This window comes from Aphelocoma coerulescens, chromosome 3 (genome assembly GCF_041296385.1).
Source record: "Aphelocoma coerulescens isolate FSJ_1873_10779 chromosome 3, UR_Acoe_1.0, whole genome shotgun sequence".
NCBI lineage: Eukaryota > Metazoa > Chordata > Aves > Passeriformes > Corvidae > Aphelocoma > Aphelocoma coerulescens.
The window spans coordinates 90,958,692-91,030,780 of NC_091016.1; the positions used below are offsets into that span (position 1 = coordinate 90,958,692).

A 72,089-nucleotide genomic window follows, 5' to 3' on the forward strand; every position below is an offset into this window, starting at 1 on the left:
TTGAGGATCCTTGTAGGTCCCTTCCAACTCAGGATATTCTGTGATTCAGGAGGATAAGTAAGTAGAATATAACCAACACCATTAGTGTTAATACCTCTGTTTCCTTTTCATTTGCTGAGGAGTGTTTCCATTTCTCTCCATTTAGGGTGTGAACCCTCTTGCCTTTTCCTTCCCTGTGGTTTGGATGAGACACCACTGATGGGTGAAAGAGATCTTTTCTGGCTGTATCCATATTAGGCCTCACCACCTACCTGCCTTCATGTTTCTGTATTACTGAGATGGTAGTCAGGGGAAAAGCTGTCAGAGTTCACTTACTGATGGTGTTTTTGTTTACTTGTTTCAGTTGTTTCATAAGTGTGAAAGGAGCTTTCTCTGTTCACCACCTTCCCCCACATCTGCATTTATGTGTCTTTCTCAGCTTTACTTAAAGGAGTTGTTGATAGGGAATGTCAGCATGGTCAGAATTATCCTTAAACAATACTGTAAAGCAGATTACCATATCATTAATTGTCTAACACTAATATATGTCTATATATATATACATATTACTGTTACTGTGATTCTGTTGTTGCAGCAAGGCCTTGACCAGATTCTCAGAAACTTTACTGCGGGGGCAGAAATATGAAAGTCCAACAAGCTCTTAAAGCTTGGATGTTAAATAGGAAAGGAAATCAATCTATGAACTATTGCAGGCAATCTACTTTGGGTAGGACTTCTTACCAGTACTATGGTAAGATGGGTATGGGTATACTGGAGATAAGGAACTCTGAAAAGAGAATTTTTGCATCAACTCTTTTTAGGCAAGGAAAGCACAGGAGCTTTATCTCCCCCTGTAGTCAATGCAAGGATTGTTGTGGATGCCTTTGAAAGGAGCAATGTAGTGTACTGAAAATCAATGCTTTGCCTCATCGCATTTGAACTCATTGCTGCTTTTTAATTTTTGTCTTTGTCTAACTGGGTCCTCCAGAAGGACTGTAATGCTGTTTGCTTTAGTTTTGTATCTCTGGACACAAAGCTGAAAAATATTTTGAAAAATGAAATGTTTTTGCAAAATATTTCTATGCAAACCTGTCTGCTTTAGACTACTGCTTCACAGGCTTTTTGCATGAAAGAATCATGACCTGCCCTGACTGTAGGCATGTGGCTATGTGGAAATAACAAATTTACACATTCTACTCTTTAATATGGTCCTGTAAACAATTGTGGACTGCTTATCATGGCTAGATATTAACTAAACTGTGATGTATGGATCAGGACTTCTTTGGGTTGTGCAATTGGGTTTTTTTTTGTTGGTTCATGACCTGTTTGTTGGAGCTGTTTTGGGGGTTTTTTGTCATGTTCATTGCTCCATCCACCCCCCACCCCTACCCCAAGTGAAGATACAGATGAGAAATGAGAAGTATAGAGACATTTGCTATGGTTAGGGATTATGGACTGGCATATAAAGTGTCTCCTCCCACTTGAGTCAAAGAAAAAATTAGGCTAACTCAAGTGGGAGTAGCATGCTGTCCATTATTACTTGGACACTTATTTTCAGCAAGGATGATGGGATCAGGTAAAAACTGTTGAAAATGTCACTTTCTGTTTCATTTTTGTCAGTTCTGGCATTTGGGAAGAAACAGGAACAGTTCCACGTTTTCATTCTGGAAATATTACTAATAGCTCATAGCAGCTGGAGGAGATGCAGTGGGCAGAGCAGGAAAGAGCAAACACATGGCAATTTGAAAGATTTATCATAGAATAAAAGTTGATGATCTTTTATTTATTAAGGACATCAATCAATGTCTGTTCCAGAAGAAGGAAGATTTTATGAATAAGAATGTAATATTTCTTTAATTAATACAAGTGGCATCTCTAAGTGCAGAGTTGGATATTTGTAATGCTGCCTTGGACTCTGAAGCAAAATGCTGACATCCAACAGACTCAAGAACTGGCCTTTTGACTCTTGCTCTCATTTTTAATAACATCTCTTTTAGATTCTACTGCTGACAGCATAATGATGATCAGTTTCACTCACTGGATGTTGAATTCCTTTCAGCCTTGCTGAGCAGCTCATGGGGAGAGAAACAAAGTCTTAAGTTTTTTGAAGTCCAAGTGTCAGGCAGAGATGGAAAATGTTGTATAGTCCTGTATCCTGTTGAGCTGTACACATGGAGTATTTCCCTTGTGGCTTCCCAGACTCTATTAGATACCAGTGTACCAGCCCTGTTTTCCCAAAAATATCTGTGCCTTGAACATCTGCATAAAGTATGGCTGCTTCTTCATGCGCTCTCCTGAGGTGGTGCAGCTGTGGTTGTAGAGGCATGTATTGAGCTTGAGCCTTTGCAACATTCCTGGCCTACTTTTTTTCAGTTTAACATATTTTGGATCAGGCTGAAAGGGAGAAAAGAGAAATCAGATTGCATTTATTTTAATGTGTTATGCATTAAACTAACTGAAACACAGTCTTGCAGTAGTAACATTACCAAGGGCTGTTTTAAGGTTCTGTGATGGTATTTTAAGAGCAAGTACTAATTATATAGTACTAGAAAGCTTGCTCGAAAAGGAAAAAACAAAAAGCAATAATTATTTTCTCATTAAACCATCTTATGCTCTTGATACATGCCAAGGAGCTTACAGTAACTTCTAGACAGTGCTATGGAGGTATAGGCACGTAAGATGCCTCTAAGAAGAGGGGGATGGAGAGCTGACTGAAATCAGGAACCAGTTTCTTTCTCATGCACCTTCACATACTCCTTCCATTGTAGGAAATGCTTCCTAATGAGCAGAGTAAATTTTGGGCAAAATTGCCTCCATTCCCTGTGGCTAAAAGTTTTTTAAGCAGACAAGTTATCACAGAGACTCTTTTGGTTCCCTCCTGTTTTGTGTGAGACAGGAGTGAGACACAAGAGTGCAGTGTCCTGGTCCTGCTTCTTCTTTCACACGTGGAGTTCTCACCAAGTAAAAAGTCCTGAAAGTTGTTTTCAGTTTCTTTATGTGAGATCATAGTGCCCTGTTCAGGGAGACTGCATCACTTTTCCCTCTGTCGTATTTGTTTGAGACAGTAAATTTAAAATCAAAACACCTGTTAGGGTAGATTAGCTGACTTGTTTATGGATTTGTGCCACGATTTAGTCCTGGCCACCAAATCAGCCCCACACAGCTTCTTGCTCATAAAATACTTCTGTTTTTCTTTTTTCTGTTTCTGTTTTCTTTTCTCTGCTTTCTTTTTTCCTTTTCTTCCTTTTTTTTTCTTTTTTAATTTTTTTCCTTTGTTTTCAACTTTTAATTTTTTTTCATTTTTTTTTTTTTTAACCTGTAAAGATTTCTCTGGAACCAGCAACTCTAAAATCTAAAACCTGCTGCTAGTGCTATGAGCTGTCATTCTCTCTTTGCCACTTAACTTGACTTCTGCAAGTACTATGACCACTTAACCCAGTGTCATGGGCTGAATTTGGCAATCCTGAACTTTCAGAAATAGCTTTCCTGCCGACAGTGGCTCTGACTTCTGACAACCATTTTGTTTTCAATGATCCACTCATCTTTTAAGTGATGCTTTCAATCTGGCTCACCTTTTCTCTGTGTTTCTTGTCTTTATGGGCACAGAGAAGAATTCCTCCTCATAAGAGCCAATCTGGCAGAATAATGAATATACCCACTTGGATACCTCTGCTTTATTTTCCTGTTTCCTTCTAGTGCCTGCCTTTAACTTCTCAATTATTTGATTTTTTCTGTTCGATTATGAGGTCAAAGTTCTTGTTTGGTTGATGTGTTTTCACACAGCAAAGCCACTGCCTCAGCAATTAGCTATCTACCTCTCAGTTACTTTAGTGAAGTACCTGTTTTGATTGTGATATTTTTTATTAACAGTGAAACAGAACAAAAAAATATACCCCAAAACTCCCACAACCCAGAAATCTACTAAGTGGAAAAAAGGAAAAAAAAAAAAAAAGCCTCTCCTCACTGGCTAATATCCTCTAATATCCTTTGCTACTAGTTTTTACCTACTCTTAAAAATTCTGGCTGGCTTTTGTCAAGCAGACATTTATTTCAAGATGTTCTTTCCAAGTATTTCTTGACCATCTCTTGATAATGAAGCTGACGTGCAATGCAGCAACTCACTGCTTTTTTCTGGAGTGGTACTTGTGCTCTGCCTGTCTGATCTCATGCTGTATGCTGATTGCCTCTTCATTCACTGGTTTATTTTTCAGGATGTGGTAGCTGGCTTCCAGCTCTGATCAACACTCAACCTGCAGTGTGCTGAGGCAGTATCCTGTAGAAGCTCACTCCAATTGTTGTCTCAGGTGGCAAATATACTTGGAGGTTGTTGAGAAAATATCAGGTAGTTTAATACCCTGGATTATTGCTCTGATAATGCTGAGGATATCTGCAGTAGCATTTTTACTTCTTTGGAGTCAGTGATAAACAATGTGTCACCTATATACTGTAACTGACTCATAAATAACCTGGTTTTATTCCATTTATATATTTTTTCTATGTCTTAGTTTTAGTGTATGTCTCAGGTTTAGTTACTATATGCATTTTTTCTTATTCAGAAGATGTGGCTTTTCCTCCCTATGTGAAATTTCAATCTTCACCCCTTTTCATGTGTCTAAGTGTTGTTTCTAATAAAGCCCCCAGACTCATCTTACTGAAGGTTTAATTTGCACTGTTTGGTACAGACTTTAGCATGGGAAAAAAAAGTGCTGATTTTCTCTCTTTGGTTTCTCTTTTCCTGTTCATTCCCTGCTGTCTTTTTTTTGTTTGTTGGGGTTTTTTTGAGGGGCATGACTAACCTTTACTTTTTACTTATTGTGTTTCATTAACGTCATCTGTGAGAAATCTCAAAGTTATCAGCAGTTGAATTTGTTCCTGAAACCCCTGACATGATGATTCTATGCATAAGGTTTTTCCATTAAGTTTTCTACATGATGCCACTGCTTTTGTAATTTTATTTTCTTCTGTATCTTGTACATTTGCTATTGACTGAGTGCTGGTTTATTTTCTGTGTCACTTGCATGCCCCTTTCTCCTCAGTGTTCTTGTTTGTGTACAAGCTTGTTTCTCAGGTCTGTGCAAGTATCTACTGTTTGCTAGCGTTTGCATCTTTCTGTGCTTTCATATCAGCTATCGCCTTTTCCTTTTCTGTTACTAGTGCCATCTGTTCATCTCTGGAAACTGGGTAGTTACACAAGCCTGTCTTTTTTTTGTAGCTTGATGAAATATAATTATGGGGTTCCTTCAACTTCTTGATAACACTGTTCAAAAGGTCTTTCACACACGCCATTTTGTACGGCTTTAAACTGCTTTTGGAAGGTTCCCAGGATTCCTCTCCCTCAACGCTCACAATATTCTGTTTCATTTAAATGCCCTGGCATTGTGTTGCACCAGTTTTTATTTGCTGCTCCTTTCTCCACTGTGCTTAGCTTCCATCTCCCAATCTTTTTCTCTCTTCTTACTGCAGTTGCTTAGTACGCCTCATTATCTAGGGAAATACTACTTATTATACATCTTCCCTTTAAAGTTCATCTGCTTGCAAACAAGAATCTGATCTACTAACAGATTCTCATTGGTTATATTTTATTTATACATTTCTTTGCAATATTCATATCTGATTTCATGTCTGCTGCTGCAATCTAGATCTATTTCCAGCTTTGCTTCACCAGGGAGCCACAATCACACTCTGTTTTGTTCCAGCCTTCTTTTTAGTTCTAGATGCAAACAGTTGTCTTTTTTTTGCCCACATTAAGGTGTTTTTTTTTTTTTTTTAATACAATTTAGAAATGGGATTGAAGTTTACAATCTTTTCTGTGCTTCTGCAGGGGCCTGTAAAACTGTGGTCAGTCTCTGGTAACAGTTTTCTGTTCCCACAGTGTTTTGCTAATTGTTAGCCAGCACATTTGGACAGTAAAAGCCATTTCATGCCCACCTGGGGTTTCCCCTTATCTGATACTCTTTAATGTACTATCTCATATGTAAGTTTTCAACAGTTAGTGCTAGTGGTTTAAGTAGCTTAATTAAATATCTGTGAAATCAGATGCAGAGAAGTCAAACTTGACAAACAAGACTTGAGTTAGATAAGGTAAATCAATAGAGGAGCTCTGCCAGCCCAGAAAAATAAGTCTTTCAGCTACTTCCAGCAGAAAATCTGCAGAACCAAGCAGGTCTCCTTTATCCTGTCTTGTGTAAACTGACATAATTTTGGAGAACGGGATGCAGGTTTTTGTGAGGAGCATGTGTAGAGCTTGCTGTGGGAAGTTCAGCAGTACATTTCTGTCTCAGGAACATACCAGGAACATACTGTGCCAAGTGCAGAGATGGGCTGTGCAGGGGTCTCTGTTGAGTCTCTCCTTGTGGGCTTTACTACCAGACCAGTGGCTCTTCCAATATAGAACTTCATATTCATACTTTCCTTTTCTGTTCTGAACAAAGGAAACTGCTTTATATTAAAATTAAAGACTGACAAGAACCCTATGAATTAAAATTTTCGAAACTCAGCAAGTTTTGAGCTTGAAATGTTAACCTAATCAGATCCTGATGCAAGTGCAACTCCTTAACATTTAATGCACACAGTCTACTATTCAAAAGGCAACTGACAGACCCATAGGTCCAGTAAAGTAGTCTGAACAGCTTTGTTTCCTACACTAGTGGGTTGACTTTGAATCTTGGTTATCTTTGAATCTTAGCTTCAGCTTCCAATCATTTGCTTTGTGTGCGGGGCCTCAATATATTTATAATCCCAGAGGATGTAACTAAGTAACTTTGTGAACTAAATGTGCTGGATTCCTATGATGATTCTCATCTTTTAGTTATTTGACAGCCCTTGCTTGAACATTTCTGGATTTTTTATTCTTTTCTTCTTGAAGTCTTCTTTGAAATGTGAATATTTGGGTGCTGTGATCTGCTACAGCACACACAGAAGTCACAGTATAACCAAATGCTGAGGTGTATAGTTTCCCTGCTTTTCTCATCTGACTTGTTGACATGTACAAAAATCCCAGGAACCCTTCAACCTCATCCTCAGTGTTTATGTTTGTGTCATCATCTCAACTTTCTCATCATCACTGTTTCTTTGGTTAATCTCTCATACTCACATGTGGCTTTCATTTTTGACTCTGTATGTATGATTTTACATCAATGTGCAGAGTTATGTATTAGCTGCACACACAGAGGCTGCCTGTTGCAGTCAGAGGTCACAGTGGGCTTTTGGAGCACCTCCTGCTCTGTCTCTGCAGTAAAGAGATGCCTATAAAAGTGGGGTGGGCTTGCTTTCCTGTGCAGGTTCCTGGATGAGGTGGACACATTTCCTCCCAAAAGTCATTTCACACGTAGAAATAACACCACTGAAGGTCTGGAAAAAATAAAGTTGTTTAGACTCAAGAAAATAATAGTAATGGATCTTGCAAAGAAATAGAAATATACTACACAGCTGGACCACTGAGGACTTGGATTAAACACTTGAAAAATCCTTGTGATAACAAGTATGATGAAGCCTTGCCATGACTTCCTTAGGCAGACTTAGTCGCTGGAGTCTTTAAGAATAGGCTGTATGAAGGCAAGTGTAACTAATCCCAACACAGGATAAGGTGAACTGGGTCCCCCTCCAAGCCATTTCTTCCAGTTCTCATGCAGATAGCCTCCGGTGTAGTAGTTCTCCTGAAATCAGGATCAGTACCTTCCTAAAAAGGGAGTACTTTCTGCCACTGCTGACATCTGTATGAAACTGAGACCTTTATATCAGGACAGTTATATGAAAGGTTCTGCATTAAGGGCTGTAATTACTGCAATGAACTTTCAGTATTTTTAGTGAGGAGCTGTTATTAGTGGTTGATGCTCATGAATCATGCAGGTAAGCATTCAGACTTGCCATTTATTAAGAACACTGGCAATTTTTTCAGGACAAATTATTTTAGAGTAATTAATAACACCCCCAGAGAGCTACTAAATCTCCACAAATGAATGCTTGGAGAGAAAACAATTACAGAACTAATAGACATCAAAACATAAATCTCACGTGCCATGGCTAAATAACAAGATTTGACTGACTTTCAATTTTTACTGCTTGGAAATGAGTTTTCTTTAAGCATAGTCAGAAATAATTTTAATTATTTCAGTTTATTTCTGAATGTGGCTTTTGATATGCATCTTTGTACTTAGAGTGCCATTCAAAGTAGTTATAGGTTGGTGTTGAAATGAAAATAATGCACTAACTCTACTATGCCATAGAGTTCACACAAATTTACACAAATTCACACAAATTCACTATGTGAATTTGTGTAAAACATCCTTTTTTAAAGCTCCATTACATTTTTAAAAAAGGATAACTGATTTGGAAAGTCCAGTAACTGAAGCAAGAGCCAGGTGCTTTTGTCTTGGCAATCCAGAAGGACAAGTATAGCACATAAGTGCCTGATTTTTAGTGGAGAAGTACAATATCAGTGTGGATGTGCAAGTGTACCTGAAAAAGTAAATCAGGTTGACACAAGTACCTGATTTAATCTGCTCCATTTTACATAATTTATGTAACTGCATAGTCTCTGTAACCCTGATCTTCTTCATATGGTGTCTCCGGCCTCCTCAGTTGCTCAACATTAATTTTTGGACACCTTCTTAGCACTTTCTTTTGTGTCAAGTTATCTACAGAAGCAGAAATTAAACCATTCTGGGAAAAGTGTTCTGCAGTGCTGAACCTCATAATTAGGTATAGTAACTGTGGGTTTCAGTTTAAATTCTTCTCACCTGAGTAAAACAGAGGGCACGAGACTGTTTTGGTAAGAAATCACAACATCACTTAGAGTTTATACATAATAGTTGACTTTCTAGTGACCTTTTCTTAAAAACAAACAGTAAGAGAGAATTTTTTGTTTGAAACACGGTGATCAAGACTCAATCAAACTGTACTACTATATTTTTAGTTTAAGTGCATTTCTTGTGGTGGTGGTTTCCCAAAGTTTTTTGTACTCACAAGTAGTTATAGTTAACTCAGTCAAAGTAACTGTGGCCTGGCTGTTTTTATTTTATTCCCCCCCCCTCTTTTGAGGGTCACTAAGAAGGTTCAAAAATGAAGTCTAAGTGAAGGAAATAAATTGATATTTCTTGAGAAAAGCAAGAGCAAGGCTAAGTAGGACACTGGAGAAATGCAGTGTATCAGTTTGACATTGCTTGGGCTAGACTCCATTGTGAGACAGAGAGACATTATGTAGCACATGAATTTAGTGCATTGGCTCAGCTTTTACAATATATACCATTTGTATCAGCAATCCACTTGCGCTTGATTTCAAGGTGGATGAGGGGACACTCACTTTGCCATAAAAGAGGACGTTTAGAAGTCTGACAGGACAGTCGAATGTTGTGTTGGTCTATGCATAAGGCATGCACAAAACAAATCTGTTTTGAATGAAAAGCAAAATCTACTGTAAAAACATACTCTTTAGATTAAGGACACTTCCTTTCTGCCTTCAGACCACTTGTCCTGTCACCTCATTTACCTTCAGTACAGCTGAACTTGCAACTTCCCTTTAAGAGTATTTCCCATGTCTGCACTTTGTAGATCTATTGTTTCCCCCTTATTGTGAGACTTATGCACATTGACGACTCTGGAAAGATTTATTTATTTTCTAAGTTAAGCAATGAAGATATTTGTGAAGAGTGGTTACAAGATGTGGTTTCCCCTGGTGTCCTATTATAATTTCTGTGCCTCCTGTTCTTGTGAGGAGATTTAGTGTCCTCTACCAGTGAGGCTTAGTTGTGAATTTAGAGATAAAGCAGATTCTGAGGCTGGGGCCAGAGCAGGGGTCTGTGAAGGGTTTGAATCTCTCAGTGTCAGCACCACTGACACACACCAGTAGGGTTGAGAAATCAGGATTTTTTTTTAATTCCCCTTTCTCTTGGACTTTTTCAAACCAGCAAGTGGATCACACTTGTTCTTGGCATCACAGTTCACATCTCCATAGGACCTTTTCTCTGCTAATCATGACTACACAGATTGTTCCGTGAAGCCACACCACTTGCTGACACAAGGCAGGAATGTGAAAAACAAGAAGGCTAGACATCTCAGAAATGCCAAAGGTGAAAATCCCTGCATAACATGACTGCTTTTTATGGCAATTTAGCTAGTGGAAATGAGGAGGAGAGCCAAAAAGCCTTTCACAAGTTAGGTTTCCACAGACCACGGACAAACAGTGTGTTCTTGGTCTGGAAACTGTAATAGAAACTGGCTCAGACAAGGCAGCCCAGAGCAAGATCCTGTGGCTGTACTTTCCCTCATTATTCCTCCCCATTTCACATACACACACACACACACACACACACAGAGGCACCCCAAAAGTTACTGCCTCAGTTAACACCTGACCACTGGTAAAAAATGCAGCCTTAATTCATGGCCATACCCTCTAAATCATCAAAGGAAAGGTCTCAGACAGTTTAGTGGTTAAGATGTAGGTAGCTGTAGAAACCTTGTACAGGGGTAAGGCTCTGTGTACTGCCATTAGAAACTGTTGGAAAGAAAGTTAGCGTGGTTTTGATCATTGTGGGTGAATGTGTCCTGAATACATTTTGAACCTATTTCTGCCCTAGCCTGGCCATGAAAATTTCCTCTGGAATCAAAATCTCTGACTGTTGCTTCCAGTCTGAGTTCTTGCTGCATTTCCTCATTTTCCTTCCTGCTGTATTTTTTTCCTGTCACCTTACTACATGATGCCTTTTCTCTTACCATTTCTTGTCATCTCATCATTACATGAAGTATTTTTTCCCTGTTTTGTTTTCAGAAATGTGTTATAGAGACAAAGTACTATGTAATTTTCAAAGGCCTCTCCTTTCTGCTTTCCTGCTTGCTGTATCTCATATCTCACACCTCCAGTCTCCCAGCAGGTATGTTTAAGATCTTCATGTTTAATATAACCAAAGTGTTTTTCCTAAGTCTGAGGCAGTAGTTTAAAACTGAGGATTACAGCAATTTTGTGGTGTGCACAGGGACTGATGGTGGTTGCTCTGGAAAGCAACCTCATTCTCCACCGAGCGCCTAAGGGTATTATTTCACAAAGTGTACACCTACTTAAGAAATGTCAGGCTGTAGGGGAGCAGCTGGAAGCCAAAGCATGTAATGACTCTTTCCCTGCTCAGCTACTCTCTGGCTGGTGTATAGCTGGGGGTTTGCAGCCACTCAGCTTACCATAAAGAGCATATGGAGCAGTTTAAATGTCTGGGGGAGGAATGCTCCTTCTTAGCTTTTACTGCCAAATGGAGTGACAATAACTCCTGATTATGTTTATGCCAAATAGTCCCCAGCTGTGAACACAAGGTGGGCAGCAACCTCTCTGCGTCTGCTGATGACTGTGCTCTCAGAAGTGTGGAGTGGGTGGGGAAGTTTCCAGGAAAGAATGGATTTGTCTTTGGTACCTCTCAGGTATGATGGACCCAGTGCCCTCATCACTAGCTGTGAGCAGGAGTAACCAAGCTTGGGTCTGAAAGATACAGTCAAATTTCTGGCATTTTTCATGTCATGTTGACTTAAACAAAACTGTAATTTTGAAAAGTACAGAATAAGAAAATATCCCACAGATAAGGGGCAGGTCTGAAGACATGGTTGGTTCCCCTGGGCTGCTGAGATGAGATGTGCAGTTTCTAGTCTAGCTATCCTACTAACATCAAAAAAGAAATGTCCTATCAGTCAATTTTGTAGGTCTTTATTAAAATGTGCATTTGGAAAAAAATCCAATACTGGGTCATGCCCACCTGTGGCAATTGTGTTCACAAACTGTTTTTTTTAAATTTCTTAACCAAAGCTTATTTTCAGTGTTTTGTCAAATGACTGATGGAAGACTAAAATTCAAGTAAGCTATGCAGCATAATTTTATTTCCTCACTACAAAACTCGAGTACCGAGAGAGCATTGCCTGCTTTGGAGTCAGATTAATCTTGCTGAAGTTTATGCAGCAGCAAACCATCAAGCAAAATCACTGTAGGAAACCTACTGCTTGAAGAGTTAAGCCAGAAGAACTTCACTTTGTATGGGGAAGACTGGGTTAATATGGTAAGCATGCTTTGAAGACATTTCTTCCTTATGGATATTATTACTTAAACATGAAAGGTAAGAACACTTCAGACCATGTATTTGCAACCATTATCTCAGTTAATTACCCATTCAAATTGAAACATTTAAGGATTATCTCCATTTTGTAATTAGAGTTATTAATCTGTTCTTCTACTTTTCCTGAACAACACATGGCTCCCAGATTACTTTGAACTTTCTTCCTAAGGCTCTGGCAATTTAAGGATCTCTTTTATTTCCTTATCAGATTTGGTGCTGTGTGGGGAAGTCTCTGTGTGTACATGGAGTGGGTGCTTTGCAGTTGGGTGAATGTGTGCAATGATTACAGATCAACACTGCTGTTAATAACACTAATGGAGTGAGCACTGAAGGAAAAATAATGCTTCCATATAAACATAAACTAGTAGAGCCTGGGGAAAGGTGTGCAACTGGCAGACATACAGATAACATTTTCTAATCTCCTTTCCACATTCATTATAGTGCTTAATACTTTTTAGTGTCATGTGGAACTGAGGATATCCTTACATTCTTCTTCCTCCATCAAAGGTATTTTTTAATTTTTCTTCTTCCATCAAAGGCTCCTTTTTCATAGGTCTGGATTCCTCTAATGTCTCGTATTCAGTTGCCACCAAGCAACAATTACTTTTATTGCATTTAAAATAACTATTCACTGTCAGTGTTATTAAGTAAAACACACTATGAAATGAGTGTCACTCAGTAATGACCTGACTGTCGTTTTGATGTTTCGCCATTATCTGCAGAAGTTCTCACTTTATCCTACATTATTCACCAGCTTATATCAGCGGTGACTGATGCAACCTGACAAGATGACAGTCAGAGCTTTGCTCCTTACCAGCCAGCTCCACCACTCATGAGTGCTAATAACAGCACTGGGAAGTAACTTGGGGAAGAAGGGCTTGTGTTCTGCCTGCATTGCTGCTGGCATCTCTGAAGTTACCATTTTTATGAGATTGCTGAGGAAGTGATGAATTTCAGATGCAGAGGATATTTTACAGGGCATTGCTACTGAAGTGTGCTATGAGATATTTGTGACTCTTTTGATTGCCTTAGGGCTATGTCTAATATAATGACTCAGTAATTCAAGTGCAGAATGTTCTAATGTCATATTAACATTAATGAGAAAATACTGGGAAATATGAAGACAGCCTGAGCACAATCATTCTCCTACTTGCAATTTTGATGAAGTAATGGCTAACCGGGCATTGAAAGGTTAGCACCAATGAGACAGTAAAATTCTCTTTCAAGCAGTAAATGGTTTGATTTATTGGACTCTTTCTGTAATTTGGATGTCTTTTCTTTTAGTAAGTAGATCCTATTTATTCACTCTTATTGTTTTAAATTTGTCCTCATTTTTATCTGACTACCTCTGTATTCTTCTAAAATATTTAGCAAGTCTTTGCAGTAAAATAGAGAACATTTAAAACCCCTAAGCTCATTGTTAGAGAATTATTTAAACACAATTACTGGAGCTGTTACAAGCTGTTTGTCATAGAATATATTCAAACTCTCACCTGGGACCTCAAACCTGGAAGACTCATGCTGGTTTTTTTTCTTAAATTAGATCATGTTGCCATTCAATGCAACTCTGGTATGCAGCTTCTCTTAGCATTTACAGCTCAGCTGTCTTCACTAATTAGTACATTTCCTCTCATTTCTGTGAACTTTCTTCTGATCATGATGTTGTCAAGATTATTTCAATATTCTACACATCATATCTTTTAAAATTTTACCTAGGTCTGTATCCTAAATAATCTCTTTAATAAAAGGGAAGTTCTTTAAAATGTTTTTCAAATAAGAGGATAGGCTTTCTTCAACCACCTGGTTTTCCTGTCAGCACCTAAGACCTAAAACCTGTGCACCTGAAGACATACCAGAAGTGAGAGGCCATGGCACAGAAAGACCTCAAATTAAAGATGAGGAGGCTCTCCATTTTGGAGGCTGGATGGCTCTGAAATTGATATTTCCTAGATTTTCAGGACATAGTGGCAAATCGAACTCATCAGACAAAACAAACATATTAAAAATGTTGTATCTTTTGTAGAGCATCAATTGATAGGTTTGAAAAACAACTGAATTTCTGAAATTTCTAAAGCACCTGTGTGGGTCTTGGTCCTTATTTTGAATCTTCACATGTGGCCTGGTCTTCTGGACTGGGTGCCCATTTCAGATGACCATGTTTAAGGAACTCTGCAAGTGCTTTGAATTAGATGTTACAATAACTGGTAGGTGGGGTCCGTGTGGGTAACTGCTGAGGGAATTCAGAAGGGCTACTCAACCTACAGCAAGAAGGCTTTTTCGGCAGCTTTATGTGCATGGATCAGTAACTCCTTTTCCTCGTATTAAATCCTTGTGCTTCTGGGCTCCTTGACTCCGGAAGGAATAGGAGCAGGTAAGGTATTCTTATAGGGCAGGACACTCCTTTGGGCAGTGCAAAAGCAGCCCAGACTTTCTTACCTGAACTGAATAAGCCCTCAAAGATATAGCCTAAGTTAACAGCTCATCTTAGGGTTCCAGAGTTACTGTAAGGTAAACAATTACTGTTTTTCTTTTTATTTATTTATTGTTTTGTTTTAGTTTCTAAACTGCAAAAGGTTCAATGGCAAAGGAAGGGCAGCTGAGCTGCTTATCAAAGCAGTCAAGGCCATGACAAACTTTGAGCCTATCAAGTGTAGCTGGGATGCTGTCTGGGCCAGGGTGCTGCCATACAGTACACATGCATGGCTAGAGGACTCTGCATCAGCATTTCAGCTACATTCAGCACAAAACCCTCTGAAAACTTGCACACACAGTGGTCCTTGTTGATGCTTGAAAAACTTTACGCATTGTGCCAAAAATGCTTTGTGGTAACAAAAAACCCCATCAGGACTCACTGCAAGTTGCCTGCAGACAACAAGAATTTGTTTGCCACCATGATCGCTGGCTGAACAGAATTAGTGAAACTGTGAGTCTAGTAGAGATCATAACTTTTGGAGAATTAGATTTTCTCTGGAATTTTCAAAAGTTAAGAATTTCAGAAATGCTTGTGGGTATTTATTTAAGTACAATCACCTGTCCCTGCTGTTGCATCCATCTGCATCTAGGTGCATATTTTTAAAACCATTTAGAGGGTAGAAATCCAGATCAGAGTTGCCATCTGAATAAAACACTTCATTTGGCCTGTGAAAAATCATGCACCATTTTGGTTTAGTCATCAGTTTTTATAGTGGTGTAAAAGCTCAGTGTGCTCTGCCTCCCTAGGACTGCTGGTGGCAGTGGGCTTTGGTGCCCGTAAGTCTGGGATGTCAGCAGTGACCTTGGTATGAAACACTTCTTATTGAGATGTGTTTGTTTATTGTGTTGTTGGGGTTCTTTTCTGAAGAACAATAATAATTGTCTATTAAATAGCCAGCAACCATATCTCACTGTTGTTTTTTGACTTTTAAACAAGAAAAGTAATACCTGTGCAGGGGGAAGAAACAGTCGTCCTTGGTCCTCCATGTTTGTCCTCATTACTGCTGGGGACTGCCTATAATTTTGGTTGTTTCTTAAGACTTTAAACTTTAAAAAATGAGTAACATGAAACTTTGTCTTTTTTTTGAACATACATGAGAAGAACTAAACATACTTAGCTTTTTATTGCTTGCTGGAATCAATTATCTACAATCATAAATGGGAAAATGCTCTATAAAGAACCCATTTGAGCAGAAATTTCTGTTTAAAAACAGTGCAGTCATTCATTTATAAGAAAAGTTTTAGTGGCCTCATAGCCTCATTAGAAAAAATTTGTCTTTAACCAGAATGCTGAACTCATCTAAACATAGTTTATGATGACAACAGGAAAATTTTCCTGGCAGAAATTCATGGCATTGCAAGTATACAGTAAGGAATACGTTACTGAAGTACTTCCCTCCTCATGGAGGAACTGAAAAGCCATTACAATTTTGTCACTTAAGAAAGGAATAGATCATCCCACTCAGACCCTGCAGTACAAATACTGGTAAAAATTTCTAGTGCAGACCTGAAATGATACAGATAAAGGAAAACATCTCCACAGTATAGAGGCAGACAGATTAGAAAAAAAAAAATCTTTTTTGCCTGTATGAGCCACAAAACCCCCACTTTGTACAGCTTTAAAAGCATACAGGGAAGACAAATGGCTTCCTAAGTTTATTTTTTTAAGGTGTATCTAAGCTAGTTTGGTCTCTAGCTAATACTTTGAAAGCACTGACAAAGATGTGGGTGTTTTTGTTGAAAGGTATTTGTAACACCACTACTTGATTGGGATTAGTGAATCAGAAAAAGCTTTTCAGCATGGTCTGTTCGGTATCAGCCTGAGATCATTAAAGAATCTTCCTGTGCATGCACCACCCCAGCTCCCCATAAACCAAAGCATAATGAGGTGAAATGTTTGTCTCTATATATTTATTTACCGCTCTTGGATGGTTCAGAAAAAGGCCCAAATAATGTTTTTCCTGGTCTGAGAGGTAGCTTTATTGTCCTGTATTGGAAAGTTCATGTTGGTCCAGGAAGCAGGATTTGGACTTCATTTTGTTAGAAAAACATGTTTTACTGCATTCTGAGTAATTTCCGTTGGCGACAAATATGCTTTTAAAAGAAGGGTAAATAATGCTGTGTGGAGCTTCAGCACCTCTCATGGGAAACCTATCTCTTTTCATTAACTTATGAAAACATAAAACTAGGAAATGTGGCTATTGTTTACGTGTGAATTGTTGAATTATTGAGAGTACAGATGTCAGCTGTAGTTCTTAGCAACTCTCTGCTTATCTCCATTGATTTATGTTGATACACCACCATGCTTTGGCGACTGAAGCACTGAGAAGGGGTTTGAAGTGAAATACTACTCTGTGTCAAAACAGGTATCAGCAGATTAAAGAGGGAGTAAATCCAGAGAGAAGAAATAGGTTGAACAATGCAAACTGTGAGAAGCTCTGTTGTGTTCTCCCTGAGACCCCTGGCTCCCACAGAAAAGAAATAGGAGCAGGGAGGACAGCTCAGCCTGTACTGGGATTGTGCTTCCACATAAGTTATGGATGCATTGCTTTAACATGTTTAGCCCTGTTATCATTGTTTGTACTACTCACCTTGCGTTTACTGTTGCACACATCTCGTACTGCTGTGTAAGGTTGCTTTGTGCTGCTCTGAGGATTCCTATTCCTCTGTGGAAGGAAACAAATTACCGATGAAATGATTGTTGAAATGTTTAACAAAGCCACGTGGCAGTTATGAGTGTGAGATGCTTCATCCCTGGAAGAGTTCAGGGCCAGGTTGGATGGGGCTTTTAGCAACCTGGTCTAGCAGAAGGTGTCCCTGCCCACAGCAGAGGGTTTGGAAGGAGATGATCTAAATTTGAGGTCCCTTCCAACACAACCCGTTCTATGATTCTCTGCTTGTATCTGGGCCTTGACACTGTACATCCCCTGCACATCATGGAAAATATTTTTTTTATTCAAAAGCAGGAATTGTCAGAAAATTACAAGCACCCAAACCCAGAGCTTTAAGTTTTAGAGAGGTTAGCTGCTGTGAATCATTAGTAGCTGCTGCTGACTTTTCATTCCTGGACTATTATATTCTTTTGAAGTCAATGATTGAGACTGACAATAGAATAATTTTTTTCTTCCTTAATAGAAAATGTTTAAGTTTAGAAGATTATGCGGTGTTTGGCTACTTGGAAAGTTGCATGTGTGTGATGCTTTTGGCATCATCATTTTTCACTTGTGGTGGATGATGACGGTTGCTTCAGTGGAAAAATGTCATATAATACTTGTCTATGCCTTCTGCACAGTAGGGATCTTGTCTTTTTTTGTTTGACCACAGATGAACAGATATATGGTTGGAGCTATCTGCTGAGTTTTGTATGCATGTATGCATACTTTGAAATAAATCAAGTGAACAAGGAACAATAGCTCTCTGAAGCTGTGTTTTCCTTGGCTACACAGTCAGTGCCTGGAGTGAAGTTTAAGCCAAATATCTGTAGGGATGTCCCTGAATGCAAAATATGGGCTATCCAGACACGGTCCCTTGTTGCTGTGTCTGTTCACAAGGCTGTGGACATGCCATATGAATGCTTTTGGCACACTGATGTCTAGCAGGCTTGCATAATTGTGTTTTATTAACAAGTGCGCCATTGCATAGTTTTTGAGACTGTTGAGTCTTCAGATGCAAGAATGCCTTGCCCAGCAGATATTGGAGCCTCTCTAGGTTCTGAAATTGAATCTGTGACACCCAAAAAATTGTTATACTGGGAATAAATAAGAAAGAAGCCTATATGCTGAAGGGTCTCTCTTGGACTTGATGGACCTGGTATGCTCTCTAGCAGTTCCTGCCATGCTTGGTGAGACTTTTTAGAAGTGTTCTTCTCTCCCTATCTGTTAAAATGAATGTAGCACTTAAGGTGTTTGTCAGTTATCAGCAGGCAGAGAGAGCAGGGAGACAGATGGCATCATTGCACACATTCTGGGAGAGATCTCCCCTCTTCCAGGACACTGGCATAGCAAGGTAACAGTGAGCACCTGAGTCACTGAACTATGCACATGCATTCTATAATATCATGACAAAGATAAGGTAATAGTGTGTACCTAATGAAAGAGTTTTTTAATATAACTTGCATTACTTTCTTCAGAAATCCAGAAAATCCCTGGTTGGGCAATAATGCAAATTGTGTGTCTCAGATGTGTTCTTTTATTGGGGGGAAAAAAATAGAAAAAGAAGGTAAGTAATGAAACAAAAAGCATGTGCTCAGTACTACTGGCACAGAGCAGAATAGCAGCACTAAGAAGAGCATCCCGAGTGTGCAGGAATTGATGAGTGTAATTCTTGCTGCCACAGATGGCATCTTTACAGCACTGACTTCAGTGGGACCTTTGGTGATTGCAACACATCAAGATTTCACTGTTTGTTCTTGCTCTGGCCCGCACCCACTTGAAATTTAAATACATAAACACTTAAATAAAGCCACTAATTTCAACAGTTCTATCCATGTGTGAAAACTTAGGTGTGTGCTGAGCTGGGATTGCCTCTCCCACGGCACCCACTGTGCTGCACTGCTTGCTACTGAACTGCATAAAATAATCTTGTTCACAGGCTTGTGGAATGTCAGTGCAGTTGTTCAGATGAGTGTTCAGATGAAATAATTTCATCTAAAGCCAAAAAGAGATATTACTGACAATAATATAACAGATCCCAGAATCCACTCTTTGGGGCTGAATTTTGTTGGGATGGACTCTGAAGACTGTCCTATCTTCATGAAAGAGATGTTCGAGTTTAAATCGATTGAGAAAGTTTATTTGGTCAAATGTATCCCATCTGCTATATGGATACTGCAAATAGAATGAAGGGCTTCCCTGGCAGATTTTGTAATATAATTAAACCAGTTTTTGAACTCAAGGAAACAAGACAGGCTGGCCAGATGGAGCTACCCTGAGACCTGAATGGAATTTATTCAACTGATACAAAACTTAATTCCTTGCTCTACTCTCTGGCTTCCTACTTGGGAATTTGAGGTATGCTTCAAACCTGACTATTTCACTTTTACCCAAGATGGGAATTGCAGTGCTGTAACTCCTCTGGAACCAGAAACAAACTCCATTTACCCTCAGTATTGTTGGTGCCTATGCCTAATTTTTCACAATGGGGATAACAGCACTTTCTCCTCTAGAGATCATTTTAGGGGACATAGATTACCAGTAACAAGTAGCCCAGATACGGCAAAAACAATTGCCATACAATTTTTGAAGACAGTTAAGTTTGTGCATTTTGTGCATTTAGCTCAGATGGGTGAAACCATTGCGTGACAAGAAGAGCTCTGAGTTAATGAGAAGGCCTGATGGATAGCCTTTACCTTCCAGCTTACTCTTTCAGGGGAAAAACTGTTCAGTGTTTGTCTGTCAGCAGTTTTGCTTTTCTCCCTTATTCTTGTGAACTCTTGCAGTCCCATTCGTCTGTCCACACATGATTCAGGCCATGATGGATGAATTTTTTGAGCATGATAGTGGAGTTGAGAAAAGTCAAGACTCAGACCAAAGTCCAGGGGAGTTTTTGTTTGCAAACCTTTTGGGCATATTTCTGTATGAAAGAGCAGAAACTCTACCAACTTGTTTTTGTTAATGGACTATATAAAATCGAAATTACACTAGGAAATATGAAGAAGAGGAAAAAATAAGGAGAGAAATTATTAAGTGTGGGCAAATTAAAGAAGCCAGGATATTTTTCATTTTCATAAGAGGAAAGTCTCATTTTTTTTCAGCTTGCTTATGAGACTTTTGGTGATGTTATTATCATGTGCATTCAGTACTTCTTAAGAAAAAGGGTCTCGGGGTTCAACAGAATTTCCCCATGGTCATTGTCACTAGCTCTAATTTGTTTGGCCCCAGAAAAGGAGTCAGACATTGTTTAACCAAAGGACAGAAATTCAAATTTATCTTTAATCCTTCATATTGTTCATATTGTCTCACTCTGTGCATGCTGCCAATAGGAAGGGAGGCTGTGTTAGCTGCAGAATAAAGAGATGTTGTATTTGTTGGCAAAGCAATTTCCTAATTATTTTCTTTGTTCTGCTTTGGGATTTTGTTTCTGAGGTAAGATCCAGAGATATTTCTTGGAATTTTATGGACTTTTGGCCTAGAATAAACTGATGTCTTGAGATTTCCAGCCCACCACTTGGATGAGAACATATAGATCTGCATGTCAAAAGAAAGACCTGTCTCTTATCTGCTATCCTAGAGAGGATTTATTGCCTTGGAAAAATGAGCTGCTTCCAGTTCTCTTGGAATAGTGGCATTCCTAAGCTTGCTTGTTGGCACCAGCCAAGCAAATGCCAGGAAACTCATAGTATTCTTAGAGGCACAAAGGTTTTGCTTTGAATTTCCTGTAGAAATTCTTTAAAGTAACACCCTCTCTGTGATTTACTGCTCTGAAAATTTGTCTAGCAGGCTGGATATGTTCAAATAAATTATTAAAGAAAATCTTTTGCTGTTTCTAAGGTGAAGTTTATTGGTTTGGAGTTTTTTTAATAGTAGTATTTATATTAAACTAGGACTTCACTATAACTATGAATGTTATAAAAAGTGTATAATTTCCAAACAGCATTTTTCAGCTCTTTTTTTTTTCCCCTCTCAATTATGGTTCTCCTACATCTTTAGGACCTGTGTCCAGCTTGTGAAAATATGTGAATTTTGATAAAACCATATCTGTAGTTTTTCCATACACTGTACTTTAAAAATCTTGGAATTGGATAAAGCTACGGATGTGGTCCCAAGTTATACAATAAACTGCAAATTTTTTTTGTATAACCATATAAATACCTTTTTCTCCCAGTCTCACAGTCATGTGATTCTTTGAGCTTTTCAGAACATTGTATTTAATGCAAATGATCAAGAAATGTGCATTATGAAATGCTGGAGCCATGAGGATTTTTATGTACATTTTTCTTTAAGGATTAAACATACTTTCTGAAGAGGCTTTTGGCACTTCATCTTTCCCACACTTATTCTTTGCTTTTGTTCCTGAAATGCTGTCAGACAAAAACCCCTGAACTACAAAATGCATTTTCACTTCCTGAACTTCAGTGTTTAGTGGACTTACAGTGGAACACCTGCTATGTGTTCCAGTTTTGGAAGCTTTTTATGTCTGCATCTAATTCTAAGCATATATGTGTCCTCATACTGCTGCGTTGCAATGCTTTTAGCTGTCTTGCTGAATTACAGACAGAATGCTCAGAAATAAACCCTTGAGTATATGTAACTCACCTCTACATCTTCTTCCCCCCCAAAACTGGCTCCCTTCTCTCACTGAATATTTTAAGTAATCTTGATCAAATTTCAAAAACAATATGAGAAAAGCAAAATGACAGTAAATTCAAATCTACAAGTATTCAATGTTTTGGTGTCACTAAAGAGGCACAAGTTCATTAGCTACCTAATATTTAGGGGAGTGCTTCAACAACAAGAACAGAATACTGGTGATTGGATCAATGGAAGTTAAATATATCTACATTGCTGCCTGGATTCACTTGCTTCCCTGCAAACCAAAAAACTTCTATAAAATTAAGTAATTTTCTTCTCTTACTGTAGTATCTGACTGTGCTTGGAAAGAAGGAGTCAAAAATAGGTGCAAACTGTGATCTTTGCATTTAAGTTTTCTGCAGAAGAATCTTGAGCACAAGTGTGTGACAGCATCTGTCTCCCCAGCTTTGAGTGTAAGTGAAGAGGTGTATCACTAACATGAGTTCAAACATCAGCGTCCTCTATTTTTGCTGCTTGGTGAGCTGGGCGAGACAGCATGTTAGCTTTTCAAAACATACAAAGAATATCTATCATGTTAAACTATGAAAAATGCAAACAGAGAATATTCAGGATTCTTCCCCAAAAGCTGTGAAACTTTGAGTGGGCACCATTAAAGGGCTGGGGAGCGATGAGGATGTGTCAGCAGCTTCCCCCTCTCCCACTGCAGATGCCTTTCTGCTGGGACTATCAGCCTCATCCTCACCTGAGCTGCCCCACAGGTATGTCTGTGTCACCCATGTCCCCGTCTGGACTTCCTGGATTTCCTGGGCTGACCATGGATGCCCCCAGAGCTAGAGATCGGCCTGTGGCAGCAGTGTCTTGGCTGAGCCCACTGCAGCCCCATCCTGCCCCCGCAGGGTTGTATTGGCTCTGCTCTTGGCCTTCCTGGTAGAGATGTGACTGGGACCTACAGCTTCTTTCTTGAGGGATCTGTCTTGTGCCACCTGGATAAGCAACTCTGCAACATGTGGTTAATTCTGCTGTAAGAGGTTGCAGCTGCTCATAGCAGTTTCTCCTGTTGAAAGTGAGGGATTATTTAACATTTGACATTTGTTCACTGTTTAACTGAGATTACAAAATGCCAATGTGTGCGTGTGAGTGTGTTCTCTGGTGCTCATGACAAAATCCTTGGTGGTAAGGTGTGCGAGTTATTGACTTGTGGCCATGTCACTGAGTCACCTTAGGAGCCCTCCAAAACAAGGAGCCCAGGAACTGACAGACCTGTATTGTTTTGCTTTAGTTCCCCTACAGAGATCAAAATGGGAAATATTGTGGTACCCTCAGAACACTGATTTGATTTTTGGTATTAATTATTGGCAAGGCTGGATTTACAGAGTAGGTTACTACTCCTCTCCCCAGGAGAGATATGACATTTCCATCGGTTGTAAGATGTGATTTATGGAGATTCCAGGCATAATTAAGACCAGAGATGATCTGAGTTTTAATAGTAAGAAACACCTCTTTTCTGAAGGCATCAGCTGTGAGTTGCCCTGCAGTCACAAGAGAGAGAAGAGCTTTCTTAGGACACAGAAAGGGAAGAGACAGCCAGCAAGAGGAGAAGGAAAAAAAGATAGACCTTCCCAGTAGTATTGCAGTCCAAATTTCTCTCCCCTCCACGATACCAGGCTGTTGTTAATTAATTAGTTTTGGGAAATACTACATTCCCATAGGCCCTGTGTCAGTGTCATCCTTGTCCCTTGTTGTTTTCTGGTAGCTGCTTTCTAGGTTTCTCCAGACAGTTGTTGCTTGCCTCTCAGTTTTACAGATGAGAGAGCTGCAACCTGAAACAGTAGATATGTTCCTCTCCACTCCTGTTACTCTGCTGTATGGAACTCTGTTCCTCCTGATGTACATCATACTGGGAAGGAGCCTCCTTGCAGGTATTGAAGGCCTTGCCAATGACATTTGTCATCCTCAAGGAAGTGCTGCTCAGCCCTTTGCATCCTAACAGATTTTGGGGAGAAAACATACTTCAAGCAAAAGGTCAAAAAGGAGCAGCTGCAGCAGGCTGATAGCCAGCTGTGATAAGAGATCAAGCACAGCTGAACAAATGCAAACATCCAAACAATGTGGAAGCAGCAGTTCATGGTAAGTCATGTAAAGTAGCAGGCAGCTCCTTCTGTCCTGAAAGTTCACTTGATCTTGACACTAGTCTTTAATTATTTTCCCAAAATTGTCAAGTTTCAGGTCTGTCATTTTCTATAACAAACATATGCCCTTCAGAGCTGGCTCCAAGGAACAGAAAGGTAAAATTACTCTGTCAGGAGGGAGCTCGAGAATCACATGAAAGAAAAATCAAACCAACAACTAAGGAACCTCCAAGCTGATCATTCCAATGAAAAAGCAGCTCTAAGTTGTGCCAAAGGTTATTGTAGAGTTGTAAATTTCAAATATACCTTGAAATCTGCCTGCTTCCTCTGCTTGGAACATGGCCACTACATTTGCTTTGAAAGCTTTCCTTTCAAACTGTTTGCAAAAACTCACCATATGGAATGACAGCTTTTATAAAGTGCTATGGAAATGGAAACTCCAGTGCTGTTTTGTCTTCACAATGCTTGTCTTTCCTTTTTATTCCCACAGAAATACTCAAAGCTAAAAATTCAAAACAGAACTTATTGTTATAAGATAATGTATATAATTTCTAGCAGTCTGCTATCTGTGTTTTTCCTCAAATACCTCAAACAGCTGGTTAAAGACTCTGGCTAGCAAGCTTAGAGTGTGGATCTAACCGCACTGTTCCTGGCTGTGCAGTTCCTTAGAAGCAGGAGCCCAGCCTTAATCTGTGTCCCCACAGGATCTTTTGGCCAAGTGCATATTTTTGACGTGATTCTTCTTTACCGGGTATGTGATAATGTATTAGTATTTTATTTATTGAAATTTTAAAGGTATGAACACACTGCTTGGTTTTAAAAATCTCATTCCACATTAAAACAGCTTCAGAATAGATGAACTGGTGCCTCACTCCAAAGATGAGGTGAAAACTGGAAGCTTCTTGAAGAGCAGATGGCAGTACAGGTTAACACCTAATGTAAGTAAAGAGTACTTGGTTTCACAAGGCTTTTTTCCCCATTTTTTTCCTACTTATGTCTATAAGAGCAGGTAAGGGGAGGGCTGGGGTAGAGATTAGGGCATTATCCTTTGATTATTCGACTGCCAGCATTCTTTTGGCATGATTTTGGTCACTGTAACCAACTCGTGTCTTTGTAGTGCTCTGACATGATCCAGGCACAGTCTGGCCCAGAATTATTCCTGATAAACAATTTGGACGGGGATACTCTTTTGTGCAAGAAAAGAGAGGCAGATGGGAGACGGATGCAAACTGAGGTATAAAATCTGAGTCAGAAAATGCAACTTTGTTGTAACCTTTGATTACCAGGTTTATGTAAAAACATCTTGTTGGCTTTAGCAAGGGACAGGTCTGATCCTTTGTTGCATCTTTGCTTAAAGTGACTTCATCAAGCAACTCTCTATTATTTGCAGCCACTTCTCTTTACTTTCTTTTCATCTTTTTTAGAGCTGTAGTTTCTTTCCATGACCTCCTTTCCTTGGTTTGCTGTGCAGTGTTTGCTTCCATGTCCTTGACTGTAACTGCATCACTAAACAGTGATAAACTGGTTTACAAAATTTGTAGGGACCTGCAGTGAGGGCTGGTCCCCTTCTCAGCAGCCATGGCAAACTGTTAACATTAGCAACAGTTTATTAGTCAAGACTTACCAAAAAGGAAACTGGACTGTTTCTTAAACCCAGTGTAGCCACAGAGACCAAGAAGTTTCACCATCTCTGTCTTAGGGTGTGATGGTCAACTTCTGCTGACATCAATGGAAAGATTCTTCTTTTTGAAAGAACCACTGAACTGGACCATTACTCAGAAGGAAAAGTCACAGTTATTAAGTCACCCACGCCTTTTCTTGTGTTTTGCTTGGAAATCTGAACTGTCAGATCTTCTGAGAGCAGATCACGTCTTAGGCTGATGGATGGACACAGTGTCTGGTTGTTTGGTACACCCCTGGTCTGCTGCTCTTGTTGCTTAATTCTAGACTGTGTTGATGCACTCATGACAGAGTGCTAGCAATGAAGTTGCACAGTTTGATATGGCAGGTCCAGAATGCAGTGTTGTTTGCACTTGGCACAGATGCAGATGTAACTTGGAGATCGTTATAAAATTACTAGTTCTTTTTCAAAGATGAAGTTTCTTCTGAGGTGGCAACTGCGATCTGTTACCCACCTACATCTCTAGCAACTAGTTTTCAAGTGCTAATCTGTTTTGCTGGATGTCACCCAAGCATGACAGTTGTGGTGAGAACTGAGTCAGAATCTCTGGTGGCTCTGAATTGTCATCACATGTGTCAGAGCCTATACCACAATATCCCTCACTTCTCAGAATAAGCTTCCAATGGTCTCTATCAGGGTCACATCCCTGTTTGAATCCCAGCAGTCAGGCCTCCCCTCCACATTTATGTAACTTTAGATCTCATGCTAGATTTCCATTATTTTCCCACAAGTACAGCAGGAGGAAAGAATGAGATATTAAGATATAGTTGAAATGTTTTGCGTCTTAGTTGTGTGAATTTCCACCAGCTTTACTGAGATGTAGCAGAGGTGACTGGTGAAAGCTGTTAAAATGCAAAGATAAGATGAGCCGTAACCCGCTCTGAGTCACTGAGCAGCAGGGTCAGCAGCAGAGCTCTGTTTTTCCAGCCAGTTTAATTAAAAAACATAAACTATCTTGGCTCACTTACTTCATCCCAAAGCCTAGTCTTCCCAGAAGCAGAGTTTTCCTCTTTACTAGCACTCTGTTAGGTAAAAGGCCATAACAGAATGTTTTTTACTGAAGGAAGAAAGCAGAAATGCTATGGTCCAATTTGAAAAGCCTGACTAACTTGTGCACTACCCTTTTCTACTCAAGCACATCTAGCATGTGCTGGCCTCCTCTAAGGGCTGTGGGGTCCTGCTGGAGGAGTCAGTTGTTACTCTCCATGCCCAAATGAGCCCCACTGGCAGTCTGTGGGCTCCAGAGGATTTTGATATGTAAGAAGGGATGAGAACTTCTGGAGCCTCTGCAGCTCCCTTTGGAAAAGAGTCACTGTTCTCCACTGGGGGAAGAAGGATCTTCTGAGTTATTGTTGAACTGCAGTTACTTAGGAAGAGATTTGCTTGCACACCTCTTTTCACTGGGCTGTGCTGGCCCTCAGCTTGCAGTGTATTTAGTGGGTTTCAACTCCTTGGATGAAGTGGAATAACAAGTGGGATTTGCAATCAGTCACGGGAAGGATGCTTCCGAAACAGCTTTTTTCTCCCCTAAGGAGAAAAAAAAGTTTCTTTTTCACAATTTTGATTGTGAAATTGTGTGAATTGGCACCTACCAATGAAATTGATTGTGAATTGGCACCTACCCTTTGGGCATTCAGTGTATTTGGGTTTCCAGTTGTTGCATTTATATTTTTATTAATTTCACAGCTCCCTCCTTTCCTTTAAGTTTTAAGCAACCAGGTTCTCCTCCTAAGGCAGTGACTGCAGGGGGTTTTGAACTTGAAAAGGCAAAGATATATGATGAATCACCACAGTCTTTAGAAAATGAGACATCAGTGGGAACTTTTGATTTTGGCAAGTTTTTAAAATTAGACACTTTTTTCATCAGTAACCCAGCTGCTACCCTTAATCTAACTGCTCTGGGACGTTCTGTGCAGCAGTCCCTGCTGTCTGAGAACCAGGACTGAGGATTTTTTATAGCAAAATCTCTCCCAAGGGCCCATGTCATGGGACAATTTTGCAATTGTAATTGAATTTAGTGTAACAGCAGAAATTCTACTGAGCATGTTTTTACATTGGGTTGAGGGTATCCTCACTGTACTGCCTTGGTTCAGTTTCCCAGTGACAATCAAAGTTAGGCATGTCTCTTTATTTTAAAATATGTATCTGAATTTGTTTAGGGAGTGTTCAGCTATTTTGATAGTACCTTCACCATCTTTTAAAACTAGGTAAGTATTTCTCTACAGTGACAAATTACGGCAGCTTAATAACAATTTAAGGACCTACAAGGTGGTGAAAAATCCTAAGGGTTTGCTGCTGCCATGTATTTGGAATGAGATGGAATCCATTTTATTGCCAGACTTGTGTTTAGCAGTAACAGGTAAAATCAAAAGAATACAGATGTGGCTGTTGAAGGTGTCCCTGTGGAAGCTGAGCGGTTGGATGGGTGCTCAATGCAATGGGCATGGGAAAATCCACGGCAATGAATTTGCTACTCGTGATCTGAGTAGCCTTTTCCCCCATATCATGGCAGGACTGATTACAACATCAATAAGTGAAAGAGTTCCCTGTTCTTTTTCTTTTTATTCATAGTAATAATAAGAAACAATTATTTGCAGGACACATATGAACTATAGAATATGTGCTTATACACCAACATATATGCACAAGTTAAGGTGACAGATTAGTTAGCAACTCTATGGCAAATGTAGGCAAATGTCCAGAAGCCTTGGTCTGTGAGTTCTCCTGAGAGAATACTCTGTTCTGAATCACCAGCCAGGCCTTCTGCTTCAGCAGGGTTTGTCAGCTCTCTCAGCTGGTGCTCCAGGTCAGGTCTTGATCATCTGTTTGCGATAACAGGCACGGAAACGCCAGAAGGCACAGATGAACTCCTCAGAAGCAAGCATTCTATTTCTATATAAATATCCCTTGCAATAAAGGGAAAGGAAGAGAAAATACAGCAAATCTGTTACACAGTATCAGCAGAACTGTTGCTAAATAGAATGTTTTTATGAGCAGTCGGCAGATGCTGAGGCTCATATATTAGCTTAGTGACTGTAACAAATTACAGTCATAAGACTCAGTTTGCTTTCACCATCTTGTGCTTGTTTTAATGACAAATAAAGATCTAGTTTTCAAGGGGGGCCTGTTTTAGAGGTTTTTTCTGTTTGTTTTGAGGTCAGTTTTTTCAGTGAAAATTCATATTCCCTTCTGGCATTCAGCAGACTGCAACTTAAGTCAACAACAGAGAGCTTTGCAAAGACCTCATTATCCTTTTTCTGATTTACTGGTGTGACTTTGCCCTCTCTCTATACAGATAAGTTCCTTAAATCTCTTTGGAAGCTTTTGTCTTTAGACTCTTCCAAGGGCAACAACTTAGTGAATGTAATACGTAGCTAGTCTAAATTTTACAATAAGTATGTTTTTAGGATTCTTTTCTTATTACTCAATGTAATTTTGGGGCTCTGTGGATGAGTGTAATAGTCTTAACTAATCAGTTCAAAAAGTGATGGTTGTGCCTGAGGTCCAATGAATTCCTGTTGTCCAATTCATGTCAAAGCAAGTTAGTAGAAAAAAACTTCCATCGAGCCCAGCAGAATTGGATCAGGCCTTGCACCTTTGACAAAACTCACTCTTGAAGAGCAGTGAATAAAATTATAATTTGCATTTGCTTGCAAAACTGGGAAAGGAGAGCATACTCTCTGCAGCTACTAAATGGAGCTTATGCCTGAATTGTTTCTGGTTTGAACTGCAAGGGAGAACACAACGCACTGGCTACACATGGATCTGGTCATTGTCTGCAATAATCCAGATAGAAAAGGTTTTACTCTTTCAGACAATTACACTTCTCTCCAGATATCTAAAGGAGATAAAATAAGATCAGGAAGAGAGACATTTTTCATTATTATCCCACTACCTTTTATCCGTTGTAACTCTAATTTTAGGACAACAGCTCTTTCTGATGAAGGGTCTATGTACCACTGCTATCAGCTGAGAGATGCTCACGTTGGGCAGAGCTTTTACTGTGCTCTGGCTTATCCTCTACTTGAAAATGCGCTGGACCAATGGCATTTGTGGTGAACTAAAGCAACCTGCAGAATGCAGCCTACAAAGAATAAGTAGAGGTTGTCTCAGACCACGGGGGTCTGAAGTGTATATTTATATATGTTGCATGCTTTGCCCATGTATACAATCCAATGTTAATAGAAATAGTTACTAACATGGTAAAATGAGTTGAATTGAATAAATGTGGAGGTTTGACTTGCTGTTTTCACTTACAAGACACAACCAAACGTGAAACATTCTGCTGATTTTGTGGCTGACACCAAGTTGGCTGGTGCAGTATGCTGGAGGGAAGGGGTGACATCCAGAGACACCTGATAGCCTTGAGAGGTAGGCTCATGTGAACCTCAGTAAGTTAAACAGGGCAAAGTGCAAGATCCTACACCTGGGTTGCATAATCTCCAGTGTCAATACAGACTGGGGGTGATCAAACTGAGAGCAGCCCTGACGAGAAACACTCAGGGATATTGGTGGAAGAAAAACTGAACATTAATCAGCAATGAGCACTTGCAGCCCAGAAAGCCAATCCATTCGTGGGCTGCATAAAGAGAAGCGTGACCAGCTGGCTGAGAGAGAGGATTTTCCCACCCCTACTCCACTCTTGTCAGATGCTACAAGATAGAGTAAATCCATGGGAGAGCCACAAAGATGATCAGAGGGCTGGAGCACTAGAAGGTTCCAGGAAGAACTTGTACCGTTTTTCCAGGTGCTGAAGGGAGCTTATGAGCAAGACAGAGAATTTTTATAAGGGCCTGTAGTAATAGCACATGGGGCAATGGTATTAAACTGAAAGAGAATAGGCTTAGATTGGACATGAGGGAGGTATTTTTTTATGATGAGGGTGGTGGGGCACTGGCACAGGTTTGCCCAGAGAAGCTGTGGATGCCTCTTACTGGAAGTATTCAAGGCCATGTTGGATATGACTTTGAGAAACCTGACCTTGTGAATGATATCTCTGCCATGGCAGAGAGGTTACACTAGATGATCTCTAAAGGTCTCTTACAACCCAAATCATTCTGTGATCCCAAGGTTTTCAACTTCTTGTTCTAGAAGTGTGTGAAAGTGCAGTAAATGGTTAGGAGTTTTTTGTGCTCTCCATACTCTGGTCACACCTCGAAAAGCACAGAACACTTGGAGAGCATTAATCTTTTGTAAGGCTGCATTTCATTTGTAACATCTGGTGTAAATAAGTAAATTCCTTTTAGATGCTGAATTCCTATTATTTTTAAATACTTTGCAAATTTTCCAATATTGTATTATTTTCCTTGCTTGTGGCTTATCTTTGACTGCAGTAAATGAATATCATGTGTTTGGGATAGGAACGCCCTCGTTTTACCTGAATGGAAATTACTCCTGTGTGTGTGCCTTTTCAGCATGAGGTAGTTTATGATTAAACAGCCCATTTCCATAAAGCGCCTTATTAACAGTTTTCCTATTTGAGTTTTAATTACAAACCCTTGGAGAACACTTCAAAATGTATTTAAAGAGCTTTCAAATGTTTGGATGAATGGATGAGAGCTGTCCAGTTCCCTCCTGAGCCAGGGAACTTGCCACCCTGCAACCATGTGGGGCAGTACTCCAGTTGCAGGGTCTGTTCCTGGTGTTTTTATGGCCACAGGCTTTACTGCCTTGTTTGTTCAGTGGAACAGAAAATCCCATGAAGCATACAAAAATATTTGCACTCTGTTAGCACTTTGCTACACTATGAAAATTTAGGTAGGGGGCTTTGGAATGCATTCTCAGCAGGTGAAAACTGGTAGGGCTTGGGTGAAAGGACTGGTGTTTTGCTCTGCAGTAGCTGTGGATTTGCCACAGTCCACTAGGATACTGAACATTAAATAAAATCTCAGAGTAAATGTGAGGACAAGTTTTTAGGGAGAGCTATTATCTCACCTCTGTTTGTTACTAGTGAAAGATTTGTGGAAAACAGATGAACTTTTAGGGTGCTTTCAGAGAAGTGTTTTTGTGCTTGAAAACTTATCTATTATCCAGTGGCTACAGTGAGTGTAGATATTACTACTCCAGCTACACTGGAGTGTAGATATTGCTTCTCCTTAAAAGAATTTACTTGCTCTTATATGCTACAGCGAGTAAAGTAATGTTTGCTTTAAAAAAATATGTTGGGAACCAAAGATTAATTATCACTTATACCTGTCTCCCTTCTACTTTGTATGTGGGAACGAACTTGCAGACAACATTATCCCTAAATTAAAAGAAATGTAAACTGACAGGTGCAAATCAGGGCTGTACAATTTAATCCTCATTGGAGATGATGCTTTTCACATGAATTTGTATAAAAACAGCTTTGGGATCCTCAGTTCAGATTTTTAATCAAGAATGAATTGCAAGTGATACTTGCTCAATTGGACAGAAATCATATTCTTGGTCATCTGGCAAAGGCCTTGGTTAAGTGAAGTGTATAGAGTAAATTACTGACAGCACAGTGCATAAAAATATTCAGCATTTGGACCCATAACCAATGTTTCCACTTCAGTTTTAGTTTGATCTGATCCTGTGAGATACTGAGTAAAAGGAGGATTGGGTGCCCACCAGACAGAATTCACCATATCCCTAGGCTGAGGGTTGTATATTGGTTTTGTCTCGGTGATATTGAGAACAGCTTTCAGCTCTTGAGACAACTTACATCTTTGATGCACTGCACCATGTCGTGCTGAAAGGTAGTGGTGAGTCAGGATTCTTCTACCTCCAACAACAATATTCGAGCAAACCTGGATAAAATTAAAAGGTACCAGCTGCTGGGCTCAGCTGTGCCCTGCAGTGGGTCTGCTGGAGCCAGCTGGAACCCTCTGCAGACCCCACTGCCAGCTCCTCCCCGTTTATACCTAACACCTTCCTGTCTTCCCTTTGCCCTGCCTTCCTGGTTTGTAGATCATGAACATTGTCTTCCAAGCTCTGTTTTGCAGAAATATTTGTCTGTACAGGAAAGCGTGCTAAATAAACTTGTCACTCCAGCAGGGGATGTTGATTCAGTAATAGCTCATATCATCTCCTGTTGCAGTGGTTGGTTTGGTTTAGCAAGCTGCAGCCTTCTCGGGAAGCGCTGCGGGGCTGCTCAGGACAGAGCGGCCGTTCCGCTCCCCCTTAGTCCTTCCGGACGGCCCCGCGTACCTGCTCCTGCTGGCCTGCAACACGGTGACAGTAAAGGCGGTGAGAAGGGGCTCTCCCTGTGGGCCTCACGGGACTTTTATTGTTACATGGTGACAAGCTGATCCCCAGAGGCAGAGAGACCTCCTGGTCAGGGACCAGGGGATTTTCTCAGGGGCTCAGGGGCGGTACATGAGTGGAGTTGGGGTAGAGGAGCCCATAGGGAGAACCAGAGGGAGTGGCCAGGGTTAGGGGCAGGGGAAAGGGGAGGAATACAGCACCACAATCTCTATTTGGATTCTGTCTAAGGCTTTGAGACTTCCCCTCCCATTAAGAAATAAGAAGTTGTGATGTTTCTTGGCATTCCTGGAGTATAAATTGTGTCAAAAGTGGCAATAAGTGGAGGTGAACAGGGCTGGAGTTCAACTGTAGCTTTGTCTTTCTCACTAGAGGGACATCTCCCAGGCCTTCTCTATCCCCACGTAAGATTCATCTGCAGCTTGCCAGGCAGTTCTGGAACATGCAGAGAGGATCATGGTTGAGGCAGAGCAGATCTGCTGTCCTTCAGCACAGTAAGTGCCAGAGTTTAATTTACAGTGTGTGTTTCTAGCAGATGAAAGAACAGATTTGAAAGGGATATGAATGCAAACAAAAATTAAGACCAACACTTTAAAACCCAGCCATTGCATGCCCATGGACTTACAGTAGATTGTTGGAAGCATTCCACATTTCATAATCTCCAAAGGGAGCGATGTTTATTGAGTGAAACCACTCTTTTAGCAGTTTTGTTCTGTAGCAGAAGGTGTAGCTTTTGCACCTATATTTGTAAAGGCTGGAGAAAAGGTTTAGCTGCACTAAATTCAGTAAGGTTTTCCCACATAGGATTTAGAACCAAAGAAGGGTCCCGAAAAGTATCTGAAAAAGAATAGAGGTACATACTGGTATTGGTTGACACCTTCAGTGGATGGCCTGAAGCTTACCCTTGTCGTACTAGCACAGCCAATGAGGTGGTGAAAGTTTTGCTTAATCATATAATACCAAGGTTTGGGGTTCCTTTAGGTATGTCCTCAGATAGGGGACCACATTTTGTTGCAAATGGGATTCAAGAAGTTAGCCGGAATTTGGGAATTGCTTGTGATCTCCACACACCTTACAGACCCCAAGCCAGTAATAAGGTGGAATGCATGAATGGGACCCTTAAGGCACAAATTAGCAAAATTTGTCAAGAGACATCCATGACGTGGGTTCAGGCCTTGCCTATAGCTTTACTGAGGATCCGTATACAACCAAGGCAGAGGGATAACATCAGTCCCTATGAAATATTGTATGGCAGGCCATATCAAATTCCACATGTTCCAGGTGACATTCACATGAGGGGGAAACTTGATTTGCAGAGATATCTAATGGCTTTAGGTTCTACTTTGCAGATAACACATCGTGTTATCCAGACCCATAGGACTGGACACCCCTGCACATCCCTTCCAGCCTGGAGACTGGGTCCGTGTTAAGTGGTGGGACAGTGATCCTCTACAGGCCAAGTGGAGAGGACCATTCCAGATTTTGCTGACCACCCTCACCACAGTCAAAGTTGCTGACAAAGGACCCTGGATTCACTAGTCCAGAGTTAAGAAGGCTTCTGCTCCTGAAGCAACTGAGAAAACAGAGACTGATACAAATGAAGATGATGTAGTTTAAATGATTTTTTCCTGTGCTTATTATCTACACAGTCAGTAACCCTGGCTCAGGTTTGGAACTAAATTTTGCATATGATTCTAGTCCAAAGTATATTCAAAGACATTCATTTGGATACAAAACTAATAATTAACATGTAGACTGAAGTGAAAAGATCAACAAAATTTGTTTACAATTTGAGAATTAAACTTAGATCTTACATTGGATAACATTCAAAACTGATAGTATCTTCCACATCCTGGTTTCATGGTTACCAAACTGACCCTGAATTAAAGATTGTTTATAATGATTGTAATTATAATTCTTGTTTATAGATATATACTGCTGTGAGACATATTATTAGTAGATATTTAGAATATTTGGAATAGAATCTCAGCAAGATAGAGGCTTTGTCAAGCCTCTAAAGGGGGGGAAATGATGCCTTAGGTTTTAACTTTTATATTTTTCAAATTCTGTACTGCTTAATGTGAAACTATGAAAGTTTCTTGTAGCCTGTTAATTTCTGCTCTCGTGCTAGGTAGACAAAACAAAGCCTCTCCAGGCCTGCTCTTCAAGGACACCCAGACTGTCCTAGGCCCAAAAGTATAAACCAAAGAGCTGCTAAGGCGGGGGGAGGAGGGGGGTGGGTGGGTGGGTAAGCTGAGGACAAAACTGAAGCTTTAACTGGAGAATTAACCCTGATATGCAAATGAACCAAACCCATAAAAGTGTGAAGAACTCGTGACCTGTTGTCCATCTTGGGGTCCATCTTGGCAGCAGCCTCTGGCTCCCCAGGGGGTACCTTTGAAGGCCCTTCAAATAAGCACCTACCTTTATTCCCTTACTCCTGTCTAGTCTGTTTCTAGGAGGCCTCTTAAGGCATCACAACCAAGGGACCCTCCTTGATTCATGTCATCACACCTTGGAATCCAGAAAACGAAAGGATTAGTAGCTGCAAAAAATAATCTAAAAACTTGTAGTAGCCTTTGATTCTTTCAAACCCAAATTTTACGTAGGACTGAACCACAAGATAAGAAGACATCTCACTAGAACTTATATAAAGGTGAGATGTGAAGGAAAAGTGTATTTGAACTTCTGGCTTTTCTGGAGAATTGCTGTGACAGGCTCAAGCTGTTGCTAAGAATACAACAGGAATTTAAAGCCAACTCAAGGATCATATGACAACCTGAAATTCAAATTCATTAATGGAATAGTAGATGTTGTTTTAAAAAATTAATTTATCAAATGAAAAGATCTGCAAAAACATCCTCAGGTTACTGCAGTGTAAATTCCTTTCCCAGATAAGTTTGATCTGATTCACAGAAAATATGAATGTTAATCAGAACACTAAAACATATCTGCTTAAAAGATTTGGTTTTACTTTGTAATTGATCCATTTCATGAAATAAGAAAAAAGGGAGCAAGAGGAGAAATTGGAAGGTAATTCTAACACAAAATCTGCATGGTTTTACATAATTTGCAGTGTTTGTATATCTTCCAGATAGTTCCTTTTTATTTTAATTGATTTTCCACATTCTATGATATAAATGCCTTTGTGTGCTTTCAGGTCTTTTTTTTTATATTCTTCTATTTTAATGTGAATGTGCAGTAAATTTAAGTCCAAAAGGTGTTACATTTAGATGTGGGACATCAGTTTAGAGGCTGCCCGAGGTGGAAGTTCAGTCTGTGGCCTTGGCAACAGTTTTCTGCTGAGCTGAGAATGCAACATCCTGGCAAAGGTGGTTTCGGGTACATAGGTAATTCCTTTATCAGGTAATTAAAGCCAATCTCTTGAAGTGCTTTGCATGATAGGACCTGAAGTTAAACTGAACTTTAATTCCTGTTAGGAAGCTGTTGTGGTGAGAAAGCCCCAGGGAAATTGCATCCATACTGACCTAAGTTTTCCAGATGACCTGGGTCATTTCTGCTCTAAATCTTGCAAAATCTGTTTCTCCAGTAAACTGATGAAATCTGGTTCTGGAGGTATGCTGGACATACACTATGAGAATATAATCCAGACTCATATTTGCATGTTAATGGTGAATACTCTTTATCTGAAGCTCTCCCTACTGCTTTCTCATGGCTTCAGTTTGACGTCTGAGAACAAAACATAGAGGGAGTCTTTTGTCCCCCTATTGCTATGTAACTGATGACAGATAAGCTTTCAGTGTAGCATATATTACTTCAGGGGAAAGCTTATATTTAAAGATTATGGCTCCTGAAAATTGAAATGAAAGATCTAAGTACCTGAGGAAATAACATGCCAAGCCCTGAAAAGGGAAGTAAGAGACTACCCAAATGCAGATATTTTTCAAGGAAGTACTGCATTACTATTCATCATTTGAAAGGAATAGTCCAGTACTTTTTCTTTCACCATGTACTTTTCTATGTGTCTTGGTTTAAAGGGTTTTCATAGAGGTATGTATGTAAAAAACCTGAGCTGTTGAAAGTTGTTCCTCTGGACCAGACCATTAATATTCCTAATGGATGTGAACAAACTGATTATGGGGGAAGCTCTAACACAGCAGAGCTTCTTGTTGATGGAGATGTTGTTCCTTTATACTTGTGGATGCTGTAGTCAACTTTTATTAAGGGGGATAGATAAATGGATTTTATATAACTTGCAGCTCTAGGACAGCAAATATTCTTTTAAAAAAAATCTCTGATGCTTTTTGCCTGCAGTAGTTGAACATGATAGAAATAATAATCAATAGTTATAAAATTTCTATGAAGTGATCAATCTGAATGTTTAGCTTTAAGCAAGAGAGCAAAAACATTGAAAACTTGAGTGATATGCTCAAAATCACAAACACAGTGGCAAAATCTGAAATCAAGACCTAATCTGAGTTAACTGACTGTGCTGAGACCCCACTGATCCTCTCTAAGAGAGGAGAGATATAAAAGGTTTGCAAACATGGTAGATATTCAGAATGAGTTTTGAACCCAAGTTGCCAAGTTTGACATCTCAAAAAATTTCCAGGTTTGATCCTTCTGCCTTGCCCTGTGAAGAAAGAATGAACTGAATGAACAGAAATTATTTTGGTGTAGGGTCTATCTGTTGCTCTGTTGGACTATAAATGGCAATTACTTTTTCTGTGATCTGTGTTTCAGTGCCCTACTGACAAGTGAAAGTGCGCAGAAGTAGTGAAGTTTATTGCAAGCACGAATGAGCAACTGCAGAGATTATTCATTGCACCCTGCCACAGCTCAAACACAGAATTAATTCAGTGCAGATGCTGAACAAATGGTTTGAATTTTGTTGCAGAAGATCATACTAGTGACTGCTGACATGGGGAATAACCGCTGTCTCTGTAGGACTGAACGTTACTTGAACAAAAATTCAGGCTGATGTGTTTTGCCATTTTGGATCCTCTTCATTAGCAAGGTAGCTAGGCAAGGGGATCCCCTTTGCCTGGGACTGTGCCACAGTCACTTTGCTTGTATCCTCTAGCTATCAAAACTTGAAAGAAGAAAAGAAAATGGCTTTTTTTCAGCATTATGTGCAGTGCTATTTGTCCTAAAGAGCTTCACTGGTATTGATATACTGGCTTGAAATCTTCATCAAGACATATTGTAAGTCATTACCGTAATGTCCACAGGCTTTGAAATGCTCAAAGGATCTGTAAAGATAATATATTGACATCAAAGCTTCTTTCAAGCCTAGTTTCCAAAAGAATCAGGTATAGTAGAAGAACATAATATGTTTGCCAAAAGCAGCAAAAAGTTTTTTTGGAAATAAATCTTTCCCTTACATCCATGCTTGAACAAATTAACCTGAAAAATTAATTTTAAAATGGTATCATAATGATAATCCCTATTGGACAAAGCTTATCAGAGGGAGAGAAATAGAAACTGGGAAAACAACTGGGAGAGAATCAGACTAGAAAACTTTCTCAGCATCTTCTGGATTAGACAAGTTCATTCTATAACATTCAAGGCAGAGCTGTGGTGAGAGGGAGAAAAATGGAGAAATCGTAGCTATGACAAATGTTCTCCTGATGGAGCCACGGTTTTACTTGGTACAACCAAACCTGTTTCATCCCACAGATGGGGGCTGTGGAAAGCATCTCTCATGCTGGCAAAAGAAATTGCCTTCATGGTATGTCTCCCCTTTGTGTAGTGGCTTGTGAGATATCCTATGCCTCAGCCTACATCATGTGGAGGAATTACAATTAACAAAGCCTCTACTGAATTAGTGTAAATATATGCAACATGGAAACCAGGAAAGGAGTGTAATGGGAGAAACAAAATAGTTACAGATGTTAAGGGATATGAACCTTGAAAGCAGTTAATTGAAAACTGAAAGGAGCTAATATAATAATGAGAAAAGAAAGAATAAGTGAATTAAATGGAAACATCAGGGTAAAAAGAGAAAATATTTCAGAAGAAACCTACAGGTACAGATAAGTATATCAAGAGGACACTTATTGCTTCTCATTAGAAGTGTGTTCTGGAGTACAACTATGAGCTGCTTTTAATTCTTTCTAGGGCATTGAAAATTCTGTGGGATGGAGACACATGGTGATTTCTTGTGGAAATGCTACCTAATGTTTATCCTGAACTGATTCAAAACAAGCCATCCAAGCTTAAAGGAAAAGACTGCTCAACACTGGAAGTTTTAAGTGGCCACGTGTGTACTCATCTGATGGGAGGAGATAAGTGTGCCCCGTGCTTCTGGAGGATGCATGGCCAAGAGTAATCCTGAGTGTCATAGTAAGCAAACTTCTACTATGATTGCTATGGTGCTCTGGCATTTTAATAGCAACTAAAGGAGTAACCTGCTCAGGACCCACTCCTAGGAACAAAAATAGGCAAATACGCATCATGATAGGTTATTTTTTCCCCCATTTTATCAGCCTCTGGAGACTAAACTGCTGAAAGTGCTGTTGGTCAAACTGGCAGGCAAGGGGGCTAATGGCTTTCAGCCATGGTAGCTGGTGGGATCCAAATGAGCAGATGATGATGGTATGGTGATGGTTTCCAGCTCTGTGAAGGAAAACTCCTGCTGATTTGGAAGTTCTCCTTGATGAACACCACATGTCTATACTGAACTTTCTCTTCTATTTATTTTAAATTTCCTATGAAAGTAATTTCTCTGTGAAGGGGTAAGGAAGCGACGTGCTTAAAAAGAAAACCTAACTGCCGTGCTTAGAAGTATGTTTATTCAACTGTGAAGTTCACTGTTGAAATAGGGATTGACAGATGTTAGCCATATTTTATCAGTACTCTCATAAATGCCAGGACTAGAAATGCTCAGGAGAAGCTGATGCCATCAGCTCTCAGCTGAACATGTACTGAGAAGATTTATTCTTGCTTTCTTTTCATTGTGCTTTTCCCAGACTTCTCACAGCAGGTCTTAATGAAAAATATTCCAAATTTCAGTGACAGTTCCAAGTAACTGACAGATGGAACAAAGCGCACCAAGAACTTGATCGAGGAAGAGGACACCTGAGATAGGATTTTGGAGAGAGGCAGGTGATTATCTCTGATACTGTGATCCTCATGACCTTCTGTCAGCTTGCAGCCGAAGCTGAACCTGCTTACACTGTGTTGGCAACCTAGTCTTTGACTTTCTAAGCAGACAAAGTTTGACTTCTTCCCTGTTCAGAGCAACTTTCTTTGTGCTAATAGTAATTATGGAGCAAGCATTCCATGCCTAAAACCTAAGAGGATGCCAAACTTGAGCTTTCTTCTGTCTGCCTTTCTTGTAGGTGTGACTACAGTACGTGATGGGAAAATGGCACATCTCCCCCAGGGTGGTCTCATGCACCACATGCAGCAGCAATGGCCTTTGTCCTCAGGCTGCCACCATGTCCCTTTAATGCAGCAGCCCAGCCCATCTATTGCTCTGTCTGCTTGTGAGATATTTTGTTTGATGAGGGTGAGGATTGCAAGGCAAACCCATTTCAGGACAGGAGAAAGCTTCCCCTCTGTTACTATGTCCCTTTGCCTATAAATAATTTGACATTCATTGTAGCATGTGAGCTGCAAAATGCTCTTTAATTTCGCCAGATGGGGATTAGCTGAACAACCTACTAGCTCATGGCTTGTACAGTGCAGCTCCTGGTAAGGAAAGTATCCAGGAGTGGTTCTTAATAGAAGGGATTTTCCAGTTTTATATCTCTTCATGACCTATCCCTGCCATCTTCACATGTACACACACACACACACACACACACACAGACATCTGATCAATACTCTTAATACTTTGATTAAAATCTTGAGAAAAGTAGAAAGACTTAAAGATTCGTTCCAGATCAATGCTGTGTTTAGCTGCCTAGTCTGTTCATATTCTTGTCACATAATATTCTGCCTCTGATAAAGGAATAGACAACCCATCTGACTGATTAATGGGATGCAGTTGCACATAATGTTGTTATAAATTTTTACACTGAACCGGTCACAAACAGCATAATGTACAAACAAGTTTTTTGTTAAAGGAATTTACAAATAACTTCTGCAAAAGTACATGAAAAAGTTATTTCATAACTTCACTAAGATTTATAAGCAGCGAATGCAGGTAAAATTCATTGAAATTGTGATTTATTGCAATTACTTTATTTGCTGTTGGATATATTTAGATATGTATGCAGAGAGAATGTGGGATTTTATGAAAGAGAGAGAAATAATTCAGTGGGTTTTTTTTTGTTTCTATACCAACAAAATCCATAGGCAAGCTTTGGAGGCAGGGAAAAAAGAGAAAAATAGCAGAACTTTTATGTTTTCCAGAAGTGCCTTGATGTATCAGTCCTTATTTACTGCACCTCATAAGAACTTAAAAGGAAGGTTGGAGATATTCTTTTCCTACTGGGGTGCGCTGAATGGAATTGCTGTGGAGTAGTACTTCAGCAGTATGCAGGAGAGTGATGTTCACCACAACTGGTTGAGAGATGATGCTTCTGCTCCAGAGCAGAGGTAAGGCTACATGCTTCTCCACCTCTTTGGGAATCTTCCTACTCTGGAACATTAGCTTTGATCCAGAATTTTTGAAAATCTGTTTAATAGCAGTGCAGAGAATGAGTTGCAGAGCCATTTATAACAGCCAAAATAATTCAGTCATGACCTCTTCGTGTTCTCATAAAGCTGTTTTTCCCTCGGCATCAGGAGATGAGTCAGCAGTAGTGATAACAAGAGTTAGAGAAATACTGGAAAAAACAAGTGTCCCAAGTACTTTGGCAGTGAAAAATTAAGCTTCAAAGTGATTTCTTCATGGAACATTTTTTCTCCCTCCAGGACACCAAATTGACTGACTGTATTAAAGGAAGAAGAAAAAGAGGGAGAGGGAGAGAGAGAGAAAAAAAACCAGGACTTGGATGATATTTCTCAGTGTCTGCCAATATCTAACATGCTTTTGGAAAAGTTGCATAACACAACCTACCAAGAGAGCCCTGTTTGAATAGAGGTTAGTAATCCTTTCTATTTGGTGCTATGTTTGTGGTTTTTGCAGAACTGACCCACAGGGCCTCATTTTCTGACTGGTATAACAGGCTGTATTGTTTCTTAAGCCTATAGGGATCAGGAAGTTGTCCTCTGAATGCATGCCTGACTAGAATTTGCCATCAGTTTACCAGCAGCTGGATTATTCTTCCTATAGGACACTTTGAGTGACGGAAAACTTTAAATGTTCTCTTTTGTGAAGGAGAGTCTTTGCCTCCAGTGTTCATACATATAGGTAGAATGTCAGGGAACTTGCAATATGAAGTGTTATGCTCAAAATAATTTAAACAAGGACTGTTGCAAAGGTTATTTTCTGGTTTGCAGCGTCTTCAATATAATTTCTTTAGATATTTTAATCTACTCTGCATGACAAATTAAAAGCAGTGTTGCACAAAGTTTTTCATTGCAGAGTAGAGTTAACAATATAAATTTTCCAATGAAGGAATGTAACTTCTCATATTTAGCTACTTTTGTTTTCACGGCCTTTAGGTAACAGCTATGAAGAAAAAGACAAGGAAAATTTTTGTAAAGTAACTTTTTGGGCCTTCTTCATGACAACGAGAGACAAAACTGAGGAGGCATATTCCTATGTGTTAGGAAGTTTGTGTCCAGGAACCTCTCCAAGGCTGATAACAACACTGAAAACTACTGCCTGAGTCTGAAGCAGGCAATCTGCCTTCTGAATAACAGTTAAGCATGGGATAGAACATCATCTCTTTCCTGAGGTTTGGAGCCTACCTACCACCGAAAGCTACTGTTTTTACAGTTTCACTCATGTGACAGACCCACCAGAGTCCCCTTGCACAGACATAGGTTGTGGTGCATGGTCATGCCACAGCTCTCACAAAAATCTTGTCAGGTCAGGTCTTTTGCTGGCTGGGCTATGCATGTTTGAACCTGGAAGACTGTGCATCCAGTTGCTTCTGAGCAGGTCCAGCAAAGGGCAACAAAGACAATTAAGGGACTGCAGCATCTCTCTTACAAGGAAAGGCTGAGGGAGCTGGGCCTGTTCAGCCTCAAGAAGAAATGACCAAGAGGGGACCCCATCAATGTCTCTGAGTATCTGAAAGGAGGGTGTCAAAGGATGTTTCCATGTCCTTCTCAGTGGTGCCAATCAATAGGACAAGAGGCAACAAGCAGACACTGAAACACAGGAAGTTCCACCTGGATATGAGGAGGAACAACTTTATTGTGCGGGTGACTGAGCACTGGAACAGATTGCCCAGAGAGGTTGTGGAATCTCCCTCACTGGAGATGACCCAGTGTGGTCCCTTCCAACCTGACCCATTCAGTGATTCTGCAGTCTATCCTTTCAGGTCCCTCTGGTGCACAATTTTCCTATGCTGGTTCTCTGTGTAGCTGGGATAAAGGAAGCTGTGTGGCACCTATTTGCAGAAATGTAACCATCCAGGGGGCTTTCTTGGGATAAACAGAGGAAAGAAAGGGATTTGGGCATTCTCAAAGGGAGGTGGCAGCTGAACTGGGGAGCTGAGGCTGCCTCTGAGGGTGAAAAATTGACCATTTTTAACAGACTGTCAAAAATATTTGTTGCTGTGACTCTAAAATGTTTTTTATTGTAGCATGAATCTAATGAATCTAAAAGGAGATAAGTGTTTCATGACGCATTCACTGAGAACTTTGCCCTCGATATTTGCTACGTAAAGCTGGTAAGTGAAAAAAAGAGGGACAATTGCTGTTTTTGTTTTATTGTTCTGACTGACACAGGACAGTGCATAAGGCTTGAGAATCTGACTGTACACCAACAAAATCTTTGCCTTTACCCACTCTCCTCATAGTCATGAGGATGTCTGTAAAATTGGCTGGGATTTGGATGAAACCTGCTGAGAGGGGTATAACATTCCAGATTTATTCAACCTAGAGCTGTGAGAAATATTCACCACAAAACCTAAAACTTTTCAAGGGAGCTTAGGCTGAATATCAAATGCAGGAAGGGATTTACTGTTGGGTGAGATTCATGTAAAACTCTACTTTTGACATACTTTTGACCTGAAACCTGACAACGCTCAGATATTTTGACTGAAGTTACTTTGAGGCTACAAAGCCAAAAGTTAAAGAAAACTCAGAAACTGCAAAGGTGGCATGAAGGGTTCAAACTTAACCCCAATACTGCTTCAGATTTCATGCTGGATTGAGCTAGGTGCTGCTTAGCCTTTCTGCTTCCCAGTAAACAACAGGCATATTATTAAGGCATTGCAATCTATTGCAAACATGAACACAGACTAGAATATTGGGAAGCCTGAAAATAATCAAATCAGTTTTGTATTCTCAGAAAAAAAGTCATGAGCTGTGAGGATAGGAGTGTTACTGGTGATTTCCCCAAAGATTTGCTCAAGGGCATGGCTTAGAATCCCTGCTGAGATGGAGCTTTGCTGGATATTTAATACAAGTTGTTAATTGCTTGGTGTTGCCTTAACACTGTCCAACCATCTCAACCTTTGATGATGAGCAGCAACTTGGAGATAGTCTTGTGAAGTGTATTTTTGTCCCCTATTTGAAAAGTATATTCTTTTTCTCTTCTTGTGTTGCATTAGGAATGACTACAGAAGATCAACACACAGCAACAAGTAGGAATAACAGCAGGATTTGCTTAGTTATTTTGCCCAGACTGAATTTAGTGGAAAACCTCTATCAGATGGAGAAGAGGCTGTGTCACATTTGCAGATGAGAATATTCTTGGGAGAAGAAAGCTTTTCTCCATAAAATGTTACTGTGGAGGATCAGACACACATTTCCTGCTCTCTGAATAGTCCAAGGTCTGAGAGCTGTAGTTCCAACAGGCTCTAGGAAAGTCGTGAACATGTATGTGGATTCTCTCACATGAGTAAAAGCAAAGGAACTTTGACATGCCGAATCCTAACATTTTTTTCAGCAAGGAATTTTCTGTCTGGAGACAAAGAACATCTTATTCCCTTCCCTGCTGACTCTTACTGCTTATATTGCCTCCCTAATTGGAAGTTGCTGTATAGATGTGCAAAAAAGGATATGCTTTGAGCATACCTCAAGGGTGAGCTGTCTAACCAAGGAAGCAATTTCAGCCTGTCTGTTGTGAAAAGAGCCTGGCGCTGCAGAACACCTATTTCATTGCTCAGCAAGGCAAAATACTGCACAGAGAAAAGACTCTGACAGGTGAAACTGCAATACATTAATATTCATATTTTCTGTGTGCAACATTTTGTAGTCTGGTACGGAATTATTTGCCTTTAAATTGGATAACTGAAGTTCCAGCATTCTGCTTTTGTCACTGTTTCAGGTAGAACTGTAATTGAATCAATGAGGAAAGAAGACATAAAATTCCAGACTAAATCTGTCGCTTGCTGCAGAGTGGGCTGTTTTCAAATGGTTTCCATCATACACCTTGCACTTGGGACTCACAGGTGCACAAAGAGAATTAGCAGCTTCCAGAGACAAGGCTAGCAGTCTTAGCAGTGCTCTCTGCAGGGGAACAGTGTGGTTTGTCCAAAAACTTAACCACCCAGTGTAGGTGGCACCTTCAACATAAGTGGTTGTGTTAAATCCTGAATGTCATGGTGCTCCCAGAAGAGTATGTCTAAACTAAGAAATTTCTAAGTCTGTCTCACTGCCCAGAATGCCACATTACTATCACAAAAGAGGCATGGCTTCAATAAGTATGATGATCTTCATTCAGCAAGTTTTAATGTTAGAAACATTCCAGCTAAAGCCAGTGAAGGTATTCAAGTGTTTAAAATGACCGATATGCATATTTATTATGTAGTGTTTTGGAAATGTAGAAATATAACTGAGCAAGCTCCAGATACTCTGTTTTCTTGCTGACATTGTTTGAAAGTTGAGAGTAATATTTGTCATCAAAGACAAACAAATGGAGGATGACTCAGTCTCACCCTTGCTCAGAGGGGAAGAATCCAAAGGGAATTGGACTTTCCTGTTTAGAGAATCCACACAAAGTGAGGGGAATTCATGTTTTTCTGAAACTGTGAAATGCAATCCTATTAAAAACTGTTTTTCTGCAGCTATTATTATTTAAGTCTGAGGTTTCTAGGTCAAACACTGCTGAATTTTCTCTCACAGAGAAAATCTGAGGGAAAGGCTTGATATGATGGTAAACTTCTGCTTCTTGAAGAAACACACAATGATTCTAGTCTCATATATGTTCTTTCTCAGATCACTGAAAAGTACTTTTCATATAGTGGCAGCACCTCAAGCACAACTTTCTGTTACTTAAGCCAAGAGCAAAAGACAGGTCCCTTGTAAAGTCAGTGAATTCAGTGCAGATAAAACAACTTTTGTACTAGTCCCACTTCCTCCTATCAAAACCACTGATGTAATAATGACAGCTTATTTTTCTTATGCTCTTGGTGTCTTAGTTTTTTTACGGAGAGTGAAATATGTGGAAAAGCAATATACTGAGCAAAATGAATAAAGAAAAATGGAAGATCACATAAAATTGTTATCTGGGTAAGTAAATGCTAGCTGAAAGGTTCAAGTACTGAGTTCCTCAGAGCATCTAAGAAATATCCTTCATTATTTTTTATTAACTCACCTTCACTGGTTAAACCCTGCTCATTTTGTTCAATAAATACATGAATGAAGCTTGATGGATGATGCCAAATTAGCCATAAAGAACCTCATAAGTAGCAAAGGGCCATTAATCCACAGCTTGAACTTCATTTTCAGCATGGTGAGTAGGAGAAATTAGCTGCAATTAATATCACAGATCTTTATATCATTGTCAAATAACTATTAAAGGTGGATATCTCATGGTACTGAAACACCACCTTTGCTAAGATATGTCAGCACTGAGCCTCTCCTGTGTTAATCACTGAGTTTCCCTGAGCAGAGAAAGAAATGTCACTGCTAGTTCTCAGTACAAGATTTGCCATGGGGCTTCACCGGGAGGGAAAAGTAGCTGGTTTGAGGAACTAAATACTGAAGGGATTGAAACAAATGTGGGAATGATCCTCATGAACTTCTGGCCACCAAGGGAGAGTGAAGGAGGGCAATGCTTTAAAAGAAAACTTTTGAGTCACATTTTCTGGACTGCACAGCTGCACACATTTTGTGGAAGGATGAGATTTTGCTGCAGGAAACTTCAGTGTGAAACAAGTCCTAATCAGGGGGCTGGCAAGATAAGTACAGTTCCCACTTCAGTCATGTAAACCCTCATGGTAGGTTCCTATTTTCAGTGAAAAGCTGGGTCTGATACTTTCATCATAAGCAGCACGTAGGGGTATTCAAAGAAAAGTTAAGCATTGCAATATTCAAACTGAATCTAAGAAAGCATGCTTCAGTTAAATAACATATTTGAAATATATTGGACTCTTCTTTGTGATTTTCCTCGGGGCAGTATTAGTGCAATAACAAAACAGATGAGGCTGAATGCTCAGTTTAAAAAGTTTGGGCCTTCAAGGGCTGATTTACTGTCCAGTGAGGCTCTGCAGGCTGGTCTTCCCAGGCACAGCAGCTCCCAGGTTTGGAATGCTGAGGAAAGAGCCTTGGAGTGCAAAGCAGTCCAACTGCAGCCGAACATAAGGTCACAACCAGGAACATATGAGATGAATAAATCTTTATTGGGCAGGACTGCAAAACATTAGGTAATGGGGCCAGTGACAAAAAAAGAACTTTTTCTGAATCATGCTCTAAAATGTGCACAAGAACAGTTCAGGCCTCTAGCAAGGGGCAAAGCTCATGTTTCTGGTGCTGATAGGAAAAAAAAACAAACAAAAAAACCTAGCAAGGGGTTTTTCTTCTGCTTGTGTATGTGCATGCATTATACACATCTACAGTGTTTCAGTCCACAAGAGCTCATGATATTTTGCATAGTTCAGACTGGATGCAAGTGCTGACACAATCCTTTGTACTTCTTTTCCAGCTTCCATTACCATATCTGTCTTCTGCCTTTTTCTCACCTTTTTTCTCACTTACAGATGGAAAAATCAAACTGAGAAAAAACCAGAAAAACAAAAATCCCCAACCTAACATTTCTGAGGAAGTGTTTCAGTGCTTGTTTTGCCCTGAACTGTGGTTGATAGTTAAAATGTCCCTTCTCCCTCTCCCTATGGGAAATAAAGTTCTGAGAACTCTTTGCTCACAATGAATGAAACACTTAGTTGTGAATCATGTTGGAATTAATTTTGCTGTTGAGTTGGTTTGTGCCCAAGAGAGATGATTGCACAGTTTGGGGGGCTTGCTTCTCCATCTATTGAGGTCAGATACCCAAGAGCTTGTGGGCTAGAAGTGTGTGTTCCTTCTGGAATTCATTTATTGATACATACATCATGAGCTATTTCCTCAGAAAAAGGACCTACCTCCTGTAAGGGAGGAGAGCTGCTAACAGGTGGTGAGACTTTGAAGAGAAGTCAAGGATGTCAGAAGGAATAAATCCTGCAAAGTGGATCCAGACCTTAGGTCCGCAGTTGATCCATTTTAATGATCTGTGCTGTGACTGCTGCTCTGTCCAGGATAACTCATCCAGAAAAACTGTAACTGTAGCTAGAGTATTGCAAGTATTGGACAGGTTCACGTTACAAACCATGAAAATTAATTTAGTGCACACAAAATTAATGGGATTCAAGTCTGGCTGATGGGATGGATACCCCTGGATGGGGATTTCTGTCTTCCACTTAGTTGTCAAACTTGAATGACATTTTACACAAAAAGCTCTGATTGTGAAAATGTTTATGTACCAAGAAGTAAATTTAGTACTGTTTGACTTCTATATAGCAGCAATTCAGGATATCTGAATGACATTATTGTTTGGAAATTTGGGTGCTGAGGAAAGGATTTTGTACTGTAATGATATTAATCCTAGATGATATGAGCTCATGTACATAACCTGAAAACTGAGAGTTTGTTGCGATCTGTTCTACCTGTTTTACTATGCACTATTGCCACATAAACTTCTGGGCTTGGATCAAACTGAACAGAACCTCCCACTTAATCTGACTTGTACACCTTTATTCAGGCAGCCTCACTTTTATTTTTCTATAGCAAATTATGACTGACAAGAATGTCTGCATACACATCTGAACTTAAAGTAGACTTAACCTTAAAGTAATCCAAGGACTATCTAGATGAGCTGGGGAACATCCTTCAGGGCAAAAAGAGGAGACCCATATGCAGCAGGCTGGTTCTATAAATGCCTGCTTTTGAAATGATGGAATACAATGAAATGCTTCTCTCTAACTGGATGCCTAAGCTCTTCTCCACCACTAACATTTTGCCCACTATTCCTTGTACTGTTAATTAACCATTTGGACAGCTTCTGCAGCTCCCATGCACAATACTGTTAGTCTCTGGAATATTTTATTTCAGCTTGACCAAGATTAACTCAGCTTTCTGGGAAGTTAGCTGCAGTTCAAGGAACAATCATGCATGTGTGTGTGATATGTCTCTTCTGTGCAAGATGACCTTGAATACCTTCACTGGCAATATTTGTGGGAAGCAGCAGCAAGCTCATATCATGTAGCAACATATCAGTTAGTGAATTCATCCTGCTTTCTCTGCACATTGGATGGGTGTGTAGTGTTCTCCTCTGGCATGTAGTTTGCACATTAAAATCTCTTGGGAGTAAGATAGTGAACTCCTCAGGAGGAGGGAACATGCAAGAGAGATGCTGGATTTCATAACCTGGTCAATGCATTACTTCAGCTGAAATCTGGAAGACCAACCCTTTATTCCCAGGCATGAGAAATGAGTTTATAAAAGGCACTGAAGGCTCCCAGGGCAGGCTGGAGGAATAAGTGAGAGAGCTGTCTGCCTCTTGGCATGATGCAATGCATGCAGATGAGAGCAGGGGAAAGACAAACTTATGGCAAAGAGCCTGCTTTCCTACTAGGTACTTCCAGTGAACTTCTGCTCTGTGGATCACTACAGATACAAGAAATACTGCATGTCTCTCCATAGCCCAGATTCACTCACCACAGGCAAAATACTCGAAATTTTAATATTTAGGAGACTTTAAACAGGCTGGTCCTGCAACCTTTTAAGTGAAAACTATAATTGAAGGTTGGAAGCTAAACCCATCATTGATTAACACACCATCCCCTTTTGATAGCTAATACCAAAATGAGCAGGACAGCACATCATCTGTACAGGGGCTGGGAGGCCAAGAAAATTTACCAGGAAACCCCTACAGGAGCTTTGTGACAACAGAATTCCCAAAGAGAGAGCTATTAAGGTGGTTGCAGAGAGATCAGATTAAAACCGAAACAGCACAATTTAAATACTTCTATTCATGGTTTACTACAGTGTGTTTCATGAGTAAAATGTGAATGCAAGCTAGAGATTTAGGAGTGCAGAGGTAGAGTTTTTTGAAACTGGTTTGGAAAGTTTAAAAAGCAATGTTATTTTCTATTTAAATAAGCCTATTTTATTTCTTTATATAAAAATATGTTTCCCCTGTATTTACAGCAAAGCAAAGAATTACTCATCTGCATAAATCCTAACAAAGAGTACCCAGTGTCTTAGAATTTCCCTCCTTATTTTAGAAGAAAGCACAGCCCTGCATTCCTACCTCCAGGCAGTGTGGCATGGATCACAGGATTGTTAGGGTTGGAAGCAACCTCTGGAGACCATCCAGTCCCACTCCCCTGCAAAGGCAGGGTGACCTAGAGCAGGTTGCACAGGACCCTGTCCAGGTGGATTTGGAATTTGCCACAGAGGAGATCCACGATCTCCCTGGGCAACCTGTTCCAGAGTTCTGCCACCCTCAACATAAATAAGTTCTTCCTCATGTTGAGGTGGAACTGCTTGTGTTTTATTTTATGGCCGTTGCTCCTCCTCCTGTCACTGGGCACCATTGAAAAGAATCTGACACCATCCTCTTGGCACTCACCTATGAGATATTTATGTTTCGATGAGATCACCTCTCAGTCTTCTCTTCTCTAGACTAAACAGGCCCAGCTCCTACAGTCTCTACTCATAAGAAAAGGATACTCTTCCTCATGAAGATACATGATCCATTTCTCCTGCCACCTTCCCTAATGCCTGATTTGCTTTGTGAAAAAATTCTGACTCATATTCAGTATGAGAGAAAATTTAAAGATAAAAGTTGATACATGTGGCTAAATCTTCTGCATTGCAAGGTAGATGAGAGGAAAGAGTAGGGAGCTAATGTGCCGTGCTCTGGGTGTTCACATCCTTGCTGATTTTCTAGGGAGCGATAAAACTTTTAATGCCCTCTTGGGCTCTGCTTTTTGAAGTTTACCCATATTCCTGAGCTTGCTCATTTCATTCTACTTGACAGAAGTATCTGTGGTATTACTTCAGTTGTCAGACTAAAATCTCTAAAACAGGTGAGTAGAGGACTGACAGGATTTGCACCCTTGCATCTTGCTGATGTAATAAAGGCAAAATCCCTGTTTAGTCCTGTTGCAGGTGTATGTCAGCTGTACAGTTTTCAAATTGTTTCTGTCTTGGGATAGTGTCTCTTTGAAACAATCTGATCTTCATAAAGCATGTTTAAGAGGGGCTGCTCTTCCCCAGGCCTTTGTTCCGACCTCTACAATGCTGCTCACAGCTGCCTCAGTTTTGCTGGTGCCGCTGTATGTAGGGTTGGGACAGAAATGGGGTTGGGGATGGAAGGAATGACTAATGAAATGGAAGGCAGTGAGGGTAGGAATGAGTGGCTGTAGGGAGTCTCCTGTAAGTGGAACTCCTAGTGAAAAATGCTTGTGGACAGTGGCATTTGTTTTGTTGAGCATGGCATTTATTAATTTGAATCCTTCTACTCAGGTTAGGAAAATGAGAGGTCTGTGGAATATGGGTAGTTAGGCGGTGGGAAGGAAATGATTTAGGCAGCTTGGTTCTGCAATGGTTCTGTTACTTGACATTCAACATATCTGTGAATGAAAGGTTTCCAAGAAAGTTATACAGCATCCCTGTTAAAAGGAAGTTAAAATGTCTGCTGGTAGAGGTCAGCATTGGCCCTGGTATGTTGCCCTCTATCAGTTGCATGCTGGTTTTAGTCCTGTTGCAAATCCTACCTGTGGAAACAGAGTCTGAATGATGCAGTGTAAACTGGTCCTTGCAAGCCTTAATCTGGATGGTCTTACATGTTTTCAGTTAGTTTACTAGACTGTAAGACACAAAATTATTACGTTTAACAATAATGTTCACTTGAACTGCAAGGCTCTATAATATTCTCATCTGCCAATGTTTTAATTACAGGGTAGCATTCACTAAGGGAAACTAAAATTAGAAGTGGATGAATGGATTTTGATATGAAGGGGAAGATTTGCTTTCTTTTTTTTTAATTTTGCTTTTTCCTTTTCCCAAGGAAATTACATTCTTGGGAGAACTGCAAAACCAGAAAGACCAAAATGGCCTCTCCTGAGCCATAGGGCGGAGAAGGCTTTGCAAACCAAAGGTCAGATGCAAAGAGACATCTATTTATATGTGGCAAAACATAACAATAAAATAGAGAGAAGGTTATGTACAAGCGGAGAAGGGATTCAGGAGACAGAGGCAAGGAGAGAAAGGAAACTGTGATTTGTAGTTCTGCCAGTGATGAGTGAATGAATAATTGTGCAAAGTAGATCAAGAACAGAAGAAAACTGCAGCGATGGAAGGGTTGGGTGGTGCAATACAGGGAAGGGTCTCTCAGTCTGTAGCTGATGGGATGGAGGGATGACAGTGTTTCCATAGAGCTGGGTTTGTCAGGGAGATCCCATCATGCCAGAGTCTTCAACTGCTCCTTCTGAGAGCTCTTCCTAAGTGATCACCGAGTCTCACGTTAGGTTATGGGGTGAGAGCTGTAGCTCCCAAACCACAGGCACATAAAGAGCTGTGAGGGAAGGGAGGCCTGAGTAATCGTGAGTACATCAAGATGGGGACTCAACATTGTTACAGAGTACACCTCCAAAATGGGAAGAAGAATGTTTCTTGTGCACAGCTCGTAAGTAATCTCTGGTCTCTGTCTTTTTGGCTGATTAATCTTGCAGTAATGCTTCATATTTTTTTCTTTTTTTCTAGATATGTATGGCTGCCCTGAGAAAGGTTATTTGATATGAGACAGTACGGTATCGACATAAAGTGCATCTGTGTGGTGAACTGTTGAATTACTACAGCTATTCATCAGAAACCGTGGGATTCTGCTGATGACAAAATCCACTCCCAAGACAGTTTTCCAAGAGCAGTTTTTCTCTGCAGACTCTCATCAAGTCTATGTAGCAGCACCAGGAGCCAGTGGGAGTTTTGTGTGTATGTGTGTGTAATGTGAACTTGGACACCATGTTCACAACAAATTTTGTCACTTGAAGATAACAAAGGTTCAAAATACTGCTTTTGTTTGACATCCCTCAGGTAGGTTAACACAACAATTTATGTGTACAATATGCTGCCTTCATCCAGACATTTGATATCTCACCATGTTTAAATGAAGACAGAGGCATGAATCCAGTCCCCAGAGCTATCCTGTCCCCCAGACTGAGGGAAACTGACCTTATGCAGAATATTCAGCCTGAAAATCAACCTGACATGTGACTTTGGGGTTTGAGGAGTTAATGGCATTGGCCCTTATACTTAGTATTTTAAACTTAGGCATGCACAGCACTCTACAAAAACAAATAAAGACAAATGTGAGAGAAGCAAATAGTTCATACCCTGGAAAGTTTACCTCTTCTGTTTCACAGAACTATTGAATTAATTTCTGCATAAATCGGAGAGCTCACTGAAGAGGTGGGCCACAGAGAACCAAATGGAACTAACCATGACCAGAAAAGCATGAAAGAAAAGGTAGATAAAGTTAGATAATGTAATTACACTAGAAATCAATGCAAATCCCTAGGTGTATGTGCAGCTTGGTGTTTATGTTTGTCTACTTTTATAAATTCTAAGAGACAGTGATATTAAAAAAGGTCACCAGAAGAAAGGAAAGTGCGAGAATTGCCTGGTAATCTCAGAAAGTATATGGTGGCAGAAAGGTAAAGGGCACACAGAATTACAGTAAGGAAATTTTAGGGAAAATCAGAAGAATACATGAACTAAGAGAAAAAAAACGTTGCGGTTATATAGGTGTCAAAAGTAAGAAAAGGCCTATGTTTGATGGAAGTGGTAGAAGCTGCTTACGACAGAAAAAGTCCATTTGGATACCAGACAGCCACAGCTTGTGATTTATGCAAACTTGGAAGGAATACAGAAACTTAGCCCAAATACAGTAGCCGTCATAAGAGATGCACAGCTCTGGGAAGACAGAAAAACTTAAATATAAACGAACTGAAATGAGGTTAAACGCTGGCATAATTGTGACAGCAATTCTGTCTGCGGTTTTACTTGAAAGCAGCGCCCACAGTCAGAAGCTCAGATTGCCGACCCGTGATATGTCTCATGTGATTCATACACGTCATGTGTGATGTAGTAGTCAACATACACAGAACAAGGGTACCTGCACCTCTACCCTGAAAATTTCTCAGCAAATCTGGGTGGACGAATGTCTGCTAGTTATGGTTAGCGTCTAACTTCCAGTCCCAATTTTTTTTTTTTTAAATTACTAATAGCATTCACAAATAAATTGTTTTCAGCTGAAACTTTCTCCACTGAATGTTCGTTTTGGCAGATCCTTTAAATTAAATCCATGAGTCTCCTTAAGAATTTTTCAGTAATTGAGAAGAAAAACACCTTTTCTTTTATGATCTGCTAAGACCATGTCAGCTTTAGAGGCAGAACGACACACACTCGCTGAAACTTGCAAGTGAATTGAATCTTAGGCAGTCAACTCATTAAAGATGTTGACTAATACCTTCAGTGCAGTAATACTCTGAGACTCCTGTGAATTTTCATTCAGTGGGATTTGCTGATTCTCAAAGAAACCCCTGGATCTGGAATGTTTTCCTTTACAAAAATGACAGTGACAAAATCCTATCTTATAACTGAGAGATCTTTATTCTATAATTTAAGCTAGTGCAGAGCTTAAGGTTAAAAAATTAAATTTTCAGTGTTTTACTGCACTATTGTACCAGCTTTTATCTGACTCTTTATACAAATTATAATTAAAAACCCCCAACCAAAAAAAAATATAAAAAATCCTCACAAATAAACCTGAAAATAAGAAACAAGGAAATATAAAGGATAAAGAACTGCTATGATTTTTGTTAACACTGTTTTTGTGACCTCATGAAATTATCCTTATATTCACCCTTTCTGTAACACCTGTGTCCATGAAAGGGAAAGCAAAAACTTAATGTCCGTTAGCCTGACTTGAGTAGTTTGAGACTATTAGGAAAAAGAGTGAAAGCTATTACTGTGAAAGATAAAAAATGCAACCTATCTTTCAAAGGAAGACTGTGCCAAGCTAATCTGATATCTGGATGGGATAACTTTCTGTCAAAAGTATGTGCTAGCTATTGAAGGTTTGCCATTAACAGTGCAAAGAGCTTTATCAATAGCATCAACACATTATAAAGGATTTGTTTAGCCCCAAGTCTGTGAGTGGGAAGGCCTTGTCTCTGTGAAGAGCAGAGGGGGAAGCAGAGAGATTTCAGCAATGACAGTGATGTCATGAGGAGCAATGGTGCGCATTTGCTGTAACTTCACGTTTCTGAGTGTCAGAGAGCTAAAATTCAAGAACATCTCTGTCTTGGAGGCAAATGACCTAGTTGTGAAGATGGAGCTTGATAAATGTTTGGAACCATATGGCATGGTCAGCTGCAGCCACAGACAGCTGAGTCCAGGGGAATCCTTTCCACTCTTGCGTTTCTGTACACTGGTTATTGCCATGTGAAATGTCATTGTCCTGTGGGTGTACACGTATGTGCTGATAAGTGAAGATGGTAAAGCCAACTATGCTTCTGATTGTTTCAGAAAATGCCTTTGATTATTACAGGAGCCATATACTGTCCCATTTCCTAGGACTAACTACAAAAAAGGAAGAAATGGGGTTTTGAAAGCATCTTGTTTTGCGCTATCTCCATGTTGGAATGTTGGAATGTTGGAATCTGAAAAACAATTCATGTTTATAGAAACTTTTATTTCAGTTTATTAGCTTTTAATCTAGGATAAATGGGAAAATATGATTTTTTTTTTTTTTTCCTATCTTACTTTGTTTAAAATGGCTACAGGGTGCATAGTTTGCATGAGGAACCTTTAAAGCATTCCTGTTCTTTTTCTTTCCCTTTATTTATAAGTGGTCTCCTCACAAATCTGAGAAAACCAAAGGAGTGAAAACCATGCTTGCCACTATGGATGTGAAGCTCCAACATCCTGAAAGCTGTTTGGCTTTAGATTCCTCAGCTGAATCCTTTCTATGTCTTGGCTCATGCAAGCCTGTTCCTATGCACACCCCTTGGTAACCTGGCTTGCCTGTGCTCCTCTAGAGCTCTGCCCACTTGTATTGAACACACAGTGACAAATATTACAAATGGATCTTTCCTATACCAGTTCATTATTATACTTTCAGGTGCTCAGTCTGCAGTGTTTCCAGGATACAGTAAAATATGTGCAGTTTGACTTCCAGAAATCTTTTGATCTCTGAAGGCAGTCTTAACATGCAGTAGATGTGAAGTGCTTTATGCCACTCAGAGAGAAGTGTACTCCATGAAGGAATCAGCTTTTATCGTTGCAGTTGCAGGCTCTGCTTACACTGGAAATTCAACAGTGCCAGAAGAGAGTCCCAGGCACTAACTCCATTGTCTACACTGTTAAATTGTTTGAGCAGTCCTTGGAATGGTTTGCCCCTGGGCAGTCAGCCCAGGCCTTTTCCAAACAGTTCCTGGGCATATTTTGAGAATTAGCACGGGCCAGGCACCATGCCCAACATGTAGTTTGGATGCGGGCACCCTTTTTTGGATGATAATAGACTTCACTAGTGCCAGATGGCCTCAGAGCCAGAGGGAATAAACACAGCCTGATTGCATATGCCATGTGCTCATGCAGAGGATCTCTTGTGCTGTAAAATGATAGCTGGACTTTTGTGTACGTGCGCATCTCCATGTGAAGAAGCTGTAACCTGAAAGACTGGATTTTACAAAGGGCAGCCTCAGACTGGGACTTTTGTGGCATCCAGGAAGACAGAGTGGGCATTATGCAATGCCTGTAGCGCTGAAAACATCACAGGCTCAGATCAAATGCTGGGACCATATGTTCAATGCACCATCTCAAATGGACACTAAGTATAAATTGGCTTTAATGTCTCCTGGGCACCCTCTGGCCTTAGGACATGTTTATGTCTCTTTGCTGTTCAGACTGCCTGAAATAATACAGGATCTGTGTTACAACCCACCAGATGAGTGTTTTTAGCATACAAATTAGAAGGTGTATGTTTTATGTTTTAGGATGTGGTGTGTTCAAAGATGCAGCATCTACTGGGATGCTGTTACAAGGCTGTGTTGTTGGGAGAGAGCCAAAACAAATGTACCCTTGACTGTTATGAACTGAGAGCTGCTCCTGTGATGTTCAGGCACTGCCCAGCAGAGTGCTTGTTGAAGTGGTCCAAACCAGAGGTGAGAAGTGGCTTCACAGGGAGACTGATCAGGGGTCCAGTGTGTGGTTCCCACACTGGCCCTCTCTTACTGAGAAGTACAACCATGCCCCTTGGTGCTGGGTTCCTGGACACAAGACCCTAACCTCTTGAAAAAGCCTTGCAGGTTTTATGTTGTCTGGGAAACCTCTGAGCTAAATTACTTTCTTTCATGCAGAGCAAACTCTGATAGCAGAATTAGAGATTTCTGCACTGCATTCCTTTGTTATGTATGATTATCAGGGGCTCAAGTAATAAAAATTATTAAGTGCTGAAGAGCCTAAATCTGCTGAAAAACACATGGGTGTCTGGACCTTTGTCTGCTGAGTTATAACTGTCCCAGTTCCACTGGAGAGTACCAATAAACTCTGCTGAGATTTGCTTTATCCCCATAGTCTTTAAGTTATACAGTAGAACATATATGTAGGCTTTTATGTTCAAACTCTTCTACCAGTTTGAAACTTTGTGATTAAATATAAAATTATTTCTCCTGTTATTTTTTGGTTTCAAAATCACAAACTGTGTGGAAGAACAAAACTTGCTACAGTATGTTCACATTAAATAAAGAACACTACAGGAAAACCTTCTCATTAAGGAAAATTAAGAGGATAAAACCTGTTCTGGATGTGAAAAAAATATGTTAATGATTATTATAATTAGCATTAATTAGTCTTATTAGACTTTTTTTAATCACTAGTTTTGGAGAATATGGAATATTCAGGGATAGGCATGAAAACAGTGACTGAGCACAGAGAGTAGGTATTTGAGAGAAGCTTTTTGTGATTAGAATCTGCTGAAGTGCGTTACGGTATTGTGCATGGAGCATCTTGTTTCAACATTGAAGATGTCACTGGAAATGGGCAAATCCTTTGCTGTTACAGTTTTTTGTCTTCTTTTTTTTTTTTTTTGGTTCATCTCATTACGTTATCTGAGAGCTGATTTATGAGGCAGACATCTCATCTTAGTGGGGGAAGGGCAGGTGCCTGGAGACAGTATCTTTTTCAGTATCTTCTTTATCCAGTGCTGCTGCAAAGGTGTTGAAACTGAGAGATGACAAGGCCAACCAATGTCTGGAGGACAGATTTGGACAAAGAGAAAAACATAGTTAATCATTATGTCAGGAGATGAATTAATAATATAAGATAAATTTTCAGTACTTTTGGTGGGGGGAAAGGCGATGGGCAGTGTGTGTTATCTGTCAGCAAGAAAATAAAATCGATAACTTTCCTGATAACAGAAGTGGTCTTTTGGTTTTTTCCCCCAACTTTTCCATGTGGCTCATCAGTATTCAACTTATTCTTGCTTCGTGGAGTGGGATTGTGGAGAGCAAAGTCTGAAGCTCAGAGAAAAGAAGATCTTTTTCACTGAAGCAGAGTAGGCCTGGCTACCTTGAGAAGAAACTGGATTTTCAGTTCAGAAACAGTTTCACAGTCCTGGAGACACCAGAATGAAATATTGCTGTTTTAACCTGTATTTATTTGGCTGAAGGAGGTTTACATGGTTTCAAGACAACGGTATAACATAGGGAGACGTACATACCTCTTCCATGTCATATACAGCAATTGCCAAATTTCCACCACTTCTGCTGCAGGAGTGCTAGCAGTGCCCTGGAAATGCTTTTTATAAATTTCTGACACTGCTCAGGAATAACACAACATATATTAACTTCGGCAGTTTTTCATAGTCACGGTCACCTGCAGATGCCAAAATGCAGTCATTTCTAGAGACATTGGACAAAAGAAATGGTTTCATGACCTTAATATGTCTAACCTGTCAAGACTCCTTCTTATACACCTTTTTGCTATAAAAAGCTGTCAGCAAAATAGCCTTTGTCATCTCCTTAAACTGTGTTTATTTCTGTTTCCATGGAAAAATATGGTGAGACTGGTATAATGGGCATATGAGGGTATGTCTGTGCAGGGGTCATATGCTGTAGGCATTTTCTGGTGTGCTCTGAGAAAAACTCTTGGTTGAGAAGCTGTAGTAAGCACTGCTATACGAAAAGAAGGCACCAGACATCCCACTGAGGATGGTACAGGTATCATTTCACATGCATATTTTATCCTCTAAATGCCTGCAACCCATGGTCGCCAGAAATAACTGCCCCATTGGGCAGTTGAGATGCAATCACATTATTTCCCAAGAGCAATTTCAATTGCACAGCCTGCACAGTCCTTTGGGCATGTGAAAGCTGCAGACCTAAGTATTATCTTATATTATTATTTTACAGGGTTTCATGTGCAATGAAGTCACCACTTTCTCATGATTCACAGACAAATAAGCAACCATCTTGTACTGACACTATCTGGTTTATCTCATTTTCTGTTTTACTACTCTATATTTTTACACTGACCATGCATCAGCTCCGTCTGTGGTGATGGATCATAGATTTCAATCACTCTTTGGCTTACCACTTCCTTCTTGTCCAACAAATTGAAGTCTTTAAAATAGAAGGCAGTTACTTATGAAACCAAGTGGTTAAGCTTTGTGGATAGTCTCAGTTGTATGTTGGTGCATACTGCAATTCTCTTGTGAAAGATTAGCCTAACTGTCACTTGACACATCTTTTATTTGTGATGTTTTGAACAAAGGATAACACACACATTTTAAACAATATAATTGTATTTATATTTCTGGGTTTGGTTTCAACTTCTGAGACTTCATTATGTTTACAGAACTTTTTTTCTCTAAAATGATCCTCCTTTAAAAAAATTAAAGAGCCCTTCCCTTCCCTTCCCTTCCCTTCCCTTCCCTTCCCTTCCCTTCCCTTCCCTTCCCTTCCCTTCCCTTCCCTTCCCTTCCCTTCCCTTCCCTTCCCTTCCCTTCCCTTCCCTTCCCTTCCCTTCCCTTCCCTTCCCTTCCCTTCCCTTCCCTTCCCTTCCCTTCCCTTCCCTTCCCTTCCCTTCCCTTCCCTTCCCTTCCCTTCCCTTCCCTTCCCTTCCCTTCCCTTCCCTTCCCTTCCCTTCCCTTCCCTTCCCCTTTTTTTTTCCTGAATAAAGAGAATAAATTTGGACACTAAGATTATAGAGTGACAGCTGACAGAAAAAAATAAATAAATTCATTTACAATGTAAGCCAACTTCAATCATTAGAGTTACAAAGAACAAGAAAAAAATTGTAAACAGAAGCTCCTCTTTCCTTAATGATTCTCCAGCTATGTTTAGAAAGTGTAAAAGAAGGCCTTTCTGACTGCAGCTTCCCAAAAACTTGTTATGCTTGAAACTGAGATATCTAAGAGGAAAAATATACAAATAGAGAAGGGTAAAAAAAGCATGTTTCATAACTTTAGCTAAGGTTCATGCACACCATTGCCTTTAGCTGTTGTGTTCCACATGTGTGTAGTCACATCCACAGTCACTACACCCCACTTCCTGTGCTTTGTGTACTGCCAGTCCTGATAACCAGTGTGAAACCCATAAGTGATGGGAGGACTCACAGCCCTTCACAGCCCACTTCACTGAGAAGAAAAATAAGGGGAGGTATTAAAAAAATTTAAAAATAAGGTACTGGTAGGAAACTCCTGATAATTGACAGGTCCACTATAAAATGCTGGCTATGGCTATGACAGTAGCAAACAGTCCTACACTGACATGGGTGGGAGGTGTTTGATAATATGCAATCAAGTGTTAATAATTGTAAGCATAAGATAAATTTCAGTCACTACACAGATCCTGTTAGACTCTGACTCTGCTTCCTCTTTTCTTCAAATGAGATAATGATTAGAATTACTTTTTCAACAAGAAAACCAGGGAAGGGGCTTGACTTTTCCAGAAATACTGGGGGAAAATCTGTTGTTGAAAGGATGAGTGTAGCAGAAGTGGTGCCCAGGGTGCATTGATGTTGGGTGCCATGAGGTGATCAATAGGGAGATGATCATTAGGTTTTTGTAAACTTGGTACAAGGTGTGAACGATCCTTAAGGAGATGATGAAAATGACAAAGGTAGGAATGGAGAAATTAAAGGGACAAAAATACTATTTCAGACCAGTATATTTTCATAAACTGTCAGTGACAGGTAGTTGTGAATTTGGCCTAGCTCTTCCCCACACTGGTTTGTTATACTGTATACCCTTTGTGCCGGATCTGTCTCTTCTTCATGCCTCTGTTTTCAGTGTTTGATTGGCACTCAAAGGGTGCTTCCACGAAGTTGATAAAGCTTGTTCCTTCTAAAACTACTGCTCGTTCCAGTCATTACATTGCACTGGTAACTACCAAAAGTAAATCTATCTGATAAATATACAAATCTCAACAAAGAGCTAGAGGTATGGGTCAGGTGGGCAGAAAGGAGGAGTACTGCCAGTTTGGCAGTACCTCCCCTTTGAGCATGGAGGTGGATTCCTTGATCTGAAGCTGCACACCTGTTTCCAAACAGGCTTAAAAGAGGGCAGCAAAATCTGTCACCCCTGAATGCTTGCCAGCACCTCTGGTACAGTGCAGAAAGGTGAGAAGTGTTGAGTTAGACTCATGTGATTTAGTTTAAGTTACATCTGGACAAAGAGCTGTGTGCAGACAGCCTTTGCCTGCAGATATGCACCTCCTGTGAAGCAAGTCCAAGTGTGACCGTTCCCTGAAATGCCACTTGCTACAGCTCTGCACAACCTGTGGCTAACCTCTAAGCTTCAAGAGTTATGTGTTTTCATCATACGTTGTTGTGAGGCAAGAGGAGTCCCTTTGCCTGTCAGAGCCATTACAGCCCATTCTGCAGTGTGGGCTGATTTGCTGCAGATGAATTCTGGGAATACTTGGTTCTTTCTGGACCTTTCTTTAGTTAAATTACTAGAAAGCCCCTTGGCATAGATCTGTCTAATTTCAATTATTTCTCAACAATTTGTTAACACAGTCATGGTTAACAAGTTTAATTTACCAATATAGATGTAACTAACATCTGTAGCTCAATATCATTTAAAAGTGCTAAGTACAAAGGAGGTGTTTGTATACCTGAATAGTGAGGGTGGTGTTGTTTGCCTGGAGAGATATGCAGCTGGCTTCATTGATAGAAGGATTATTTCTCTCCACTTTTTTCATAATTAGACAGATTAATTTGTTTGTAAACTTCCTATGTTATTTATGCCAAGTTATGCATATCCTGAGGTTTTAATAGAAGTGAATTGAGGGGTGTTTTTTTGTTGCTGTTTATTTGTTTGTTTGTGTTTTTTGTGTGTGTGGTATGGTTGTTTGGGTTTTTTTTACCTTCCGGGATGTTAAGGAATGAGGCAGAACAGTCAAATTATACAGGAGTAATATGTTGCCCTGAGTAGCATGTGTGCTGGTAGGGCACAGAAGTTCAGGAGTGGAACAGGAACAGTTGTTCAGGAACAGTTTTCCACCTCAGCAGTGGGTATACAACAAGGCACTCTTGCTGAGCTCAGAGGTATTAATTTCACACAATGTGTCTTTCTGGGATTGAGATAATTAACAGTATTATGCCTTTTCAATGTGAGATTCTTCTTTGCCAGAAGATATTTAGGCTTAAGTAATTTGTGTTCTCTTTATGTATGCGTCTACACAGGTAGCAGAGTGTCTATAACCAATACCAGAGTCCATAAGTAATTGTCACTTATTTGGCTACTAGTCTAGTGGTTAGAATTAAAAAGAACCTAATGAAAATAAATTTTTGTTAATGAAGCTAAGCTAGTTGGTTGGAAACTGTCTTCTGTATTTCAACTGTGCATGAAGACATTGGTGGGAAACTTGCCCTTGGAGAAGGAAAACAAAGATCTTGTGAATAGTTGCCTGGCAGTATGTGGGAGTTGTCACTGGGATGAGGAAAGCACAGCAGAAACCCATGGATTTGCTATGGCAGAAAGCAGAGGTACAGAATAAACAATCACTAGAACAAATGACAAGGGGTTTTGTTTGCACTGTTCACTGTGAAGAATCCTGGCTCAGTACTCTCGTGCTCCCTGTGGGAGGTCTATTTGGCAGTCCAGCACTACCACCTTGTTCTCATGTTGTCCAAAACCAGTCCCATTTATCAGCCCATCAAAGAGGAACGGGATAATTACATTTTTTGAAAGCAGGGCTATTTGTGGGTAGTGCAATACAGTCACTGGTTAGTCAGCAGTATCACCCCTCTGCTACCACAAGGCAGGAACAAGCTGCCTGTGCTCCTGATGTAAATGCAGCACAGGGCCAGTGATCTACCTGACTTCTCTGGTAGCACATCAGTGTATGATTTTCTGTGTGACACCATCAGCAATGTTGTAGCATCCAGGAAAGCTAAAAACCTTCCTTTTCTCTTCAGGGGTGCACACCAGGACAAACCCATTCCTCTCTCTCTCTCGTATTTCTTGAAAGAAGTGCTCTGCCAACTTTGACTTTTATAGAGGTGCCCTTGAATTGCAAAAAGATAGAAAATGGAAGCATTTGGCTGAAAAACTGACCAAAGACAAATACAATGCAAGAAGGGTGTAGTTCTGCTTGGGAAGTGAAAGTCACTTTTGGAAACCCCTTTTTCTTAACAATGTTTCTAATGTAGCGATGCCTTGGCAGAAATTTTCCAGTTCCCTTTAAGGTATTGCTGGGAGCTGGCCTTGTGTGATAATTTTGACCTCAGTGGGAGTTAAGGACTCTCAATAAATCACTAAATCATGTCCTTAGAAAGAGGAAAATATTCTATCTTCCTAAGCAGCCAGAAAGCAAAACCAAAGACAGTTTTAAAGGTAAATCAGATCTGGGATATAAATTAAATCATCATCCCATTTTTAATATAATCCACTCCTTATCATAAATCAGGAAATGTATTTCAAGATAATTACAAATTTTTGAAAAGATTAGTTTTAGGAAAAGATAGCACAACATTCAACTAACAAGGACACTTAGGAAAAACAAAATGGATAATCTTCATTTTTTAAACAGAGAATTTAATTTAAATGGCCTATGTATGTCACTGTAACTATACACATTTTAAACACACATTTACAAAACAAGACTGGAAATTTTATCTCTGCTTTCCAAGAAGGCTCCAAGTCAGGAAGTATCTGAGCCAGGACTTTTGGGTAGGCTTATTAGAGTCATAATGGGCATATGCAAAACATCTTTATCAAGATCTTACTGTGATTACATGTACATGTTAGGCTTCCAGAGCAGGTTGGGGCAAACCTGCCTTTGGACTGTCTGGCCACAAAGCCGGGTATGTGACTCCCTGCTGAGAGCATCTGAGGTGGTGGGAATGATACATCATGGGAAAAATGAGACAGAGATGAGTGAACAGTGAGATTGATGGAGAAAACCTTCATTCAGTACACTAATTCATCTGCAGAAGAAATTGCTGAAGGTCAAACTCATCAAAACATGGTTTGCCATTTGATTGCACAGTGTGAGGAACCTTCATGCCTTAATAAATATTTGCTGCTCTAACTGGCATGAGCAAAAATGCAGCTTCAGTCTGTGGACTGTAAAGAAGACTCTTTTTCTATCACTATGCCAACCACTGAATGGAAAGAGACTTTCAACGAAGTCTTGGCAAGGGACCTTTATCTGCTCATCACAGCTAATTAGCAAACAAAAATGAGGATATACTTTGGGAAAATAACATCTACATTTTTCTTATAAGACTCCCAGTGTTTAGATTGTTTCCCTTCATTAATCTTAGACTTCTTAGCCAGGTTACCCCACAGGTAAAGGATAATCAAGGTGAATTTCAGTGGGGAATATTTTTTCATTGGTTGGTTGGTTACATTTTTGGTTGATTTTGTTTGTTTGTTTGTTTTTGTTTGTTTGTTTTTCTTTGTAAGTTTTTACCCATGTGTGAAAGTCCATTTCCAAAACTGGCTTAGAATAACTGTTCTCCATGTTAGCCACCATTGTAGACTTCACAGGAATGAAAGTTTAATCTTCGCCATGTTCATGAACTTCCTCTCCTATGTTAACCCATGGTATTTAAAATACATCTCCTGTATGTTAGAAATTGTAAATGTGGCATCTCTGTTGCATCTTCAGGACTGAAATTGTAATTTGATTCCTAAACCTGTGTTATCCATTTGATGAATTGTATAACCTGTGTGAGTTGGCTTTCCAGTATGAGTTGGATTTAGTAGCTTGGGCATTGAATGAGCTCTTAACCTCACACACTCTCAATTCTTAAACACAGACTCTCTGTAGCCCCCTGCCTTTCTTCAATTTTGTAGAATTCTTTGAAGCTTCAGATTTGAAATAACATAAAGCATTTGTTTAAATCTTTCCAGTTATTAGACATTGTACTGAGATTTACTGAAGTAGAAGGGTAAGTGCTAGTAATTAATCAAGGCAACCTAGCAGTGCTGGTGCCATGGAAGTGAATGAGTTCACTTCCATGTGATTTAAATCCCCAATAGGGGATTTAAATGAAAAACATTAAGTTTCAAAATGAACTGGATGAAGTCAGGGGATTAGAACATAATTCTTTCAATTCTCTCAATTTAAAGAAAGAGAGATCTCTTCCAGAGGAAAGAACTGCATAATGCATTGATGGGCCATCAAACACTAATTGCAGGCTATTAGTTAAAAGTGACACCTGGAGATTTAATACAGGTATTTGCATGCAGGCCACGGGATGAAGATATCTTCTGAAATGTGAGTGGAGGTGAACTTAAGTCAGCAACCCTTATTTGGTGTGAGTGGCAGCCCAACTGTATTTCACTGGAAGTGAAAGATGGGCCTGCAAGGGTGTCCAGGGCACTTTGTCTATTCAAAAGGCCCAATCACAGTTGTTTCTTCATAGATTGAGGAAATGTCACAACCACCCATACCACTGAATGTTTCCCTCCTCTCTGCTTATCACCTGGGTGTCATTGCTCTCACTGGTGGTTTTGCAGACTGTACAAAGTATGCAAATATTGAAGAACATTACAGTCACATACATTTTCAACCACTTGAGTTTTCCCTCTGCACAACTCTTTTGCTTTGTGACACCTCTACAAGGGCAGCAGGAGAAAGCATTGGCAAGAGGACCTTGTGATCCTGCAAAATATAATGGACTAAAGACACTGTTATCAGTGACAGTAGAACACTTCCTTTTGGTTATTCTTATAGCACTTATACAAATGTTTCCAGATACAGCTGTGGAGGCACACTTTTACTGTAATTCCTTTGTATTCTTTATAATACTTGGTTTCATGATGTGAATTCCAGTATCCAATGAAGCTGATGTGAAACACATTTGTCTTGCAACCCAAAACCTAGACCTGTTTTCCACCATGTAGCTGTTGTTATGCAGCAATGCACATTATAGACAGAAACACAGCTGCTGGGAAACACCACTGATAAGAACAGGCACTTCTGAGACATGAAAGTAAGCATTAAGGCTTGACCTTTTGTTTTACTTATCATGCAAACAGAAATGTCATTGTCCTGAGTATTTATAGAACACTGACTTAAATTTTGAATCTCTTTTATGTTTTCAGTGAGAACTGGTGAACATCTGTCACCTGCTGCCGAGGATGAAACTGCAAAGCCAAAAGGAAAGAAAGAAGTTACTTTAAAAAAAAAAAAAAAATCTTGCTTCTTATTTTGACTGTCTGACTATCATGTGAGATTTTTCAGTATCTTCAGTAGGAATGATGTATCAGGGTTTTGTTGTGACAATACAACCTGATTTTGTTTTAACCACTTACTATTTCAGAAGGTGTTTTTGGAGGTGGTCTGGAGTAAAGGCACTGGGAAGGCTGAGTATCCAAAAATCCTGACTTTATGACAAAGCATGGCAGTTGTTAGTAATTTGAAAGCTGGAAAATGAATGTATTAAATTTCTGTAATTTAAAAAATATTTTTATACTAATTCTTTGTCATGCAGGGGCAAACTGTTAAAGGGGAAACATGTTCTGTAACTGCCTTGAATGCTCAATATAGCAGTTTCAAAAATAAATGACAGTAAGTTATGCATAAAAGCTGGTTGAGCAGAGGTTATATGGAAGAAAGAAAGTTTAGCTATTTTCATCATTCCCTGCTTGAAAGGTTGTTATGCACTTAGCTCATCTGTCTGTAATTTTTTATCTTTGCGTCAGTCTTTTTGGGACAGCAGTGCAGTTGTTAGGACAACAAGACCAAAGGTGTTTTTATTCCAGATTTCTGTCTCAATCATCAAGAATGGATGCCTAGAAAGAGTACAAAAAGCTGTGCCATATCATGCAACCCTTTTGTAAATACAGCTTGAATTTTTACTATCCTGATTAATTTTATATCATCTGTAAATTCATGCCTTATTCAGTTGTTCATATATTAATCTATTGAACAGTTTTTGTTAATAAACAATTCCTGAGGTAATTTCTTTATTGTGTTCCCACTCTCAGTTTTTAGTTAGTTACAAATAAACAATAAACCTTTTTTTTTTCCTTACAGCATGACTGGTTAGTTTCTTACAACTTGATGGAGAGATGCCTTGTCAACAGTTTTCTGAAAATTCATGCAGCTCTGTGAATCAGACTGCCTTTGTCAAAATACCTACTGACCCTACAGTGAATCCTATTTGAGCCTTGACTTCCTACTGCAAAAGCTGCTCCAGTATAACCAGGACATCAAATGCTGAGCAGATCCATAATTTCTCACAGCTCCACATGCACAGAAGTCAGATTTTTTGTGTACATTACTTGCACCCTCTCTCAATCCCCTTTTAAAAGGGGCTTTTTACAGTTGATACTCTCAGTTTGAGGAAGTGTTAGTCAGTAGGTTACCACTACAGCAGAAATCCAGTAGTCTCATAGTTTGATTATTATACCACTTGGTGTTAAATGCAATGGAACCCAAGTGATTCTTTAGCATTTATTTTATCAGTCTGTTCGTAAATGTTCCCTACTGACCTTTTGGTGGTTCACCAGACCTGACCCTCATAAGGAAAGTGTCTGTGAATCTCTCTAAGCTTTTCTTAAATGAATGTGGGTAAAGAGAATTCATCTAACTTTTTCATTATAACTTTACATTTTTTTTAGTTCTGTTAGATCTGTGGACTGTACAAATTTTCTGCTGGGGAGGAAAGAAGTTCTTATTTACTCAAAATAATCTTCAAAATCTGTTTTCATCTGCCTTTTACAGTTTCATATTTGTTTTATCTGAATTTATCCTCTTTTTTTTCCTTCTTCAGATAAGACTTCTGCTTTTTGGAGGAAATATTTCTAACTTTAAATGCCTTTATTGTTGTTCAGTGGAACACTTCAATGTCTTCCTTTTAATTTGTTTTTAACAAGCTTCTTCTTTTTTTGTTGTTGTTCCTTTTTTGTTAAATTAAATCTACTTCATTCTTGTAAATGCTAAATTTGAATATATAGTAATCATAATTACAGAGCAACTCTTCAAAAGTAACATTGCAAACCACATCTCGTCTGCTCAAGACTAAGCCAAACTGCTTCTTCCCTTGTGGGTTTTCTGAGTAGTAAGTTTAACAAGTGGTCATTTAAGATATTTAAAACTTGTACCTCTATATCATTTCTCACAATGACATTCCTTCAAGTTTGCATGGGTATAATTGGATTCTCCCTTGTTTTTTATTTGTTCTGCTCTGGCAGCTTCTCTGACTTCTGTTTAAGCAAGGTTAGTCACATCACTGCCCTCCTGGCTGGCAATACCAAGACTCCTATTAGGGCAAGACTATCACAACTGTAAAAATGGCTGTGCTCCCTCCAGATGCAGTCAATTTATTTTCCCTCTTTTCCTTATTTAACTGTGTCTTTTCCCTGTCAGAAAGAGCCAGCGTGCTTGGGTCAACGAGCCAGAGCTGGGACAGCTTCCATTGATTGCCTGGTCCTCGTCAGGCAGGGCCTGTCTGACCATCCTGGCAGAAAAGTGGGCAACCAAGAGGGGCACAGTGGCTACCTCTGCTTTGAGCATCTCCGTGGGGAAGGGGCCAGGAGGGCTGTGGACCTGTCATGGTGGGAGCCAGGGACTGGCCCTGCTGTGCTGCCAAAGGGACAGGGACCCACAGCCCTGGGGGTCTGGGCAGGGAGTGGTTAGCTCTGGGGATGGGCAGGGACCGGCAGGGCTGTCAGGGACTGTGGGGACCTGACTTTTGGGCACAGCTAGTTTCACTTTGCTCTTCCTTCACTGACCTCCTGAGGGAAGTGGCAGCACTCTCTCTGTTGCTGGCTCTAGCCTAGAAAAGAGTTTCACAGTTAAGAAAGCAATATACCTTGTTACACCTACATTGAGATCTGAATACCTCCTGCCCTTTTGTGTGGGCTGACTGCCATTTATTTGCTTTGCTGATAAGCATGAAACCTTCAACTTTGGCCTCCTTCACTCTCTATTGATTCCCTTCTGAAATCAACAGTGGCCTTGGTCAATATAGGATACACACTAAAATCCTGAACAACTTTCTGCTTGTACATATGTATGGATAATTTTGAAATAGGAAGCTGGTGGAAGTCAGAGGTTCAACAAGTACACATAGTACTAAATTTGTTTTGATATTTTTTCTAGAAAAAAACATTTTTTCCTTGCTCTATGCCAAGGAAGAAAGATCTGATCCAATTATTTTTAAGAGGTCCTGAATGACAGGAAAACATACTGTTTAGTAGGAAATTGCAGTTTTCATATGAGGTAGGAAAACCAGTTTTTATATGTAAATTGACAATAAATTCAACAAGAATATGTTTGTTTAGACATTGGAGAAATCTTTATTTCTTTCTATTAAAAACATGTATCAGAAAAGGATGCCCAGCATAGCCAAAGGGGTTCAGATTGTGTAAAAGATAATAATGTTTTTCTCTATGTTTCAGAAAACACTGTATGTAAATTCCCTCACTGATGTTTTTGAAAAGGTAATAGTCTTAATTATCCACAGGTTTCTTTTCTCAAATAGTGTATTTGAGTGGTAAATCATCAGATGCATTTGTGGTTATGATCATACTTGTCTTTAGATGTGCCTCAGCTTGTTGCTTTTAGTTCTTCCTGAATGTTCATTCTCGAATCAGACCCTGTTTAATACTCTCAAGGTCACTGCCTTGGGGATTGAGCCAGATGAGTGAGTGTACCACAAAAATGGCTCTTTCTTTCACACAGAGTTATAGCTCATCTTTCATGCCTAATATCCCATTGACCTTGAGAGTGTTACTTTGGGCTCATATGCAACTTATTTTAACATTATTTTAAAGCACACTATTTAAAATATACTGTGATGAAGTTCTCATAGCATTTCTATTTGCTAGCAGCTGTTGGTGAATTTTGCTGTTTCCTACTTTTCACAAGCAGCTTTGACTTTCCCTAGTTCCCTAGTGAAATTATTCTTCTGCTACCGTGACAGAATTAGCACAGTTCTCACAACGTTTCATTAGGGTCTGTTAAATACTTCCCTCTAATTCTATGATGAATTGTGAGTTTCACAAAAAGAGTGTCTAGGTTTCCAAGGGAGAAGTTAGAAGCTGGCAGTGCTTATATGGCAAAGAGCTAAAGGCATCCCTATAACTGAAGAACAAGACAATGTCTTTTTGGCATGTTCAGTTCTATTAACTGCTCTGACAGACTGTCTGTCTTATTTCTGAAAACATCAGTTATCCTGGTTTGTAACACACTTAATGTTTAAATGTATTTACTTGGAGAATATGGCTGAGGCAAGAGATGGCTTGAGGGTCTCTCAGGATTGATGTCAGTAACACTCATAGACGGTGTTTATTATGTCCTTTGGTAACACCTCATGTTTAGCATATGAAAAACTCCACCACTCATCACGACAGCCTTGTCAGTGATATTCCATGTGGCACTCCATCAGCTTAGAACTTCCTTTCGCATATGGAGAACTGCATGGTTATGGAGAATGAGCCAGCTTGGTATCTTTCAGAGAATCATTTTAGAGGAATTAGCTATTTATATGTGTGCTACCTGAGAATGGGATAGTCACTTCAGCATCCCCCAAAAATCTCAAAGACAGGACTGTCTGTAATCTGGCATTCTTACCTACTATATACAAAACTTTTTATTGACCTTTTCAAAGAAATCACACTTTTCTAATATCCTGATTCAGCTTTGAAAGGGCAAATATCCATCAAAAGCTTGTGTAATTTTCAAAGTGTTTGGCACAAAAAACTCCATAACTTCAGATAATATATAATCAATAACAGTTAACCGAAGGGAAGAAATATAAATATAATTCAATAGGACTAAGTTCTTGTTACAATTCTACAAATTCAACAGGTAATTTTTTATTATTGCTTCTGTTAATGAAAAACACAAAATACTTCAAAAAGTGAAACTCTTGTACTTGTATAAGAAGGGCTAGAAAAAAAAAGAAAATCTGACCTCATATCTCATACTGCCTCTTCTTTAACTCTTAGAAGTGCCAAATGCAACCTTGAACTTTTTCTTGATGTGGGGAGAATCTAGGAAGGTGAGGTGAAGGAAGGAAATGGGGCTTCTTTCCTCTTGTTGTTGCCCTAGCTTCAGCATGCTTTGATAGTAACAGTGCTGCAATTTTTTCTCCCTCCCAAGACATTTTGTGTATAAAAAAATACAGCCCTGGAAAACCACTGTGTGTTTAGCCAAAGTGGATAGATGATCTCCAGAGTTCCTTTCCACAACATCAACTACTCTGTGATACACTCCTAAAAAGCTCATTTAGAAACCTGCTAATTCCAATCTCCACAGCCTCACTTCAGCCTCTATTTTTTGCTGCAAGTTGATAATTCAGGAATTTCCCTGCAATATACATCTTTCCCAAGTGTATTTTCAATGATGTGTCTATTTTCTCTGTCAATGAGAAAACCTCACTGTATTTGGCATGAATTTTGTCATTTGAATGGGAAAGTTCTAAATTCAGTACTCTGGAACACAACCCTCAGTTTCCCTTCAAACCCGAAACTCAAGGTCTATAGCAGAAACTTGACTGG

At 39.7% G+C, this 72,089-nt stretch overlaps 2 long non-coding RNA genes across 2 annotated transcripts; both read left to right on the plus strand.

Annotated features, from left to right (window-relative positions):
- The first annotated feature begins 24,536 nt into the window (after positions 1–24,536).
- On the plus strand, positions 24,537–29,709 carry LOC138107352 (uncharacterized). The gene is made up of 3 exons (XR_011149432.1): positions 24,537–24,667; positions 24,761–24,854; positions 29,521–29,709. It is a non-coding gene; the product is annotated as an uncharacterized lncRNA (long non-coding RNA).
- A 10,096-nt stretch (positions 29,710–39,805) lies between these two features.
- Positions 39,806–42,415, plus strand: LOC138107353 (uncharacterized). The gene is made up of 4 exons (XR_011149433.1): positions 39,806–39,889; positions 41,144–41,329; positions 41,648–41,816; positions 42,341–42,415. It is a non-coding gene; the product is annotated as an uncharacterized lncRNA (long non-coding RNA).
- Positions 42,416–72,089: the final 29,674 nt, after the last annotated feature.